Here is a 72089-nt window from a genome sequence, read left to right as displayed (position 1 = left end):
AAGTAGAAGCAAGCCAAGAGACATGTCAAAAGAGGAAGGGATGTCATGTAGAAACCAAGGAGAATCAGTAAGCATGGGTTGGCATAGTCAAGCAACAGTCAGAGTGAGAAGGCAAGCAGTTCATGGCATGTGCGGAGAGATATGCAAGATTCAGACAACATTTAGAGATGTTTCCAGCCACATTCTAACATATTGGAAACAAATCACATGTAATTGAAATTACAGAACTAGCAAAAGGACTGTCATGATTCAAGGATTCCAAACAGAGGCAGGAACACAGCTGAACTGGTGAACTAATGATCTCTTCTAGACCAATCATTCGACAAACTTTTCACACACAAATGTAATCAGCAGTTAAACTTGACAATTACTAACCCTTAATAAATAAAACAGACTGATATGAGGCCCTCAATAAGTTATGAATCAGACCATTTGAAAATTTCAACAGAGAACTAAATTTCTCATATGGGTATTTCAAACCTACATGACTCTCAAGACTTGTTATCCCTTTTTATTATTCAAAGCTTATTGTTAAAGAAGTTCTTATAGGGAAAATTGATTCTCTGACACTCATTTTTTTTAAAATGTTAAACTTGCCTCTATAATAAATTTCTAACTCAAAGAAAGAAATTATTACTTTTAAAGGCAGGAAATTTGGCTTGTTAAAAGGTATCTACACAAACATTCTTACAAGATATCTTCCAGGAAAGTAAAGATTCCAATTAAACACAATATGCCCTAAAATGAACTTAAAGAGTGGCCATCAAACCTTAAGCTTAACAGAACCAATATAGGAAAATTTCTGGCAAGAAAACCATTTGAGAGCACAACTCGAGTCAAGATTTGGCACATCCACATAAATAAAGACATAAAAGGCGGCTTCAGGGAGGAACCACACTCTAAGACCATTAAGTCAGGCCACATTTCATATTAGCATTTCATCTTACTTTAAACATGCTTAATCTAAGAGCACTCAACCACACAGAAACACATATTTGCTAAGATCATGGAAGTGATTCAAAAAGAAGCAAAGGAAAATGCTGAACATCAAGTTACCTAAGATATGCTTAAAAATATTTTAGAAACATAGAATGTACAAGAGTGAAGAGAAAAATGAATATCGACGACAAATTTGACTCTAAAATGTCAAATCGAACACACAAATCACTTCTCTACCTTGATATTCAGACTTCAGCGAAGAATAAAACACAACTTAAAGCGAATAAATATACTTGGAATAGACTTCAGCGGGTATGCGCTCAGTCAATACTTAGATTAATCTATAACACATATAATATGGCCTAAATACAACATACTCACAGAATAAAAGGGAAAAAGCGTGAGTGCAATAGTTACTTTAGTTTCCTAACATGCCAAAATTAAAAAGAGACTGAACATATCATCCACAAAATTCAATTTTAAGTCATATACAAGCAGGAACCAAACAGAACTGAAACGAAGAATGCGAGGTAAAAGGAGAATTACGGACCTTTTCCGGGTGCAGCGAAGTGGGTGCGAATCTTCGATCTACACTCGAACACTACCAAATCCGAGCTTGTGATGCTCAGATTCGCAACAACACCAAGGTAAACAAAACAAAATTGATGTAGTATGTTGAGTCGACAACAAACGAGATTATAACCGCTAATAGAAATCGTGTTTTAAGGAATTATAGGCGACTAAAAGAACTTATATCTTAGAGATTTTCAGGGTTTCAAAAATTTGTTTCAGAACCTTAATTTTTCAGGGGATTCTGTGATTCAAAAAAAAAGCTACAAAATAGGGGGGGTTTTTTTTGGGTTTAGGAACTGTGATCCTTCTCTACTATTTATGGGGATTTGGGGGGTTCTTTTGTGTTGAAGAAAAAACAGGGGGAGAGGAGCGGGGGAAAAAGGAAGAGGAGCGTGGTGGGGTAGCGGTGTGGGGGTCGTCGGCGAGGTGGGGACGAGGAGCGTGGGAGTGGGGTGTAGGCGGCGGTGGTGGGGAAAAGGGAAGAGGAGCGGCGGGCAAACGGCGGTGGTGGGGGTGATGAGATGATGAAGGCGAGAAGAGAAAGGAGAGAAAAAAAGGGGGGGGGGAGGCGGCGTAAGGAGTAAAAGAATAAAGGGAAACCCTAGGGGTTTCCCTTATGTTGGAGCTGATGCGGGTCGGACCCGGTATTTTTTGGACTGGGTCCATTTTTGGACTGAGTATTGAGAATGGGCTAAAATTAAAAACATAGACTGGGTTTAAAAATTGAGATAAAAGATATGGGCTAGTCCAAAAGATATTAGGAGTTAATCGGACTTTAATTTGGGATTCGGTAAGTCGAAATACGGACTGCGTGTAAGGAACAGTTTGTCTTCCAATATTTAAATAAGAGACTCATTTTGATTAACGATGTACTGAGAATGACATAATATCACATAATACCAAAATGTGTAATTATTAGAACTCGGGTAATAAAATTATATGATGTTATAATAGTCGTGCAATAATATTTTTTAAAAATTCACAGTAAAATAAAATACTATTATTTAATTATGCAAAGATAAATGCGATGCGTGTGCGTAAGCTGGTAAAATACTGAAATGATAAAAATTGTGAATAATAATAATAATAATAATAATAATAATATTAATAATAATAATAATAATAATAATAATAAGTAACTGAAATATAATAATGAAGCCCCGATTTTGATAAAAGGCTAATAATCATAGTAAATCCAATATATATATATTTTTTAATTTTCCACAAAATGTTAGGAGCATAAATAGGTATTTTGGAAGAGAGGCGGGACAAAATTGGGTGTCAACAGTGGCTGTAACCATTCATGTGTCATTACACATTGCAAGATCCCTTGGTGACGGTCAGAAATTAGTCCAATGCCTTTTCTATGACAAACAACATGTCTCCATAATAAACTGAGAAACCAAGTCCATGACTCATAGGTCTCACGTGCTACTATAGCATATGCAAGTGGAAAAATATTTCTGTTTGCATCAATGCCAACAGCAATCAACAATTTCATCTCATACTTACCATAGACATGGGTGCCATCTATTGAGATGACCGGCCTGCAACTTTTGAATCCATCGATACTTGGTTTAAAGGCCCAGAAAAGATACTTGAAGATGTGTTCGCCTTGCATTGTAGTTGACTCGTGTGTCCACTCAACAATAGTGCCCGGATTGAAATGTTCTAGGGCAGCCATGTATCGAGGCAATGCCCTAAAAGAACCTTCGGAATCACCATACACCATCTCAAAAGCTTTCTTACGCCCTTTTTGCGCTTTTCTATAACTAGAAGTATAGTGATGGATGCCTTTTATAGTTTCCTGAACAAACTTAATACTGATTTGTGCATTGATCATAACATATGGTATCAACGAAGTAGCAATCATGTTGCTATTCAAATTGAAATGATCGTCTGTATAATCATCCGTATCACAATTATGTGGCTCAATCATTTTTCCTGCTTTCCACATACCACTTCCGATCAACGAAAAACGGATCATCCAACTACAACCTTCCTCATGCCGCTTGCAAATAACCTTCCAAAATGTACCTTTGGCTTGATCTGTTTTATATTCTTTTTTGTGAGATATATTATAGAGCCTCACTGCACCTTTCATTTGCTTCTTGCTGTGAAATAACATACCTATTTACATGTCCAAGAAAAAATATCAACTCCTAATTACACCAATAAAAATCACAAAATTCAAAAATAATATATTATTACAAAAATTAGTCGCACGAAACTAACCTGATTTGATAACTTTAGGATTACTAGAATTCCAAAGTGCAGCCCGAACAGACCCGTTATCTCTCATGTATGCAAAATCTTCCGGTTCTACTTCTTCTGTATTATCCAAATATGGGATCACATTTGAATGATAATTATCACTAACATTACTAGGGGCCGCAACATCTTCATCAGAATTGTCACCGTCAGCAGACGATTGATCATCGTCCGTCCCGTCATGATCTAATGGACTATCGCTATCCAACTCATTTATTATATCATTAGCTAAATCGTTATTTCTCACAATTTGTGTGAGTTGAGTCAATGTGGGGTTATCTTCAAAATCGTTATGCCTATAAATAAGAAAAATTCATAGAATTTACGAGTCAAATACAATTATACAATCCATGAATAAAGTGAATAAAATAAGATTATATTTACCTATCACTGTCCAATTCACTTGGACCAGGATATGAAGGGTGGCGTACATTACAATTCAAATTATGCAACTGCATAGTAGCATTATTTGGTCCACCCGTCTCCCGATTCTGTCCACTCCAATCAAAGTTATGATCATGCGTTGAAGCCATACCATCATACTGTGTACCATAATTAGTTGTATCATTTGACTGACTACCAAATCCTACAATTGTTTGTTGTTGAACTACACCCCTTGAAAAACCAATATTCAAACTTGGGAGATAGGTAGTACCTCCAAAATCGAACTCATTGTCGGTCGGTACTTCAACCTGGGTAGAGCGTTGAACTGTAGCATACATGTCAAGCGCCGCTATGCATATGTGATTTTTAAAAATCTCAGGACAACGAAGAAATGACGATAAAGATTCATCGTCCGTAATTGGCATCTCACCATAAATTGGTGAACCATCGGCTGTAAATGAACTTGGACATCGTCCGGTTATAACCACCGATAGTTCAGGATCATTTACGAACATTTTACTCCTTAAGACGCGTTGTAGACGATCATATTTTAGGGAAATTGGAAACCTTTGCCCTATTTCAGGACCACGGTTGTATCTAACCGAACCAGCTTCATACACAACTTCACCACCCCAAAATAAATACACTTTAACATGAGTTTCCGTCATCTTTTATGAAATATATGAGAGAAAAAATAAAAGTTGAAGGATATGAAACAGATAAAAGAAAACAATAGATTAAAGATATGAGATGGATAAAAGAAAATTGAAAGACTAAGGATATACCATAAGTAAAGATAGGACAATATTTATAAATGAAGAAAAGTAAAAAATTTCGCAAATTAAGTCACGAAATGTAAAAGATATTATTTTGACAAGTATTCAAAGATATGTATTCCTATTTTAAAATTATTTTCCTATTTCATTTTTTAATACACGAAATGCAAAATATATATATATATATATATATATATATATAATTTCCTATTTCGCTTTTTTATTCACGAAATACAAAAAAAAAAAAAACCAATTTCTTTCATTAGATTACGAAATGCAAAAAAAAAAAAAAAATCAGTTTCCTTCATTAATACACGAAATACAAAAAAAAAATTAAAAAAATAAACCTATTTCGTTCATTAATACACGAAATGCAAAAAAAATATATATATATTTTCTAATTTCCTTTTTATATGAAAGAAATAAAAAAACATTATCCTATTTCGTTTTTTAATACACGAAATGCAAAAAAAAAATATAATTTTTTATTCAAGAAATACAAAAAAAAAAAAAAAAAAAAAAAAGCACCCATTTCGTTGACTATTTCACGAAATGCTAAAAAAAAAAAACAGGTAAGTTAATTAATATGCACTAAATTAAAAAAAATAAAAAAGGCTATTTCGTGATTAACCCCCCCCCCCCCCCCCCCCATTTCGTTGACTATGTCACGAAATGCTAAAAAAAAAAAGTTAATTAATATTCACGAAATTAAAAAAAAAAAATAAGGCTATTTCGTGAAATGTGGTACGAAATGCAAAACAAAATAAAAAGAAAAACAGTTTCTTTCTTTAATTTCAAGAATGGCAAAAAAAAAAAAATGTCTATTTCGTGAATCATCCAACGAAATGCCAAAAAAAAAAAAATGTTTCTTTCATTTATATTTCACGTATTTCAAAAAAAAAAAACTAAAAAAACCTATTTCGTGATTTGTGTCACGAAATGCAAAAAAAAAAAAAATACAAATTACTTTCTTATTTATTCAGGAGATAAAAAAATAAAATAAAAAAAGATGGCATTTCGTGAATTGTGGTGCGAAATGCAAAAAACAAAAAAAAAACAGTTTGTTTGAAAAAAAAAAAAAGGGCTATTTCGTGAATCATCCAACGAAATGCCAAAAAAAAAAATGTTTCTTTCATTTATATTTCACGTATTTCAAAAAAAAAAAATCTATTTCGTGATTTGTGTCACGAAATGCAAAAAAAAAAAAAAAAATTACAAATTACTTTCTTTTTTATTCAGGAGATAAAAAAAAAAAAAAAAAGATGGCATTTCGTGAATTGTGGTGCGAAATGCAAAAAAAAACAAAATAAAAAAAAAACAGTTTGTTTCTTTAATTTCAAGAATTGAAAAAAAAAAGGGCTATTTCGTGAATCATCCAACGAAATGCCAAAAAAAAAAAAAGTTTCTTTCATTTATTTCTCCACGAATTGCAAAAAAGTAAAAAAAAAAAAAAAAAAAATCACCTATTTCGTGGATTGAAGCACGAACTGCCCATTTTGGTATATAAAAAAAAAAGCATACCATTTTTGTCCAATGTATGCAAAAAATACCCATTTTGGCTCCGAGCTCTGTAATTTTGTGTTGACATATTTTCAACCAATATGCATAAGGAGGTAATTTAATCAATTCTTTTTATATGTCGTTTATGCTTCAGCACAATCATTAAAAAGGAATATTTAATAGCATTAATCATAAGATTGGTACAACTTTTTGTGAAGATTATTTATTGAAGCGAGGATAGATTTTCATTCATTATCAGTTAGAAAGTAGTTGGTTGATCAGTGAGGTCTTAAAAACGTCATAGAATTCACGATCGACCATTCTATATTTGCTTTCAGCAATCAGGCGACGCAAATCTATGCTTTCTATCTTTCAATCGAATACCAATTTCTTGGATGCGTTTGAAAGCCTCGAGATGGCTTGCAGAAAAAATGCTTTATAGGTGTGTCTTATGTCTCCGAAACAAACGGTCCATTTTTATTGATGGGCGAACGACAGGGATAAAACCACACGTGGTGGATTCACAATCCACTGCCTTAATCCACTTGGCTACATCTGCCCCTACCCCGCACAGGTTGAAATCCCTATCTACTATTAATAAATAACTAATGTACACTACAAAAAAATGAGTAATTTACGGAGGTTAAAAGTTGCAAGTCGCGGGGGTTTTAGCCTCCTCAAGCAATTAGAAGAGGCTAATACCCCCACAAATTGCAACTTTCAATCTCCGCAAATTATCTTTTTTTTTTGTAGTATGTATGAGACAATTATTTTGGATCAAATTCATTAATTTAAAATCAAAATAAAAAATGGACCGGAGGATAGGTATTAGTTGTTTACCCTAGTTAATAGATTGATTTTGTATTTTTTTATAAATTTTTTTTAATATTTTTTATAAGAATCTATATTATTACACTTACGCATAAGTGATCTAAAAATAACACAAAACATATCTATTTATAGTCAATTTCTTCTATTTAAATTGTAATGGATTTTTTACCCATTTCCTCTAATGAGATTTATCTGTAATTTTATGTTGACATTTTCTCAACCAATATATTCAAGGAGGTAATCTTTTCACTCTTACTTATATGTCGTTTATGATTTTGACACAATCATCAAGAAAGACATTTAATAGCATTAATCATAAAAGTACAACTCCTTTGTGAATATTATCTATAAAAACAATGATAATTTGTTAAAAAAATAACATGCATTCTTAATACAATAATTATTTTTGACCAAATTTGTTAGTTTAAAACAACAACAAAAAAGGAACATAAGAAATATTATTTTACCCAGTTCATGTTGTGTAGAGGTTGTAAATATTTTTGTGGATTGTAATACACGAGAGATTTTTGTGAGGTTATTTTCTTCAATTCTTATTGTAAAAGGATATGTTTACCCGTTTCATCTAATTTGAATCGCAATATTAGGCGATAGTTTCTCTAGTGGATCGATTGATTTGGTAGTTTTTCGCATATTCTTTTTCAGCTTTATGTTGTTTGCAATACATAAAGTTACACATAAGTGACACGAGAATAGCACACAAGATATTTGCAATGTAGTTTTCTTGTATTTATATTGTAAACGATTTTGTTTGCCCCTTACCTGGAACAAAGTTATGTGTAATTTTAAGTTGACAGTTTTTCAATCAATATGTTTAAGGAGATAATCTCATCGATTCTTTTTGCATATCGTTTATGTTTTGGGCACCGTCCACAAAAAAAATATTTAATGAAATTTATCATAAGATTGGTACGACTTTTCCGTGAAGATCATTTGTTGAAGTAGGGATAGATTTGTAATAAATAACTAAATGTATACGACAACTATTGTGGACCAATTCATTAGTTTAAAAAAAAAAGAATCAAATTTTACCCTTAATGCGACATAGATATTGTTAACATTTTCATTGATTGCAACAAAAATAATTACAATAGATGACTTCAAATTTATGAAGACTTTTCAGTGAAGATTATTTACTGAAGTAGGAGTAGCTTTGTAATAAATAACTAATGTATACGGCAACTATTTTTGATCAAATTCATTAAACTTGAAAAAAAAAATGAATTTTACCCTAGTTAATGTGACATAGATATCGAAAATATTGTCATGGATTCTCGAGCTAGTCTACACCAATTTACTGCCGCAAGACAAGATTGAAAATCTAAGCAATTGGAAAAGGGTTTTACCTGCAACAACAACAATAACATACCCAGTGAAATCCCACAATGTGGGGTCTGGGGAGGGTAAAATGTACGCAAACCTTACTCCTATCTCGGAAGATAGGGAGGCTGTTTCCGAAGGGATAAATCTGATTTATTTGAGAATCAACTGCTTGGATATGGATACATGGGGTCTGGTGAGAGCTTAGGGGTGCGAAATTTTGGTTCCATGCCGGAGGAATCAGTATCTTGACCCGGTGGTGAAGTTCTGACGAGCTCCTTAGTCTCTCCTTTCCTAATTTTGGGTTGCTTGTTGTGGTTTTGTCGGCTGCGTGTATGTTTGGTTTTGTTGCTTTGGTTTATTTCGTGGACTTTTGTACATATTGATTTTCTATTATTATCCATAAAATACCCCACTGAGTCTTACTTAGTGGTTTTTTTTTAAAAAAATATTATGAAATTGTTTAACCACTGTGGAAATAATCTTCTATGATCATTTAAAATTTAAATAAAAGAAAATAACTTTTTCAAGCCTCTTGATTTTGTGTTTGCTATGTTTTTATGGTCTCTAGATTCATTTTCGTTCAACTAAGTGTTTAGATAGTTTTGTAATGAAAACAATTTCGCGAACACAAAATCAACAGAGAAATTCCTAAAGGACTAAATGAGCTAAGCTATTTTCTATTAGTCAACATATAGAATTCACTTGAACCATCTTTTCTGATGGTGGAGATCCTGAATAAAGAATTAAAAAAGAACTTGGATAATCAAAGATTGCACCAATAAGATATGGGGGCAATATTTAAATTTTGCTCCAATCCTATTGGGAATTTTCAATGTTGTTATTAATTCATTATAATTTTGGTTCATCATACTTTTTCCACTGACAAATCGTCTTATATTAACTATTGGCATTGCTTTAGCTCCCCATAGTCAAACGGATAAGCTCCATGTCTCTAAATTTTTCGAGGAAAAAAATGTTTATATTTATCCCCAACTTTTGACAATGATTTAATAGAATAATATAAGATCAAACGTCTAATTAAGGACAAAATTCCTCGATTTTAAATAGTGCTCGGATAAATTTAATCAATGCCCCTACTACAAGGTCACAGACTCACAGTGGTATTGTCACATACATAATTATTTTGCTTAAATGTCACTGTCAACTGTTACATCAATATTTTCAACAAATGGTTTTGATAATGTCAAAATGTAATGTTGAGGATTTTGCTGGATTTAGCTTTATTAGTCAAATTTTCGTGCGTCATGTACATTATATTCTCTGTGTTTTTATTATTAATAATAACAAGAAAAGCCCTAATAGCCCTAGTGCCCTACGCTCCTACTAGTAAGTATGGGACCATTTCATATGCCTATGGCATTACTGCATTATAACCCCATCATTGTTATGTTTTCTCTTTAATTTTTGGTGAACACTTAACTTGACCTTGACCTTGACCTTGACCAAATAGATAGAATTTTGCTAGTACACTCACATAGCATACAATACATGTTCATGTGTATATATAATTGCGTGTGTATACGTACATGTATACATTACAAATATACATATGTTTTAAATTTCTATAAGATTTGGTATTGAATTATACAAAACCATAGAAAGAATCTTATATATATGCTTAATCTATTTTTGGCATTAAACACCCTTCACCCTTTATTGCCATTTTTGTTATTTCAAATGCCAGTCAAAGGGTTTTAGAATTATTCTAGAGTAGAATCACAAATTATATGTTAAGGCAGGAATTAGTCAATTTAATTAAGAAGACTCATGGTTGAGTACAAAGGGTTAAAAAGTGGAATGCAAAAAATATTCTCACCAGAAAAAATTACTTTTTAATTTCCTCTTACTGACTAAAAAAAATAAGATTAAAATATCATACCTCGTAAGATTTCTCAAATTTTCCTAACTTCTAAATTTCCACAAACTTACATCAGGAAAAGAAAAAAAAGTAATTGTAGATTGATTCTGATCATATTGTTGAAAAATATTTACATGAGAAATTAGTGTTAGTGACATACTGACATATTAGCATTAGACTAGTTAAGAGTCACCCGAAGTGGAAAGTGAGATATAATACCAGCAAGTAGGTTGCCTGCATTAGTCAAAAATATTAGTACTTATTAAATTTATACCAACCATACTAATTATGCATAGTTAAATTTTTGAGAAAAAAATATGATAAAATACATGCATATCTTATTTGGTGTAACTAACGAATCTGATAAATAAAATCCCGCACTTTCTTCATAGTTCACACTCTAACTCTTTTTTTCTTTTCTGAATTTAATGAATACTACAAGTAAATTTGCACTGTATTATTGGTCCAGTTAAACCCCCAAAAGACTCCATTTGGCATTGAATGAGTATTTGGTCAAAAAAAATTGAATAGATACCTTGACCATTGCACTGGTTGCTTGACAATAGGGGTAATGTTAAATGTTTAGCATTTTATTTCTGATTCCAATTTTTGTTAGGGTCCATGTCTAAAAGTTAAAGGTCATTCCAAGTACACTGCACTTTACTCAATTTACAAAAAGCCAAATACGAGTAACAACTTTATTTTATATGCTGTGTTTTACATGTGAGAATTGATCTCTTCATATAAAATGTGAATCCATAATAATGACGTTTTAGTAGGTTAGATGAAAACAAAATAAAGTGTTGTTTACATATGCCATAACATTTTTTTTTCGGAGACAATTTGTCAGACAATCCAAATATTAAATTGTTATTAAGGAAATGTAAAGCGGATAATTAGAGGAGAATACATCAATTTTTTTTTAAACAACGAGAGTATATTGACCGGCAAAGTCACCTTCCAAAATGGATTTAGAATTAAAAAAAAGCTAAAGCGGAAATTATGCTAATTATTGGAACACTATTATTAAATTGTAAAGACCATTTCTCTTAACATACACGATATTATTTTACTTCTGACGTCTCAAAATATTTTATATTGTTTTTTGTTATACAAATTATTATGTATCTGTGTGTGTATTTTACAAAATTTAAGCTATTTAGTTGTTTAAATTAGATTTCGATATGTAGTTTTATGGACTAATTTACAAACTTATTTTAATTTTAATCATAACACTTCCTTTATCTGACAAAAAGGACGACAAAGCTTTCATTAATACATTTGCATATAAAAAGTATGATTGTAGAGAATTAAACTGTTTAATTCAATATGAATTTCCCAAAATGTATTAAATTAAAATTAAATATTTGAAGGTAGGGTCCACATGGCCGACCAACAAAGAAGAAATGATGGTCCACAATACACTTTCTTTTTTTGTGATTGTTCTCCTAAAGAAAACATGACTGCCAGTCAAAGTTAACTTCCAAAAATACAAAAATAGGAAAGTTAAAAATTTGTGTACAATTTATTCAGTAAGAATAAATGAGAAAGAGGAAAAAATAAAAAAAAATGAAAAGAGAAAAGAGATAAATAAAGAGAGAATAGTTTGTTGCCAAGTGTCCATTTTAACTTTAAGGGGACCAATCCCTTTACTTTCCCCGGCTGTTTTTCCTTTTTCCCGTGTGCTTCAAAATCCATTCAATTTCGTTTGGTCCATTCTACATTATTTAAACAAGTAGAAATAAATTATATCGATAGACAAGATTTTAAATTTTTGGTCATTTGTTATATTATTGCGGTAATGGATTCATGCATTGTTTAAAAAAAAAAAAAAACTATGTATATAAGTGATCAAACGTAAAGCAACGTTCTCTTGATAGAGTTTTAAACGACAAGAGTTATATTAGTTGGATCTTTCTATGTATCGAATCGAAGTAAAAAAAAATAATGATTCAACATAGATTGCATCTCAAAATAAACGAATGTTAAAGGATGAAACGTGCCAAATAGATCGTGCATCTATCGTGTTACATGTTTGTCATAATAATGTCTTGCGTGAAGCTACCCATTTAAATAAAAATCCTCTTTTATATAGGTCAACGATTCTTCTCTTTATAAAGTATCGCCACTCTTTAATATTTCATTTTCTTTAAGAAATTGAAACAAATTTTAAATGTTTTGAGAATAGAAAATGCCCGCGATATAAATTTGTATTTAATTTTAGATATCTATATATGATGATCAATGAATGAATTTATCATATATTAAATTTTGCTTTGAAACTGATAGATTTGAAAAGAATGTGCATATTGGTCCGAGTGAGATGGAGTAGTAAAAACAATCAATTAAGTTTGACGTTCTGTAATCTAAAATTAAATTTTTAAATATCTATATGTTATGATAAATGAATTAATTTATCATATTAAATTTTGCTTTGAAACTTATAGATTTGAACTCGAAAGGCGAAGATGTGCATACTTGTCCCAGTGAGATGGAGTAGTGAAAACAATCAATTAAATCTGAAGTTCTGTGTTCAAAAATTAAATTTTCAGATATCTATATATTATGATCAATGAATGAAATTATCATATTAAATTTTATTTTGGAATTGATAGATTTGAACTTGAAAGGCGGAGAATGTACATATTTGTCCGAGTGAGATGGAGTAGTGAAAACAATCAATTAAGTCTGAAGTTTATGTTCTAAAATTAAATTTTCAGATACCTATATATTATGATCAATGAATGAATTTATCATATTAAATTTTGTTTTGAAACTAATAGATTTGAACTTACAAGACGAAGAATGTGCATATTTGTCAGAGTGTGATGGAGTTGTAAAAACAATCAATTTAAGTTTGAAGTTCTGTGTTATAAAATTAAATTTTCAGATATTTATATATATATATATATATATATATATATATATATATATATATATATATATATATATATATATATATATATATGATGAATGAATGAATTTTTCAAATTAAATTTTGCTGTGAAGCTGATAGATTTGATCTTGAAAGGCGAAGAATGTGCATATTGGTCCGAGTGAGATGGAGTAGTAAAAAAAATCAATTAAGTCTGAAGTTCTGTGTTATAAAATTAAATTTTCAGATCTCTCTCTCTCTCTCTCTCTCTCTCTATATATATATATATATATATATATATATATATATATATATGATGATGAATGAATGAGTTTATCATATTAAATTTTGCTTTAAAACTGATAGATTTGAACTTGAAAAGCGAAGAATGTGCATAATTGTCCGAGTGAGATGGAGTAGTAAAAACAATCAATTAAGTCTGACGTTCTATGTTCTAAAATTAAATTTTCAGATATCTATATATTATGATCAATGAAAGAATTTATCATATTAAATTTTGCTATGAAACTGATAGATTTGAACCTGCAAGGCGAAGAATGTGCATATTTTTCCGAGTGAGATGTAGTAGTAAAAACAATCAATTAAGACTGGAGTTCTGTGTTGTAAAATTAAATTTTCCGCTAATTATATATTATGAACAAGGAATGAATTTGTCAAATTAAATTTTATTGTGAAGCTTATAGATTTGAACTTGAAAGGCAAAGATATTGATCTGAGTGAGATGGAATAGTAAACAATCAATTAAGTTCGAAGTTCTGTGTTCTAAAATTAAATTTTCAGATATCTATATATTATGACCAATGAATGAGTTTATCATATTAAATTTTACTTTGAAACTGATATATTTGATCTTGAAAGGCGAAATGTGCATATTTGTCTACTAGATGGTGTATGCCTGTGCGCAATATTTTAGATTATAGTGTATTTATGTGTGTATTTGTTTTTTTGATATTTCTTGATTTTTTAATATGGGGTCTATTTTTTTTATTGCTTTTTTTTTTAATATGAGGTCCACTTTTTTTTATTATTATTTTTATTTTTTAACATGAGTTGGAGGTGAACGACGATACCACCTCCAATGCCTGCACGGGCCTAACAATTTGGATTATAGTGTATTTATGTGTATGTAGTTTTGTTTGGGTAGTGATAATATATATATATATTTTATATTGCTAATAAACACACACACACACACACACATATATATACTATGTTCAAAACACGATTAATATACATTGTAGTTTGTGCTCCGTTTCCAAAACTTTATTATATTAGTGTTTGCAACGAATACAAAGTTTGCAAAAATTTATTAATACTTTTTAAAAGAGAAGACTTGTTTAAAACGAAACTATTTTCCTCTCTTTCGGACAAAATAATAGTAATATTTAAGCATCAGTTGATACTTTAAATTTTAATTCGATTAATTTAAAGATGTAAAATATTCTATTGTTAACGTATGTAGATTGGACCTAAACAATACTTATTATTTTTTATCAAATTTTGATTTAGATAATTCTAATTCTAATTATTAAATTAATTTTACATGTTTAAAAAGAAACAAAGTAGAAGTTTGATTTTCTATTTAAACGAAGAACTACTATTTTTTAATTTTTGCTGAATATTCTTGGTTTAGCTCATTTTACTTGTCCTGTTGTATTTTACATTTCTTTTTGAGGAAAAGTCAATTAGAATTATAATTTGACTAATTTACCTTATTTATTATTTGATCTCCATTTAATATTATTTTTTCTTTTATGACATTAATCTCTTTTCACATTTATTAGAGTAAGAATAAAAATATAAATATAAATATTTTAAGTATATTTATTTTAGTAAACATAACAAATAAATGACATGGCGGAATAGCAAATACAACAGTTAAATATCTAGATTAGATCTTAGGCTAATATAAGAAAAGAAAGGAAATCATATGGTTTGACTACTTAATCTTTCGAAGAAAAACAATAATATGGGGTCCATATTTTTTGATGTACAATAATTTCATTTGCTCCCACTAATGGGTTGATATGCATATGACAATGAATCCATCATTATTGACTTAATGAGAATACCTTGGGAATTACATTAATATTGTTTGATTTTTTAATATGGGGTGCGCGTTTTTTTTTTAATATGGGGTCCATTTTTTTTTTTTTTGATATTGCTTAATTTTTTTTAATATGTGATCCACTTTTTTTTTTTTTTTTTTTTTTTTTTGAAATCAAGAGTTGGGGACGGACGACGATCCATCCCCCAACACATGCTTATATTTATGTACAATAATTTCATTTGCTCCCACTAATGGGTTGATATGCATGTGACAATGAATCCACTATTATTGACTTAATGGGAATACTTTGGGAATTACATGAATATTGTTTGATTTTTTAATATGGGGTGCACGTTTTTTTTTTTGTGATATTGCTTAATATTTTTAATATGAGATCCATTTTTTTTTTTTTACATGAGTTTGGAGGATTTTTTTTTTCTTTTTAAACATGAGTTGGGGACGGACGACGATCCATCCCCCAACCCATGCTTATATATAGTACTAGACGGCCTATGCCCGTGCTGCGCACGGGCCCAACACTTCGGATTATAGTGCATCTATATATATGTAGTTGTCTTTGAATAGTGATTATATATATATTATGTTCAAAACACGATTAATATAACATTGTAGTTTTGCTCCGTATTTAAAATTTTATTATATTAATGTTTGCTACGAATATAAAATCGGAAAATTTATTAATATTTTTTAAAAGAGAAGACTTGTTTAAAAGGAAACTATTTTCCTTTTTACCAAATTTTGATTTGGATAATTCTAATTCAAATTATTAAATTAATTTTACATGTTTAAAACGAAACAAAGTAGAAATTGATTTTCTATTTAAACGAAGAAATACTATTTTTTTTATATTGCTTGATTTTGTTAATATGGGGTCCACTTTTTTTTACAGTGAGTTTGGAGATGGTGGGTTCCAATTTTTGTTTTTATTATATTGCTTGATGTTGTTTAGTATATGGTCCACCCTTTATGGGGTGCACCCTTTTTTTTTTGTTGGATATTATTAGTTTGTACTATTTTTATGCATATAATATATATACATATATTATGTTCAAAATACGATTAATATAACATTGTAGTTTGCTCCGTATCTAAAACTTTATTATATTAGTGTTTGCTACGAATACAAAGCCAACACTTTTTTTTTTAACATTATATTTTTTTTAATATGGGGTTCACTTTTTTTTTTTTGGATATTGCTTGATTTTGATAATATAGGGTGCACTTTTTTTTTTCCCCATGAGTTCGGAGATGGTGAGTTTCACTTTTTTTTCTTCCTTTTTTTTTTATTGCTCGGTGTTATTTAGTATGGGGCCCACCCCTTTTTTTTAAGGGACAACAGAAGACGAAGCATGGGTCTAAACCCATGCTTTATATAGTTTTTTTTTTATATTGCTTGCTGTTGTTTAGTATGGGGTCCACCCTTTTGGACATTATTAGTTTGCACTATTTTTATGCATATAATATATATATATATATATATACTATGTTCAAAACACGATTGATATAACATTGTAATTTATGCTCCGCATCTAAAACTTTATTATATTAGTATTTGCTATGAATATAAAGTCTGCACTTTTTTTTTTTGACATTGTTTATTTTTTTAATATGGGATTCACGTAGCAAACGCACGTGGCAATAAATCCATCATTATTGACTTAATGAGATACTTTGAAAATTACATGAATATTGTTTAATTTTTCAATACGGGGTGCACTTTTTTTTGGACATTATTAATTTGCACTATTTTTATGCATATATATATATATATATATATGTTACTACTAATATAACATTGTAGTTTGTGCTCCGTATTTAAAACTTTATTATATTAGTGTTTGCTACGAATACGCACGTGGCAATGAATCCATCATTATTAACTTAATGAGATACTTTGAAAATTACATAAATATTGTTTGATTTTTTTAATATGGGGTGCACTTTTTTTTTTACATTATTAATTTGCACTATTTTTTTAATATTAGTTGTTGTTTAATATATATGGGACCCATAATTTTTTTTTACATTTATTGTTGTTTAATATATAAGGGGCCCATAATTTTTTTTTATGGGGCCCATCAACGGACGACAAAAGTGCCCCAAACTCGTGCTTCTAATAAGTAGTAATAAATAAAAGTGAAATGGAGTAGTAAAAACAATCAATTAAGTCTGAAGTTTTGTGTTCTAAAATTAAATTTTAACGTATGATTTATAAATATGCTTCTAAGAACAAGATCGAGTAAATCATACTAAACTTTTCACCTTTCACATTTATAAATCATTAATTAAGTTTCAACATTTATCATCATTATTAATTAAGTTTTATCATCACCGGGTTAAAGTTTCTCAAATATCGTAGCTATAATTTGCTTAAACTTGTACTACATAGAGTTGCATAACAATGAAATTTCATACTGTTTACCCTCAAATACTGGATAACAATTAAATTTGTAAGTGATGGAAAGGATATGTGGATAGATTTAATTATAATATAGGGTAGTAACAAATAAGTAATGATATGTATTAGCAAATAATAGCAATGGAAACTAGAGAAGAAGAGTTGACAAATGCTGCGAATTGGTCCGGTTTGGAAGAAGCTTCTTTTAACCGAGCCAAAATACTTGAGGAAATATTTATGCCACTTTGCTGATTACAATCTGTTGAATAGTAAAAAGTTAACCTAAAAAAGGAAGGGATAGCCCTCTATTTATAGCTAACAGCAAATGGGCCTAAAATTGATAAGGTGTCTGTACGGTGTAACACCCGTACTGTTGTCAACGCAAGTGACGGAACAGTTAGATGATGGGTGGCCTGCCCCATAACTGATTATCCGATCCTATGTTGAGTGTGCTCTTTAGGCTCGGGTTTTCCGTGCTTCAATAGAATACCCTCGGTGTCGAAGCAGAGTTGAATGTACTCACGACACTTCGGTTTTCGTCCCTGCCGGCGGTTACGACCTTACTCTCTTTCGATTCCGTTTTGGACGGCTTTATCCTTTATTCCGGTTCCAACCCCACACAAGTTGGTCCGGTTTTACCGTATACACATACATTCAGAATAAATTTTTTAAAAGGAAAATCTACAATATAAAAAAACGTAAACTAAGGAGATGTTTGATTTTAACTTGTAGATTCTTACTCAGCTTTGTTATTGTTAAACAATAAACAGACAAAGAGGAACCCAATATTTTCTGCCCGGACATGAACATAAAAAAGAATGAAAAACATATAGGAATTGAAATCTAAATGTTTTATATTCGTAATCCCCTTAAATTCAAACATTAAGCCGTAATAAACCTTGTAATCATATGGCCCTCCGGCCCTCCCCTATAGAAGTTCTTTTGATAATAGGTATTCTATTAATCTGATATCAGCCCCTAGTTTCATCTATGCATGAGTGTTTGCATTTAAGTTTTAGCAAATTGATTAATATTTTGGTGATGAAGAAAAAAAGAGGTTGAATAGTTATATGGCCCATGAGTGTTATTGGATGACGTTTGGGCCCAGCAATGTGTTGATGTACTCCAATTTCAGATAAGGCTATGGGGCCCATAATATTGGACCCTATGGTAAATATACTTTTTTTTTTTTTTTGGATATTGCTATTTATTCTATATTTATTTTTTAAAATTTCTTACACGTTTGCTCACTTTGAAACAACTTCAGACATGCGGCGTCAGAAATTACATGAGTATAAATGAAATTTAATCATTTTTACCTATTCAAGCAAAAATGATTAGTAAATAATTTACGTGGTACCTTATTTGGAGAGCTATTTATTCTATACTTATTTTCTAAAATTTCTTACAATCCCTTTACCTAAATAACAATTTCTATATTATTAATCATTGCATAACAATTTCTATAATGTTCGCACAATTGGCATGTAAATAATTAATTACATACTATATTAATTATTTAATTAGAATTCATTAACATTTATTTTTATTTTAATCTATAATTATTTAATTAATTTATATAACTTAAGCGAACACTAATGCGATAAATACTTTGATCTCCATAAAGTAAATGGTCAAAAAAAAAATTAAAAGAAAAAAGAGTAAATGAAAGAATTACTATTTTCTTGCACGCATGAGTGATTTGACAATAGTACTTTCATAAACCACTAAACGACAACGTTCAATTTTGTGCAAACAGAAGTTATTACGTGTGAATTGGGAATAGGAAAACTATCATTTCATACCTTAGTGTGGTCCCCACTGGGAAACCAATGACAAGGTCTTCACACACATGCACTAAACCACACGTGTAATATCTCATACTGTGTACGAGTAATACTTTAGAATTTATAAGGGTATCTAATTACATAGGGTGGTACTAATACTCCGTTTTAATTTATGTGAACGTATTTAATTGGGAGGAATAAATTTTTGGCCCTGTACAATTTTTTTTTTTGACCTTTATCATGGGCACAGACTTAAAAAAAAAAAGAGAAGACTTCTAAACTTGTGGTGCTAAATGAGTGACATATGTTTTGTGTGACTATAAATAATTACATAAATATAAATTGTTTTCAAATATAGAAAAATGTCATTCTTTTTGGCACGAGCTAATAAAAAAATAAGTTCACATAAGTAAAGACGGAGGGAGTATGCATTGACAGTGTAAATATATTAGCTCTATATGTCATTTATTATTGATATATTGTTATAGCAAATATAGATTAATAATCTCGGGCTAGTCCCCAAAAATGCATTGTGCTTTAGCGTTGGGGACAAGTAAGATTGTTATCTAGTTTATCGTTATTACAAATTGAATACTCTGTTAATATGCCACGGTGCCAAATAGCCTGTTTGGCCAAACTTATTTTTTCTCAAAAAGTACTTATTTTTTCAATAAGTGCTTATTTTAAAAAAAGTGAGGTGTTTGGCCAAGCTTTTGAGAGAAAATAAGTGCTTTTGGAGAGTAGCAGAAGCAGTTTTTCAGAAGCTAAAAAAAAATAGCTTTTGCCCAAAAATATTTTTTTGAAAAGTACTTTTGAAAAAAATACACATAGAAGCACTTTTTAAAAGCTTGGCCAAACACTAATTGCTGCTCAAAAGTACTTTTTAAATTAATTAGCTAAACACAAACTGCTTTTAGCCAAAAGTATTTTTTTAAAAAGTACTTTTGAAAAAAAAAAAATTAAAATAAGTTATTTTCAAAAGCTTGACAAACAAGCTAAAAGTCTACCTTTGCATTAGGAGTTTCCTCATTTCAAATTATGTAAAGTACCCAAGAGTGTAAGGTTTTCAGTTGGTTTAAGAGACGAGAAAGAAACTTCTGAGCTAAAAATAAAACGTAATGAACTTGGCGATGCAAGAGGTGTATTTTAGGAGTCATGACAAGGTGAGATACTAAATCGATTTAATTTTTATTAGAAGAAAATGATCATTATTTTATTCATAGTAAGATCAGAGGAAGAATGAATAAGAACAAGAGATTGTTGATGAAATTACAAAAATGGAAGAGCAAATAAACCCTGTTGGTTTCTTGTAAAACATCTTGAATATAAGCAGTGTGGACGCTTATTAGCTACGAACTTAATATTTTGACGCATAATATGATTATGCATGTTAAAACCTATTAATTTCTTCACAGATATTATTGAATTCGTAACTTTAAAAGTTCAATATATTTTATTTTAAAATTTTAAAATAACCAGAGACAGATTTAAATTCCAAATTCGTTATGGTCATATAAAAAGATGAAAGGCGTGTACAAGACTATTTCACAACTGCATTAATCATATCTAGAATTCGAAGACCTTGACTTAACTTAATAATTGTCAAAATGGAAGTCAATAATTTCGTTATACAAATTCAAATGTGAATCCTTAATTAACATTGGTTAACAAGGCCCGATATTAAACCAAGAAGTATAACATTCAAATATTCAATTCTCGCCAAATGCGAGTGTGTTCAATTTATAAGTCAATATTTTTTTTTTCGCTACTCCGAAATTGAGCAACTATTAGCATATCTAATACTTTGCTCTCGACTAATTTGAATTTGTACCAGACGAAAGCCCCATTTTAGGAATTCAACATTTTCTTTCAAAGATGATTAAATCCTTGATTAAGAATGAAAAAATACTTACCATATTATCACAATCTTGGATGGTGTTGTACTTGGACCATGAAGAATAGTTAGAATTACTATAGAATAGTTAGAATTACTATAACACTCTATCGCCATCAAAAGCCTAAACCTTGTAAAAGTAAACCACCCATTAAAACAAAATTAGACCCCAAAAGCAACAAATAGTTAATGATTAACTCTCACTTAATAAAGCAAAACTATTTCAACAAAGGCAAAAAGAAAATGTAACTAGTCGTTATTGGTAGGAATAAAAATGAAAATGTTGGTTTCTCTTTCTGTGTAGGAACTTTAGAGAGACAATAGTATTGATAACACAATATCTTTTATGATTGTTTCTTGAAATAATAGAACCTCTTTCTTTATCACTACTCATCATTTCATCTTTTTTTCTTTATAGACTTTTAAGAACACGGGATCGTAGTTAAGTATAGTACTACTAGCTTTAATAACTCTATGAGCTTTTCTTGTTCACCTTGTTTTACCTTTTGTACTAAGGTAAAGTTGCACACTTTATATATGGGGGAAAAGAATAATAATGAAATTATTGGGACCCAAATTTCATAATTAGATCTGAGGAAATCAATCTCCTCGAAATCCTAATCTCATAAGTATGCATTTAAATATTGATATATGTTACTGTCTTCTTTCTCCAAGCATAAATTAATCTTGAATATTTGTTCCATTACTTTGTTCATGATTGAAATCTTATTATATAATATTACCGCACTATAACTTGTCTAAAGCGGTCAAATTGTTAGAAGTGGGAATTCGCTTATGATAACGTTATTACTTGAGAAAAAAAAATATATAAAGGATTAATGTTCCAAAGTGAAACCGAAAAATAATTAAATTGGAAAGAATATATATACTAACAACTTGTTTGGATGGATGTTACCCATTGTATCCTATTGTTACTTCAAATATTATATTTTTTTTTATTTATTACTTAAATTTTATTGTATCATATTATTAAATTTATTGTTATATAACGATGAAAAATATGATTTTATGAAACAACCGATTTGGTGCGGTCGCGTTGCTATCAGTTCTTTATTTATTTTGTCCTTACTTATTATTTGATAATTCATTTTTACCATTACCCTCTAATACTTTTTTTTTGTAATATTATATGTTTATTCTTTAGATTAATTACTGGTGCATGACATTGTGGAATAACAAAAACGTACAATCTATTCAACTATTGTATTTATTAAAATGATACAATATAGTATGATATATTATGAACTATACATACAACCATCCAAATAAGTTGTTATTGGCTAATTGTCATTTTCCACTTAGGAATATGGCCAGATCTAGTCTAATTAGTGGTTGATATTTGTGAGAAAAGTAGCTAGACAATTCATGGAGACATGTTGAAGTTGAAGTATCATATTATTTTGGTACATTTGAACTATCACAGACGTAGGAAAAAACTAAAATGTGGAAAATCGTACATTTTAGGATAATAGAAAAAAATATAGGACCTAAACTCTAGCTCCTTGAACTTGGAGGATGTGTTTCACCTGAAATGATTTGAGCTATGAAAGTTTTGTGAAGGGCTCCAATCAGTACTCTATTTGTTTCACTTTATATGGTGACCACAACGATTATGCTTTTAAAATATTTTAATTATAAAATATTACAATTTATAATGTCTTATTGTGGGTGACTTAACTATGTGAATTTTATTTTAAGAAGATTATTCGGTTGGACATTGTTTTGAACTCAAAGTTTAAAATGAGTATTTGAAAAATGAAATTTTATCTAAATATGAATTTCACTTCAAAAAACAAAAAATGTGCTTGGAAAATATTATTTCACTTGAAATACTCCTTAAACTCGCAGTATTTTCTATTTTAAGTTCTCTACTTCAAATTGAAGTTGAACAAATTTTATAAAACAAATACTGATAAATATGAGGTATGTGCAAATGCCTATTAAATCAATGTCGAATTGAGGCTGAAAATTAGAAAATTTTACCCTCATGCTACAAACTTATTCCTTTTTTTTATCACAATTACGATAAATACTTATTTACATCGGAGTTAAATGAGTTAAGGAGGTAAAAACGCATATTAATTAATCATGATTAAGTGCTAAAATTTATGTACAAACACATTTTATGCCTCCATTATCTTGATATAAACATTGGTGCAGATAAATTTTTAATCAAAACTATTGCAATTGATAAAGGGTTTTGTAAATGAAATTTTGCGTGTGGGTCCTCTTGATATCCTTTATTTGCTTTTTCATACCCCTCAATTCCAACAAGGTATATGAGGCATCAGAATCAGAGTGTTGAATTTTGATGGTACTTTGTACAATATTACACGTCCCATCATAATTATAGAGGGGTCCCCATGTTTGTTTTATCATTCATCAGTCACAATTATTTGATCCTACGCATTTGAGGCGAATCCGCGATTTAAATAGGATAAAAAAAAAAAAATTGAACCAAATTAGTATAAAAAAAATAAAAATACATTAATAGGTTTTACGCACGAAATTCATGCGTGAAAGGACCAAACTGCAAAAATGCACTTTGAGCCTTCACGCACGAAATTCGTGCGTGAATGTATAATACACTTCTTTTTTTTTTTCTTCGGTGTAATACACTTCTACATTTAATAATAAGTGATCCATAGGTTATGCATACATCCATTCTTCTTCATTATGCCATTTTTATTACACCTTTTTTATTTAGACACTTAAGTTTTAATTTAACAAGTATCATTTTATTTTTTGGGGATTGAATAAGCATCTTAACTATAGTTAAAAGGCTAAATTATTAAGAAGTACTTTTAACTTTTGTTATTAAAAAACGAAAAAGCTATCTCTCCACAATGTTTGGTATTATATCATTAATTACATAACAAAACACATATATACAAGGTTGCCACATATCCAACTTATAAGCAACTTATAAGCCAATCCAAACGGGCTCTAACTCATTTAATACGTAATTTATGATTTTTAAAGGATTTTGAAAAAAACATGACATAAAATATGGTTACTCTAAAATATTTATTGCTATTTAAAATTCCAATCATATAAATCATATATTTTGGGTGGGTGAAAGTAGATTCGAATTTAGAATGTTGAGACTCGTACCACAATCATATACAGAATTAAATACAAAAAAAATTAATTTCTTTCAACCCATCCTAACCCCCGCTCGAGTTTTTTTTTTTTTTTTTTAATAATAAAAGTTAAAAGTACTTCTCAATAATCTAGCCAATTAGAAAATGTAATTAATGATATAATACCAAACATTGTGGAGAGATAGCTTCTTCTTTTTTTAATAACAAAAGTTAAAAGTACTTCTCAATAATTTAGCCTTTTAACTATAGTTAAGATGCTTATTCAATCCCAAAAAATAAAAAGATACTTGTTAAATTAAAACTTAAGTGTCTAAATAAAAAAGGTGTAATAAAAATGGCATAATGAAGAAAAATGGATGTATCCATAACCTATGGATCACTTATTATTAAATGTAGAAGTGTATTACACAGAAGAAAAAGAAAAGAATAATGACATCATTACATTCACGCACGAATTTCGTGTGTGAAACCTATTAATGTGTTTTTTTTTTTTTTTTGTCCTACTTAAGTGGCGGATTCCATTTGAGGCCTACAATAGAAGTTGGTTTCTCCTTTGTAAAATAGGAAAATTTACCAATTGGACTATCAAATATTCATAAAAGTCAATTATCCATCAAATTATGCAGGGGTGCGTTATTAACCCTTAAAATTTCTCAATTATCAAAAATATTTGATAGAAGACGGATCACTTATGTGTCAAAACATAGCGGTGATTTTTTCTTCTTGCTTACCAAACCAGCCAATCGAGAACATCTGACTTTAGAATGTGGACTTATGCTTATCGTGTTATTATACGTTTTTTTGGTAATTTTTCTCTCTCGAATGTTAGAAGTGTCATTTGTATGAGGATCTCTTCCAAGACCAAAACTCTCAAATAAAGAAGTTGCTCCAATTGTTCTTTATAAAAGTTTTTCTTTTTTCTTTTTCAATTTAGCTTAAGATAATTCTTTTAGCAAGGAAATAGTTGCATAATGTGTGATTCACACTGTATCTTGCTGATAATTGTATTTTCTTAATTAACAAAATATAAAGAGAAGCTGAGACCAACTTCTTTTGGGACTAAAATGGAGTAAATAGTCTGCACTATGCAAAAACAAAAAAACGAATTTATTTCATTGTCTTAATGATTAGTAACCAATTTCTTTTTAGATAGTTTTTTCATTTCTTCCAACCTTTTTGCCAAATAGAAAATAAATTTGGGACCATTTCTGCAAGCATATCACTTTGTCCTATTATGAAACATCAATAGATAATAATTATAGGTTTGAATTCTTCAAAATGTCGAAATCAAAATTTATTATTTTCTAGCTATGCTGCTAAAACTGTTATATCTTATATCCTACTGATGTAGGATTCAATTCTCACAAGTTCTTTCATGTCCTTTTCCTCTTATATTGAACTTTTCTCCTATCTAAAAGAAATTTTAAACAATATCTCTTTTTTAAATAAATCTTACTCACAATATCTTAGTAGCTTGACTTGCAGGCTAGCTTTAGTTTTCTCCTGGAAAAATGCCAAAGTTTCGTGACAACCTTTGAGAAGCTACATTTTTAAACTTCCACACTAATCTCGTCCTATTTATTTATGTTTAAGAAATTATTTCAACATCTTATGCAAAATAAACTATAGGTTACGTCAGTCAAATAATAAAAATACGCTAGGGAGACCCCACTTCCGCATTATTTCGTTGGCCAACCAATCCCTATATGTTACACATAGTCAAAACCTATCTCCCACACCCCACACCCCACACACTATGTTTTATAGTAAAAAAATTTTCTACAAAATTCCCTTAAACATAGGGACAAGACAACTAGGGGTAAATGCATCATTTAAGTTTTTGGTGCAGAGTACTATTGCAACAATTTGTGCAATGTTCATTAGTCTAACTTTGTTCAACTAGTAGTTTTATAATTTGAACCAAATGTAATGGTTACGTGTATGGGTGTCAAATAGCTGGGTTGAACTAAATTTAGACGAGTCAAAAGAAGCTGAGCTAATAAATAGTGGGATTAATGTTAGTTGGATTGAAATAGATTGTCAAAATGGGCTAAATAATGGATCAACATGAACGAGTCAACTTTTATCAAGTTCTGATTCATTCAATTGTTTTCTTGCAATCTAATTACCTAATAAAACGTTTTTGTTTGTTAATTGCTATGACTATATATAACATATCAAACTAAAAAAATCTATTTTAAAATATTTTGATAAGGTTTTTCATGGATCAATTTGGTTTACAATTCAATACAACTTCTAAATGAGTTAAATTGGGGGAGTTAAAATGGAATGAATTAATAAATGAACGGATAAATAGCCCGCCAAACTTAGATGAATTGGCCGGATCACGTTTTCATGAGCCAATTTTCGACCCTTAATTACGCCTATACTAAGGGACCGGTTGTTTGCAAATGTAACATATGATTATAGCATAACACCCAGCATTAGCATTTTGATACTAGCATAAAATTCAGGATTAACAATGCAGTGTTTGATTGTTATTTTGTTGCCCGCATAAATAACACACGCATAAGTTATGTAGGACTTTGTGCATTATTTTATGTGAGATAGAAGGCGAAATAAGAATTCTAGATTAGTAATACATGAATTAAATAACTCTCATGTATTAAATGTTTTTCTTAACAAAAATAAATAGAACACATATTTTAGTCCTGACATTACAATTCATTAATCCTTACATTATCAATTTCTACAATGACCCCCTGATTGTTCATATTCTCCATCTGCATAAGTATAACATAATAGATTTAATTATAGACATGCAAGATTATCCAGATATGCGTAGGTGCACATAATATAGTATTATATTTAGCTTATAACTTATGTTGTTTAGAGGGTACGGTGTGATCCGAAAAAGGTCTTGTCAATGGCGTGTGGGGAACACTTATATGTCCAAATTAAAATACTTATTAAATCTTTGATTAATTGCAGATGAAGGATGTCCCACATGAAATTAAGAGGTTTTGCTTTGTCTGATACCTTTTTTTTTTGGTTACTTTGCCGTGTAATTTTCAATGTTCATACTCTGAAAAATAATCTTTCAAATCGTCTTTTTGCTGTCATCATATATTTTTTTTATAAATAAAATACAATTTTCTAATATGATGAGTAGAGTTTTCTTTTTGATACCCTAGTTAAAAAGGATTATATACTAGAATTAGAGAAGTGGCTTTTCATATTCATTAGCGTGCCATTACGTACATTTAGGAGCAGAGTTAAATTTTTGTTTTGATACCCCAGTTGAAAAGGATCATATATTAGAATTAGAGAAGTGACTTATCATATTCATTAGCGTGTCATTACGTACATGTAGGGGTAGAGTTAAAGGGCTGAAAAGAAATTCAACCGAATCTTATTCGCTGAAATATTTTATTTCAGAAATAGGGTGAAAATGAAAATTTTAATTATATATAAACTGTTGAAACATCTTGACATAAATAAAGATTTTGATATAGCGGCATAGAGGATTCAGAAAATTATTTTAGGTCACGTGGTCAGATCTTTAAGTGTGAATCTTTAACTTTTTAAAATCCCCGTTATGTAATGAGCCGTGGGTATATCTGTATCCATTGCTTTCGGTCTCTCTTTCTCTCTCTGTATATATGTTAAAAATGATTTTAAAGAATTAATTTCTTTTAGTAAGTTTGCACACAATGTATATATTGTGAAGCTACATTATTCACAATGTTCTCATTGTGGAGAAATTTTTTACATTTAAGATAGTGGCCATGTTTTTATGTTGTTGGAAAAAAAAAATAGGGTATCAAAATTTCACAAGAGAAATAATGATTTGTTTAAAGCCAGAAAGTGATTGATGAAGACATGAAGGTTTTTCTCATAAGGAAAAACTATGTAAGATGCAAGGCTTTGTTTTTGTTCATTTATGTTTATCAATACTATACTTCTCATCAGATTCATCATAGTTGCTTGGATTCTTGCTTTTGGCTTATTTTCTCTTCTTTGGTAAAGATCCTAAACATACTAATATCCTTTAAAAAGATATTTCATCTCAAAATAAGTTACAAAGTTCAAAATATGTTGATCAAATTATTTAATTTTTTTTATAACAGTGGTGTTTCGAGTAACTCTTCATCTCAAGATGAGTTGCAAAGTTCAAAATATGTTGATCAAACCTTTTTAACGGTGGTGTCTATGTTGGGTTTTATTGATAGGTTGAATGAGAAATGGAGGGAAAAGCAGTGGAGGGAAAATGAGTTGTTCCCTCTTGCTTTATACAATAAGCATTTGTCCCTTATAGGTGGAGGAAAGAAAAGTTCTCCTACTTAAAAGTAGAATCACTCATTCTTGTTGCTAAAGGGTTAAGAAGAGGGTCTCCCCTCGCTTGGTCATCATCGCTCGACTTCGGATTTGGATTTGGATTTGGATTTGATTGATTGATAATCTTTTTGGACCAAATTTTCTTTAATTTTAATTACTTAATTAATTATTATGACCCGTGACCCAAATCCGCATGTCTGACCCGCGACCTTTGTAACAGATTTTGTGAAAGGTTGAAGGAGGTAATCATACTCTTTCCTGTTGTTTATTCGTGTTAGAAAGATCAGTAACTTAACTTCAATTGACATTATGAGATTAAAGTTTTTAGTAATCTAAGGTTTGTTGTTCCTTGGGGGTGGATTTATTGTATTACTATGATAGTTTAGTTGGACTCAGATTATTACTTATGAATTTTCTGATATTCTCTATTCTTCTACTCTCTTAAAAGTTTTTTTCTGTGTGTTATACTGCCGTTGAGTGGTTCGCCTGACATCGGAGTTTTTGGTACCAATACACCGGTGAGTGAAATCTTTCTATCCTGGGAGGACATATTCCACATACAACCTCGGGTACTTGAGGGAAATAATTTCCTTAAGAACACACTGTGCATTCAGTGGGCTAGATTTCTGTTCCTTAAAATATTTTCATATACTCTTCTGATTATTTTTTCAGATTCTGTTTTACATTGGTTTATACTTTCTGATTTTGTAAAGTTACTGGTTTCTGGAAATTTTGCTAAGTTACTGTTTAGTAATACAGATTGATAACAGTCTAGAGTAATTGTACTAAGTAACTCTATCTGCCAATGCTTAGGCTGATGAAGAAATTATTTTGTGTTTTTATCTTTGAGATTTTAACCTTGGTATCCAAATTTTAGTTCACTTCATTAAACATTAGGCAAGTGCTTACTGATCAAATCAATTACTAATTATTAGTCTGAAATCAAACATTGATTCTTTAGTCTCTTTGAAATAGGACTTAAACATCCACAAATCACTTCAAAATATGATAACAAATCACATTTTTGTATACCTAAAGATATCTAATAAAAAAATGTTCAAAAGTCATAACTAAAGATATTAATTTGACTTATGTGAAATTTAATATCGTCATACAAGAAAAGATAGTAATATTTCTCAATTCACTTTATCTTTTGTTCAAGTTTGGGTCACTCTTTTAAAAATAGCATAGAAATGTAATTAGATTTCAGGTAATATTCCTTTTCTTATAGTCTATAGGCATGATTTAGTCCATGATCACTAAAAAGGGATCTTTATGAATTACTTGAGAAAAAGAGAGTCCGGAACCAAAATGCCCAAAAAAAAAAACATTTTGAACCAAAATATCCCAACAAAAAAAAAAAGTTACCAAAGTACCCATAGCGCAGTATTTTACTGCGCTATAGCACTAACGGAGACGGAGCCGTTAAGTGGTATAGCGCAGTATTTTACTGCGTTATAGAAAAAAATTAAATTTTTTTGGTACTTCTATAACGCAGTAAAATACTGCGTTATATAAACAGTACAAAAAAACAAAAATGACCAACTTTATTTTTTGCAACACTTAGTGTTATTTTCCATACTTTGACCAATAATTAGTCGTGTGTCAAGATTCCGAAACGTCAATATTTTATATAGAACCTGATATTTTTTTCTGCGTACAATAATGTAGGCCCAATACATCAAGGATACGTAGACGTTCGGATCGTCATTTTAGGGGTTGAAAAGGTGCCCAAAATAAGTTTTGTTTGATAAAACTTAGTGTTTGACTGTAAGATTATTTTAGTCAACTTTATATGTCGAGAAAATTAGTCAGCTTTATTTTCAAAAATTGAAACCGTAGAAGTGAAATTGACATTCACAGCTACATTACCCCGGGATTTTTACGTTGAAATTTATTGCGTATCATCATCTTATAAGTAAATAAAATTGAAAATTTCACGCCAATTTGGGGGAAAATCGAAATTGAATGGGATAAAAGGCATTTTTTTAAAAATCGGCTCGGCCAAAGGCAGTTTGTCCGCATAGATCTCGAAAAAATACGCAAGTTAAAAAAAAAAAACGCGTAAAACGGACGTCCGAGCGCAAAGTTATGACCATCTAAAGTTTGACGACTTTACAACTAGTTTTTGTCCCTGTATTTTTTAGAATTATATTTATATTCAAAATAAAGTTATGTCTTGATTAAAAAATAACACGCTTAAATCAAAATCTTAAAAAATAAAACACCCTAAAGTTTCCAAACAAAACTTACTTCGGGTACCTTTTCAACCCCTAAAATGACTATCCGAACGTCTACGTATCCTTGATGTATTGAGCCTACATTATTGTACGCAGAAAAAAATATCAGGTTCTATATAAAATATTGACGTTTCGGAGTCTTGACACACGACTAATCATTGGTCAAAGTATGGAAAAAACACTAAGTGTTTTCAAACAAAACTTACTTCGGGCACCTTTTTAACCCCTAAAATGACGATCCGAACGTCTACATATCCTTGATGTATTGAGCCTACATTATTGTACGCAGAAAAAAATATCAGGTTCTATATAAAATATTGACGTTTCGGAGTCTTGACACACGATTAATCATTAGTCAAAGTATGAAAAAAACACTAAGTTTTTTCAAACAAAACTTACTTCGGGCACCTTTTCAACCCCTAAATGATGATCCGAACGTCTACGTATCCTTGATGTATTGGGCCTACATTATTGTACGCAGAAAAAAATATCAGGTTCTATATAAAATATTGACGTTTCGGAGTCTTGACACACTACTAATCATTGGTCAAAGTATGGAAAAAACACTAAGTTTTTTCAAACAAAACTTACTTCGGGCACCTTTTCAACCCCTAAAATGACGATTCGAACGTCTACGTATCCTTGATGTATTGGGCCTACATTATTGTACGCAGAAAAAAATATCAGGTTCTATATAAAATATTGACGTTTCGGAGTCTTGACACACGTCTAATCATTGGTCAAAGTATGAAAAAAATACTAAATTTTTTCAAACAAAACTTACTTCGGGCACCTTTTCGACCCCTAAAATGACGATCCGAACGTCTACGTATCCTTGATGTATTGGGCCTACATTATTGTACGCAGAAAAAAATATCAGGTTCTATATAAAATGACGTTTCGGAGTCTTGACACACGACTAATCATTGGTCAAAGTATGGAAAAAACACTAAGTTTTTCAAACAAAACTTACTTCGGGCACCTTTTCAACCCCTAAAATGATGATCCGAACGTCTACGTATCCTTGATGTATTGGGCCTACATTATTGTACGCAGAAAAAAATATCAGGTTCTATATAAAATATTGACGTTTCGGAGTCTTGACACATGCCTAATCATTGGTCAAAGTATGGAAAAAACACTAAGTTTTTTCAAACAAAACTTACTTCGGGCACCTTTTCAATCCCTAAAATGACGATCCGAACGTCTACGTATCCTTGATGTATTAGGCCTACATTATTGTACGCAGAAAAAAATATCAGGTTCTATATAAAATATTGACGTTTCGGAATCTTGACACACGACTAATTATTGGTCAAAGTATGGAAAATAACACTCAGTGTTGCAAAAAATAAAGTTGGCCAATTTTATTGTTTTTGTACTGTTTATATAACGCAGTATTTTACTGCGTTATAGAAAAAAAAATTGGTACTTCTATAACGCAGTAAAATACTGCGTTATAGAAGTACCAATTTTTGTTTTTTATTTGTATAACGCAGTAAAATACTGAAAATATAGCACTTAATGGCTCCGTCTCCGTTAGTGCTTTAGCGCAATAAAATATTGCGCTGTGAGTACTTTGGTAACTTTTTTTTTTATTGGGTATTTTGGTTCAAAATATTTTTTTTGGGGCATTTTGGTTTCGGACTCCGAAAAAGAAACCCCAACATGCAAAATTAAATGTTATGTCAATGGGATTGTCATCAAAATTGATGGTACTACTCTAGTGTAGCAGGTGATGATAGTCTTTCAAGTCACATCCAAAAACCTTATCTTTTTTATTTTATTTTTCTTTCATAAAAATAAGATTTTAGAAAAAAAAAAAAGCAGATGATAGGTCCCACTTTGAAATTATAGAATTTGATGGTTTTGAGGCCATGGTTGTGACTTGTCCAAAATAAAAGGCTTGGTGGTTGGTTATGAATCATTTGCCCATTCAACCTAATACAATTATTATTTCAGTAAAAAAAAAAAAACAAAGAAAAAGAAATAATTATATTCAGCATATCATTCAGGAATATACTTCCAAGTGGCTAACTTCCTAAACGCACTCATGTTTCCTTGTCTTGTACAAACCATGTACATTCTACCACTACACTCTATATATGAAAAAGATCAAGAAAGTAGTCCATGCTCCATTGACAAAATATCTTGACCTATTGGACGGTAAAATTTAGTTGAAGTTTTCCTATTAAATTAAATGTGTTACTAATTTTATATGAAAAACAATTATTTTCTACCATCAACTAATTGCCTCTTAGGTTTTGGTTTAGCCCGTGTCTCATATTTGCTTTGGGTCCGATTAATCCAAATTTGTGTTGCGTAAGACTCATTTCTTATCTTGATTTTTTTTTAATTTCATGCGCTTGAATTCAATTCATCCCACCACAAGTCTTGGTGGTAAAATTTTCGCTACTAACCTCATATTTGCATACATAACTGAAACTGTAGTGGAGTGGTAAGTACTCTTTCATCATTAATTAGATGTTTTAGGTTTGAATCCTGTGTTTCGAGTCGCCTTTGTTAGGAGCACTTTACCCCTCAATATGATCGTGATGTGAACCTGTATTTAAACAGACCCCCATGTGAATGTCGGACACCTGAAAAAAAAAACTAGAAAATAGAATAAATAAGATTCCTTCTTGCTGTTAGTATTATGTACTCGATAAAAAATTATGCAAAAACAATTTCAACTTTCAAGAGTTTATATTCTTATAAAAACAATACTAGCTTGAATTTTATGAGTGTGAGTTTGAAATTCTACCCTAGACTATTTGATTTACTGGATTTAAAATCTATTATTCATGCAGATATCTTAACACATATACGTGGTTTATCGTTAACGGGCAGATGAATCAATAACTTGTACACTAGTAACGTACTTGCATCTAAACCTAAATATTGGCAAAATTGACTCTTCAAACTAGAATTATATCACATAATTTGGAACATAAAAATTTGATCCCTCCTGTTGGTATCAGTTTTATTAATGCTTTGTAGTATTAAATGAGATTAGGCATCAATATAATACGTAACATTTTCTTCTGAAAATGAGGACTTTCAACACAACAATAAAAAATACTCAACAGACACTAATAATTAGGATGATGACAACTCATTTAAAATTAAATGCCGTCAATTTTTAGTACCTTTCAAACAGTTCAAATTTGGGACAAAATTATATTTTAAAGGACAAATCTGAACCTAGTATCTCAGATCTCTTATTCCTTTGGTCCATTATTTATCTCATCATTTTTGTTTTACATTATCCCCTAATTTTAAAATTACCAAAAACCACCTATACGGTTCAATATATAGTGACAGAAGAAATGAAGTGAAATAAATTTAAAAAGGAAATTCCTACAAATGATGTTGTTTTTTCTTGTATCTACATCTTGCCAGCTAATTTTTTAAATTTTATATTGTCTTCTTTATTGTTTAAAATGTAATTTCCTTGTCAACAAAGGGTCCTTGTATTTTGGAGTCTATTCGACTTGCATCAATCATATTCTATCTTTGTTTTCAATTATGCTTAATTATCGTAGTAGCGCTGGAATCATTAATGTCAAATAAAATACCCAAAAACTAATAAAGAACCTTCAATTATTAGATACCTCATACTTGCCCCACATAGAGAAACACACTTTTTATTCTAACTCAATATCAATGAGCAATCAGATGATAAACTACACCTTATGATAATTCGAATAATAATTCATAAGAAGTACAAAAATATTTTTCATTATGATTATCAAAATAAATATATCTGTCTAAATAACACTGAAATTAAAATCAAAATATATGAAGCAATGAGTTTAGACGAGAATCGAGATAGTTTGTCGTTTCTATTTTTAAGAATAGAAGTGTTTGAACTAATTTGCGCGTATCTTAACTATTCTCTCTTCACCGGACAAATTGGCAATCCAATAGATAGATATTCCCTTGCATGATTGCTATTGAGATCCGATATCAGAGAGGGGGCTCTGAGCGAACTGTTTAGGGACCAATACCTGCTACCCCCAATCCCTACTAGTACAAATATCAAATAACTCTACCTACAAAAGCTTAAAACATACAGATAATAATTCTGATTTTCAGCATTAGAACAGCACTTTGAAACGATACAATGGGATTTCACCCCTGATCCTTACAAATACGATCATGTCTTGTTTGCCTAAGTCACTTCGTTTTTTTTAAGATTCAAACAGTCATGCGCAAAAATGAAGGGTAACGCTGCGTGCAATAGACTCCTATAGTTCGACCCTTTTTTGGACCCGCGCATAGCGAAGGTTAGTGCACCGGGCTATCGTTTTATGCACGTCTAGTTGATTCTTATGAAGTGTATTGAATGTTTTAAATCCATTATTTTCCTGTTTGAGCTCGGGTCAATAGTAGCCGTGATAGTAACACCCCGAAGCCCAGCTACCGACACGAGGGAATCACTTAGCATTTCTTGTTTGTGCTAGGACTCTAGATAGTTGGTTTGAGCAATAGTGGTATTTTTCTTTGGTTCAAAGACCTAAACTAATTTAATTTTCCTTATTTTAATTGGAGTCTTTAGCAGTTCAGTTCCAAGATCAAAATCGCTCTTTCACCCTTTTTCAAAAGTTTGTCTGACAAAGACTGTAGTACAACTAGCATATGTCATCCTACAAGAAACAAAAGGCTCGTTGTTGGACCTGTCTATTTCAATGCACCTTCTTCACGAGAGGATCAATAGTATACATAAGAGACATTTAACCAGACTATGAGGCTGATAATTTCCCAATTGTACTGCTCTTCCTTTTCACAAAATAACGACACGTAAATATCCTTTCAACCAGCCAATCAGATAAACAATTCTATTTAGGCCAAATGTAATTAAATCCAAAACAATACATCATTGAAAACACACCAATAACAACACCCTCATAATAATTTTAAGAACAGAATGCATAATTATCACAATTATTCGAAGGGGCACCGACACATCCAAATCAATAACTCAAGCAGAAGCTACATCTTCTGAATCCTAGGAAAACAGGGAGTACATAATCTACCTTGGTACATGTTGCAACATGTCTATGTTGACTACAAGCGCATGACAATTCAGTAACACCAAATGTCATCGAGATCCATCCACCTGAAACGGGGACACAATCGAAAAAGGATGTAGCTCATAGTTGTATTACTCCCTAGCAGAACCAAATTGTTGAATTTTCTAGTAGCTTAATTGGCATATAATTGAGGTTGCCAAGCTCAAAACTCAAATACAGAACTTTTGACTTATGGGACATTCATAACTTGGATAGACTGCAGCATGTCGGAAACAGCAATGATGAGGTCACCTGACTTGATCATGCCCCGAGCTTTTAGCAGGGAGAAAGTTTTGTTGAGGTTGCTTTCCATATCATCAGAGTAATTCAAGCGAAAAGGCATTAGACCCCATTGCAGGTTCAGACGTCTACGTACAGATGTTGCCGTTGTAAATGCAAATATTGGGCAATCAGGACGGCAGCGTGACAAGAGAGATGCCATGTGCCCATTCTTGGTGTAAACAAAAAGAGCATCAACTTCCAAATTGTTAGCTGCAGATCACAAAGGATTAGAAAACAAAACACCATGATTCAAAAATAGGATGTGTTTCAACAAATTCCCGTTTTTCCGAGTTTAAACTTCATTGATTAGCTCAGCACAAAGCAACCGAAATGTAATACTTCAAGAAGAAATTAGTCTTAGCTCCCACCCACACACAAAAAGAATCAATTTGAGAAGCATTTTCATTTTCAAAAGACCTCCTCTTCCTTGTTCTACTCTCTAAAATGTTCTTTCATGAAGATGAACATTAAAAAGCTAATCCCATTCAGTAACCAGATAGTACAAGGAGGAAAAAAGATAACACTACTAGCCGAACTTGGTCTGCTTATAATGTACTCCATTTACAATACTCGTACAAGGGCAAATTTGGGTATCAGCATTAGTTTGGGAAGAAAAGGTATCTGCACCAGCTGAATTAAAGTATATCTATACTGTGCTTCATTCACTTTACTTGGTATCAGGACAAAGTTCCGCAAACAGTAATCGAGATAAGAAAAGGTAGAATGACCAAAATTGTACCTGAGTGATCAGTCCAACTACTATTTTCTCAACAATGGTTAAAAAAAAACAGCAGGGGACAATTACATGGAAGTGGAGAAGACTAAGGTCATCTATGCAATTATATTTAGAACTCCCCATTTAGTCTTTGATGAATGTGTAATATTCAGGTCGAAATGTGCTTTTGGTTTGATTCCCAAACCCATTTCATTAGTATTTGGATAAGGTAGTGACATTTCCAATTGCTTGAATCAAAGATTTGAACTGGGAGATGACATGTTCAAATGATGAAGGCATAAAGAGAAACAGGCATTTACGGTTAGTTTTTGTGAGCTGACTACAACTGCCACATAGAGTCAACCATATTCTTATACAATAAATTGCATAAAAATTAAGTATACTACTCCCTCCGGATAAAAAAAAAAGTGTCACTTAGCCTTTTTTTTTTCTCGGATCAAAAAGAGTATCCACTTATCAAATCAAGAAAGAATTAAGTGCTATGTGATCAAATCCCAATACCTATTTAATTAGGGGCAGTTTAGTCAAATTATTATTTTTAAGAGTTAGTATTTTCTAAAGGGGTGTGCAAATGGCTAAGTGGACACTCTTTTTGATCGGGAGGGAGTATAATATAACATTTGTAAGAAATAAAAAATAAAGAAAGGTACATCATATCTACTTTATCATGTTTGCAGCATGACATGAAGGACTGAAGTGTAAAGGATTTTAAAATATCAGGAAATTAATAGTTTTGTGATCAAATAACATTCTGACAGATGATGAACAAACAAGTTATCTAGCCTTCTGTCTTGGTATTGACATACCAATGTTAGACAGCTCTAAGGATGACATGCACTTTTGGTACATGCCCCCCAAAAGCAGATTGCAGAACATACTGAAACTGTAAGAGAGCTCCCTAGTATACTGTATAAACATAAGAAGCTATATCCCTTTTGGAAACTATATAAAGGGCAAAACAAATCTTTACATAGACATCCTTTTGGAAAAATTTATTTCCTTGCTATACTTTACATTTTAACATAGATCAAAAGGCACACACAGCATGTATGTGATAGCAAAGAAGCAAATAGATAACTTCACATAAACAAAGATGGATAGCATGTATGTGGTAGCTAATAGAGCTACTCTCTTTCTGTCTCTGAGAACAGTAGAAATAATACGTGACAATCTTTTTCCTTTTGAACATTTTGAAGGCATCTAGATCTGAACCATTCCTAGAACTGGAGTGTTTACATGAATAAACTGACTAGTAATGATCTCCCAAAAATTAGCAGTCTAGTGGTTAGTTGAATAACTTAAGAAACTATTCTTGTTATGGTGGATAACAAAAGCCCTCTTACTGTCACCTAAAGAGCAACTAGAAGTTGACACAAGAACACAACAAGGACAGAAGTGTATGACATAAAAAGTGATTATTGCAGAATATGACAGACAATTTGCAAAGCTTTAAAAGGGGCAAAAGCCATCAAAAAGGGAATGGGATCTCCAGCTTGCACTTCAGGTCATTTTGAAAGTGAATGGGATCTCCAGCTTGCACTTCAGGTCATTTTGAAAGTGTATATATGTGCATGTCTTAGTAAAGCAAACATAAAAAGGTTTATTCACTGTTGTTTATTCAAATAGCTATTCAACTATAATACATTATCGATATTGCATGAACATCTTGTTCATGAGAAAACCAGCAGTATAATTCAACGGGCCACATAAGATGAGATTTGAACTAGCCATCTTAGTCTCACCCTCGCAAAGCAATTCGTAGTTGATGCAAGAACTTAAGACACACGCATATAAATACACTAAGATAGCAAGTGCAAGACATTAAAGTGATTAGCAGCAATGACGAATTCAAGAAGCCTAGTTAGAATTCTCAAGAAAACGGGAATGGGTTTTCCAGTTTTCATTTAAATGCATTTATACGTATCCTTCTAATTTTTATTAAAAAAAAAAAAAAAATGTATCCTTCTGCATAAACATTTACATGCCAGAAAAAGAAGTGGTATATTAATTCTTAAAAATGTATCCAAATGTTTCATTTCTCAGACAAAAGTTTAACATGCTGCAAGGATGAGTATCATATTTTGTACACTTTTCAGCGCTCCCTACATAGAACCATAAATAGAATTTTGTTGTGTTTTTTATCTGGATTTTAGCCATAATGCAAATAATTGGGCATATCCTGCCGCAGTAAATGCATGATGTAATAGCTGCGCATCAGAACCAGTATTCTTAGATTTATGATAACTAGTTGCTTTGACATGATAATTCTCCTATTTTTTCAGGTTTATATCTGCTTGTTTACATTTTGTAAACATGCCCAGTTTCCTGTTGTTATTTACTGACTTTAGTATCTGTTGGGCAAATACTAAAGGAGTTTTATATGCAGTATGTCAACGTTCACAATTTTGCTATTTCACCATTTAATTAGTCTAGTCCACACAACAACAATAAAAACAAAGTAGTTTTACACCTGCAGGCTATAAAACAAATAAAAAGCAATAGCCCCTCCATTCCATAATAAGTGATTTTTTAGGCTTATGCACACCCCTTAAGAAAGTGCTCACTCCTAGAAAATTAGGAGTGTTTTTACTAACTTACCCCTAATTGAATGCCTAGAAAAGAAAAGCTTAATGATTCTTGATTATATAAATAAGGGTCATTTTGGAAGAAGAAGATCAATTTCTTCTTGAAATCCTAAAGCACAGCTTATTTTGAAACAAAACGAAAGCCTAAAAAGTCACTTATTATGTAATGGAGGGAGTAAAAATCAAATCAATCAGTGTTCAAAAAGATAGAATCTTACCCATCTTGGCGGCAGAGTTGCAAATCTCTTCTGAAATACTATCGGAAAATGAAGATGCTATGGATGGCAATTCAATAACTTCATGGCGTTTCTGTTCTCTCCACCTTCTTTCAATTCTCAAACTAACATTTCTCAGGACAGTCAGGGCCTTCTCAGGAAACTGTCCCATGGCCGATTCACCAGAAAGCATCAAAGCATCCCCTCGTTGCCTAACTGCTTCAGAAACATCAGCAACTTCAGCTCTAGTTGGAATTGGGTATTCAATCATAGATTCCAGCAACTGGGAAGCCACTATAACAGGCCTATTCAGCTGCCTGCATAGTTGAACAATCCTTTGTTGCTCTGATGGAACCTGTTCTAATGGAATTTGAGCACCAAGGTCTCCTCTCGCCACCATAGCACCATCTGATGCCTGAATTATTTCTTCTAGGTTCCTCAATGAGTCAATGCTCTCTATCTTTGCAATTACAGCAATATCACTGCGCAGCACATCAAAGCGGATATATGAATAATTTGACTATTGAAAATCTAATTTCTTAATGATATTCGGAAGTAAAGGTATGATTCTCTACAGATTTCCATGCTAAGACTACATTCTTACCCATCCCGAGCTCGGGCTTTAATGTAGCTCTTAAGATGCTTAATGACTTCAGCAGACTTGACAAATGATACAGCAATAAAATCAACACCCTCGGCAATCCCAAAGTCAATGTCTAGCCAATCCTGCAGCAATGAAATACTTGAGATAGAGACCATCTACAACAAACAACAACAACAACAACAACATACCCAGTATATTCCCACAAGGTGAGGTCTGGGGAGGGTAGAGTGTACGCAGACCTTACCCCTACCTTGGGAGGTAGGAAGGCTGTTTCCGATAGGCCCTCGGCTCAAGATAAGGCGCCAAGACAACAATAATAATAGAGACCTTCTATATAAACTAAATTTCAGCAGTTAAGAAAAATTAAAGGTGTGACAACAACTGTCTACCTGGATCCTGCATAAATTTAGTGGAAGTAGAATGCTAACTATATCCTTATAGGCGGTTGTACCATGCTAGAAGTCACTATTACATACTCTGTGTGACACATAAATGTTGCAGTATCAACAGTAAAGTCCTTAGATCCAGGGCATCAAGAATTCCTAGTTCCTTTTAAAGTGAGAATATCTGGAAATTTTGGCTGATATAAAATACTGTTTGATAATAGTAGTGCCTGGGCCAACTTCCACGTCCCTCACTATTTCACTGGGTACCTGCTAAATCCCACCAATACAGGTACCGGGTAACTCTACCCACCAAAACCTAGGCAAATGGGAAATCAACTAGCGTTTTGTGTCTCCAAGGTTTGCACCCACTTCATTGACCATTGGTCACACCCTTGACTTAGCTGATACAAAATACTCTTTTTCCCCATCTTTGTTGTGTTTATTTGATTGGGAAATTTTCTTTAAATTTAAAATTAAAATCATGATACAACCGTATAAGAGGAATGAGTCAAATGGTAGAGAAATAGATCTTTTTTCATTAGTTAATGGGAGATTTGAAAAATAAGTGGATCCCAACTCCCGGGTTACTTTTGAAGTACAATGCCTACTCAAAATGTAAGCAAATTTTTATGGGAAAAAAGTAAAACAATTATCTGGAAGAGATATCTTGGTGCTAGGTATATGAACAATGCATTTGGCAATCGGAAGAAGTTGATTCCCTACAATATAATCCTCTCTCCATCTCATTTTATGTGATATCAAATGATTAGGCACAGCATTTAAGAAGTTAAATTTGACTGTATTGCACTTTTAGTAGTAGTGGAAGAAAATATTAAAGTAGTAGTTTAAATGTCAGTTTGATAGGAAAGCAGACAGACCAGAAGTTTTAATTAAAAATTTGTTAAATAAATTTGAATGCTTGAAACTTGTGAAAGGTGTGTAGTCAGGTCCAAGGATTGGGATGTCCCAAAAGAGAAAAAAGGGTCACATGAATTGGAATGGTGAGACTATAGTGAGAATATAGTTGGTCAGAACTATTGACTGTATTAATTTTGAGAAGATAAAAGGTGCAACAATAAGGAAATAGGTTCATGCCAAAAACAGTTCAACCAAAATATAAATCTCAATTTTGACTATGTAAACCAAGCTCATATATTATTTTCAAAGGATCTAGAAAGGAATATAGGTGCAAACCTTTGAGGAAATTGTTGGAAGCATAGCATTGCGTTCCCTCACTAATTTACCATCCCGCCAAAATGTCAGATTAGCCCGAGGTAAAAGAAGTCCAGGATCCGTACAAAGACACTTAACATCTGGGCCAATTTTCTCAATCACTTCAAATCTCACCATTCCACCATCTACTAGTAGATCATCACCCACTCTCACATCTGTAGTGAAACAGTTAAGACGATAAATTAAATCAACATTAAACATATTTATCTAAGCGTAAGGAATGACACTGAAAGCATATTTTTTTGAAAAAATTATTGTTTTATTTCATCTGGCAGTCTATAGGGCGAACCTTCAGCAAAACCATCATAGTTAACAGTGATGGTGCGTTCTGGAAGTGGTGGGTCAAATGCACGAACAGTGAAATTCCAAATTTCACCATCCTGTATAAAGAGAATAGTTAAACGTTACACCTTTATCCAGCATAATAGATAATGATAAATATCCAGTGTTCTCCATAGCCTCCGAACAGAAATTAACAGATTATACTTGGTGTTCCATATTCTTTCTCATTCTACTATGCAGATAATTTCAAGCAGATATAAATGCCGAGACCAGTAAAGCAGTAAAACAGAAAGTTATGTAACAATCTCTAAGATTATTCCATCCAAGTTCAAATCTGTAGCAAGATCCAACATGTTTTGTGCTCAGCCTAATTCTAGCTTAACCACCACCCCACCCCACCCCCCCACTCCAACCAAAAAAAAAAAAAAGAATAGGTATCCTGATCCTAGCCTTATCCACCTCAGAGCTTTGTCCCTGAGTCCATACTTAAAAGAATTCCAAGTCTCAACTCATGTTTGCTGACACCGCAGAGAGAATAACAGGTTATCTGTATCTATCAGGACACATCAACATCCCATCAAGTATTTGGAAAATTACTTTTAATTTGCTGATATAAGCAAAAAACTCTTATAGCTACAACTGTTTTCCAGTTTCAAATGTAGGCACCATTTTAGATGGAAGTCCTCCCACTTTCAAATTAAAGCACAAACCTTCGCTGATGAAGTTAATTTTATCAAAAGATAATATACTTGCTTTCTAAATTCCTGTACCAAACACTTAAGCTTGAAAAGTATTTCTTGTAAAGAAGGACAAGAACAGTAAAGGTACTTCTTCAAAGCTACTGGAATAGTAATTCTTTTAAATTATTAGTACTAGATAACTTCTAAAAAGCTGCCAAACACCCAATAGGGACCTTAGTTAATTACAGCGCAATACACACAAGTGCATAGGTTGCACCTTCCAAAAGCATCCCAATTCTACTATTACCGGAGCATAAACAACAATAAATTTCGTAAATTCCCACAAACAACTACTTTGGTAAAATCAAATCTCTTATGAATATACTTATATACCACAAGAAGTTAACTTGTCCATAAATCAGAATATGGTACCAAATTCATGCTCACAATGTCTTAAAACAAGTAGTTGTGCCACATTCAAGCTGAATATATACCTCAGCTTTGGTGGATGAAGCGCAGCAAATCCCGATTAATTCGGGATTTGATATATTCAAATGACAGTTTCCCATTGTCAATGTAAATAAGTTGCTGAAAGTAATATTGTCAATTGGACAATAGGTGTTTTCTAAGATTCATGTACCAAACACTTAACAATGTACCAAAAAGTACTTCTGTAAAGAAGCAATAGAAGGTGCTTCACCAAAGCTACTAGAGAAGTACTTATTTCAAAATAGGACTGCAAAAATTACTTCAGGCTACTGCACACTCCCAAATGGAACCTCAGTTTATTATAGCAAAATGCACAGATTTGAAAAGGTTGCAACTTCCCTAAGAATCCAGCTTTATCCCTCACTGACAAATCTATTGTTTCCAACTACCAAACTCGATGAATATGGATAGCCCGTCTACCCTTCTCCACTCCACTTAAATACTAGACTTGGATAACCAACATGAGTCAAACTAAGCAAAGCATCCCAATTCTTGTCATACAACAACAAAAGGAAAGTATTAAGAAAAGTATTTTGCTAATTCCGACTACCAGCTACTTCTGTTAAATGAGAACATCTTGTGATTATGGGTGTGTTCGGTATGGAGGAAAACATGTTTTCAATTTTCCCATGTTCGGTTGGTCAAAATTTTTGGAAAACATTTTCTCTAGGAAACAAGTTCCTTAAAAATGAGAAAAATGACTTCACTAGTGCAAGTAGGAAAAACAAGTTTCACAAGTGGCATTCCAATTGATTGTGTCCTCCCCATGCCCTCCAAGGCTCCAACACACCTCATCTTCACCCCCACCCCTGTAACCCCCATTCTCCACCCCCACACCCACCCCTGTAGCTCCATTCCCCCCACCACCCCATACCCACACCCCCTGTAGCTCCCATTCCCCACCACCCTACACCCCCAGACCCATAGTATTAGTCCAGATTATATACAAAATGCTTTTAGGATAATATTTTTTGCTTACGCACCGAACACAAGAAAATAAGTAAGAAACCGACACATTTTCCCAGAAAACATTTTCCTTCGTACTGAACACACCCTATCCCTCAAGACTTAAACTCATCATAAATCACACTATGGTATAAAAGATACTCCCTCCGTCCCAATTTAAGTGTCTTAATTTCCTTTTTGGTCTATCCGCAAAAGAGTGCCTCTTTCCATATTAGTAAGTTTTCCAATTCCAACATTCTTTTTTTTTCTACATGGCAAATTTAAGACCATAAGATTTAAAGGACTACACACATCTTTTTTTTTTTTTTTTTGAAACTGGTAACTAGGACTACACACATCTTTAAGACCACAAGATTCAAACGTCTCCCTTCATTTCTTAAACTTCATATTTAGTCAAACTAAGACACTTAAATTGGAACGGAGTGAGTACTTTCTATCAAATTTCACATTTTTAATGTCCAAACACCCACTTAACTTACTATAAACCAGACTACTATATAAAAGATATAAACTTTTAATTTCAAGCAATTTCATGAAACGGATTGTTACACCAAAATCCAAAGTCTTCCTTCATTTCTTAAACTACGTACCTAGACAAACTAAGACAGTTAAATTGGAACGGCACGGCAGGAGTACCTTTTTTCAAATTTCACATTTTTAATGTCCAAACGTCCACGTAACTTATCATAAACCAGACTACCATGTAAAAGATATAAACTTTCAATTCCACACAATTTCATGAAACGAAATGTTATACTCATGCCGTCCCAATTTAAGTGTCTTACTTTCTTTTATGATTTGTCCCAAAAAGGGTGCCTCTTTCTATATTTAGTAGTAGGTTGACAATTCAAACATCCTACATGGCAAGTTTAACACCACAAGATTAAAGGACATTTTAGTACATTATACACATCTTTGATATATGACCACAAGATTCAAAAGTCTCCTTTTATTCCTTAAACTTTGTGTCCAGTCAAATTAAGACACTCAAAAATGGGCTGAGGGAGTACCAAATTCAAACTAAATATATACCTCGGCTTTAGTCAAACTAAGACACTTAAATCGGGACCTTTTTGTCAAATTTCACATTTTTAATGTCCAAACGCCGACGTAACTCATTATAAAAGATATAAACTTTTAACTTCACACAATTATTACACGAAATTATCAAAGTAAAATATGTATATATACCTCAGCTTTAGCAGAAGAAGAACCACCAAGATCACCCATATGAATCTCACTACCTTCAGTATCCATCATAATAGCTACAGCAAATCCTTTCTCTTCATTTAATCTCCTAACTCTCTCGATTACCAATCGATGCCATTCACGTGTACCATGACACATATTAATCCTAGCTACATTCATTCCTTCAACAGCTAATGCCTCTAATTGTTCAAACCCACAACTTGCAGGACCAATTGTGCAAATTAATTTCGTCCTACGTGTACTCCTAAATCCGTTCTCCTTTAACTCTGCTTCTGTTACTGTATCCACTTCAATTGAAGCTGGACCATTGTTACTACTATACTCCTGCGATAATACCCCACCTGAACCGTTATCCGTTACTAACACCGGATCTGACGTGGACGCCTTCACAACTAACGTACGTAACGGCTTTTTCAAGGGTAACGGTAAATTACTACCGGTTGATAGGAATACTGATGGTCTTGAGATTGTGAAAGTTGACGGTGAGTGTGAGGACAAGTTGAGAGCGTGCGACATCGTTTTTTGAGGTGATCGGGTTTATGAGAGTGTCTGAGAGAGAGAGAGAGGAGTTTAGTGAGTGTATATATAGGGGATAAAGGAAGGCGGAGATAGCGAGGTAGGGGAACTTTGTTAATGTCGCTCAACAAACGTAGGACAAAAACAATGATGTTGGAAGGGGATTTAGGAAAGATCTGTTAACAAAGCTAGTCCCCCAGGCTTCGTCTATGTGTAACTAGCAATACATGTCCGCCCATGATGTCTATTCATTTTAATTAGGCAGTCTTTAAAATTTATATTTTAAAAATAACTTTTAATTAATATTGTAATTGTTATTATAGATAACAATATATACAAAATATATTTTATGTATCATAATTTTAGTTATAATTAAAAAATTGAGTTGATGGAATTAAGTCTTTGAGATGAAAAGAGTCTGAACTTTTTTCTCATTATCATGACAATGAAAGTTGTTCATCGCTATAAAAGAAAATTAGTAAGAACCATTGTTGTATACCGACAGGTTGATAACCATTTTAATTAAGTAACTGTTCAAATCCAAATATAAGAACCATTGTTGTATATATTGAATTTTTTAAAAGCAAAAACTAATAAAATATTTTTAGTAAATTAGTTAAAAAATATATTATAATTTTTTATGTTAACAATTATAGATAAAACAAATTGTTACAAAGAAATCAAAATTAGAAAGATATATGTTATATCATTAATCACCAAATTTTAATTCTGAAATGAAAATATAAAGAAAACAATAACCAGAGACTGCAAAGGAGAGTAAATAAGTAAAGTATTGACAATAAAGGGAAATGGAGATAAAAGTCACTCCTTCTCTTCACTTTTACTTGTCGACATTAACATATTGAGAAAAAAAATTCTTGTTTTTATTTTACCCTTTACATTAATTATTCATTTTCAAATCATTTTCTGAGGCTATTGAGACTATACACCAATAAATATGGATTATGATAAAATATAGCATACTTTATTTATTAATTCTCAAAGAACGTAAAAAGTCAAAAGTGAACAAGTTATGTGTAGGAGAATTAAAATAAATTTTGGTACAAATTTGCATTGCTATTGTTCGTCATCTCTTCACGTTTAAAGTATTGAAAAAGAAGAAAAACGGAGATAAAAGTCACTCCCGCTGTTTATTTTTACTTGTCCACGTTAACATATCAAGAGAAAGAAACTAATATGGTAATTATTAATTAGTATGAAACTTCAATTATGTTGATTGTGTATAAAGATAACAACTATGCATATATTATAGGCATATACATTTGTATACATGTCATCCTTTTTCTTGTATTCCTTTATTTATCATGGCGACTATCAAGCTAGGCGACGCAAGAAGAGTGAAGAGAATCATGCAGAAGGGGCTGACCATTAATTTCCATAGAATTAATGAGTGAATATTTGTGTGTTCTTATTATTAATTTTACCCTTTAATTACTCATTTTCAAATTATTTTCGAAGGCTATTGAGACTTACACCAATAAATATGAATATTATGGTAAAATATATACTTTCTCTGTCCCGTATTACTTGTCACTTTCCTTTTTTCACGCCCATTAAGAAATCAGAAGTAAAAGATATATTTTACTATCTTACCCCTATCTCTCTCCAATAAATACATTCTAATCAAAATTGACTATTTTCAAGAACATTTATTACTAAGGGTAAGATAGGAAAGATTTAAAAATTTATCTTATAATTTTATCTTGGTTTTGTAAATGAACAAGTAATTTGGACATATATTTTTAGTAATGTGGTCAAGTAATATGGGACGGAGAAGATAAGATGTAAAACATTTAATTAATTTTATTTTGGTTCTGTAAATGAATAAGTAATTTGGACATATATTTTTAGTAATATTGAGTACGTCATTTATGAACAAGTAAAAGTGCACGGACGAAATAAATATATGTCGGACAATTAAAATTGAAATGCATACTCGTATACATGAGCAGAGAATAAATATTCAGTAAAAAAAAATAGTTTAGTAATGTGGCCAAGTAATATGGAATGGAAGGAGTACTTCATTTATTAATTCTTTAGAACTTGAAAAGTCAAAAGTCAAAAGTCAACAAGTATAAGTGCACGGAGGAAATAAATGTGTCGGAGAATTGAATTTGAAGTGCATATGTGTATACATGAGAAGAGATAAATATTCAGTACTATGACATATGACCACGTGGAATAAAAAAGTAATTGGTTAAAATGTACAATTTATATAGCTTGTGGTACAAATTTCTATTGCTGTGTTAGTCCTCTCTTCACACTTAGATATATTAGAAATAAAAAAGAAGAAAAATATATAATAGAAAACTAGACATATATTTTTAGTAATGTAGTCAAGTAATATGGACGAAGGGAGTACTTCATTTTTATTAATTCTTAAAGAACGTGAAAAGTCAAGTATAGTAATGTGACCAAGTAATATGAAGAGAATACTTCATTTATTAATTCTTAAAGAACGTGAAAAGTCAAGTAGTGTGGCCAAGAAATATGGGACGGAAGGAGTACTTCATTTATTAATTCTTAAATAATGTGAAAAGTCAAAAGTGAACAAGTAAAAGTGCACGGAGAAAATAAATATGTGTCGGATAATTAAAATTGAAGTGCATATATGTATACATGGGAAGAAAATAAATATTCAGCAAAAATGTGAAAAGTCAAAAGCGAACAAGTAAAAGTGCACAGAGGAAATAAATGTATCGGAGAATTAAATTTGAAGTGCACACATGTATACATGAGAAGAGAATAAATATTCAGTACTATGACATATATCCACGTGAGATTTATTATTCTTAAAAAATGTGAAAAGTCAAAAGTGAACAAATTAAAGTGCACGGAGGAAATAAATTTGTGTAGGAAAATTAAAATTAAATTGCATACATACATGAGAAGAGAATAAATATTCAGCTAGAACACGAAAAATCAAAAGTGAACAAGTAAAAGTGTACAGAGAAAATAAATGTGTCCGAGAATTAAATTTGAAGTATATACGTCTATACATGAGAAGGAAATAAATATTAAGTACTATGACATATGTCTATGTGGGATATAAAAATAGTTAGTTAAACTGTACAATTTATATAACTTATGGTACAAGCATTCATTGTGTATATAATTTTTAAAGCCCATGGTACAACCATGGGAAGCTGTGTTCGTCCCTTTACCACATTTATATATAATAGAAATATAGGCACTTATATATATTCTAAAATAATTTTAGTTCTTTAAATTTGTCCAAAATAAGTAGGCGTTTTGGCTATAGAAATCAAAAACTTTTTCACTATTTTTGAAATTTTGGAATTGGAGTTGAAGTTGTGTTTGGCCAAAAATTTTAAAATTGTATTTTTTTGTTGAAATGTACTTATTTTGGTTATGGAAAAAGTGAAAAACTTGAAAAATAAGTTTTATTTGGAATTTTCATGGCCAAACACTAATTTTTGAAAAAAGTGAAAAAAAATTCAGAAAAAAGTGAATAATTCTTGTGGCCAAACGGGTCCGAAGTATTTTGAACAACTACCGTAAAATTGATTGCCTTTTTACATCTTGTAAAGAGTTATGACACATTATTTTATCAATTTGACTCATCGTAGCCCATCCAAATTTAATTTAACTTAAGACCTATTTATTTTTATTAAAATTAAAATGTTTAGATCTATATATGGCCGAAACCTTTCTTTAGATGATTCGGATTTCCCTTCATAACCCTTCCTCGGTTTCTGGAAGCTTCCATTCACTTTTAACTTTACCGGAGAGAATTCGAGTTGATCGTCTTCCACCCGAATCTTTGACTCGTACCGATTGTGGACGTCGGCCCATGTGACGGCCTCATATTCCAACAAATTTTCCTTCAATTTGGCCGAAGCAGCTGAACTTAGCATATTGAGCCCCTTTGTGAAAGCTTGCGCGGCCCATTCTTCAGGTACCGGGGGGAGTTCCATTCGTTCCCTCTGAAACCGGTTAACGAACTCCCTCAGCAGCTCGTCGTCCCTTTGGGTTATTCGGAAGATATCGGCCTTATGGGCCTGCACCTTTATGGCACCGGCATGTGCCTTTACGAAGGCATCGGCGAGCATTTCAAAGGAAGTGATCGAATGCTCGGGTAGGTGGTCATACCACGTCAGCGCCCCCTTCGACAGGGTTTCGCCAAATTTTTTCAGCAACACCGACTCGATCTCATCTTCCTCCATGTCATTGCCCTTTATGGCACAGGTATATGAGGTCACATGCTCATGCGGGTCCGTTGTGCCGTCATACTTCTGTACATCGGGCATTTTGAATCTCTTCGGGATCAGTTTTGGGGCCGCACTTGGCGGAAAAGGTCTCTGAATGTACCTTTTCGAATTCGGCCCCTTCAACAGAGGTGGGGCCCCCGGTATTTGGTCTACCCGAGAATTGTATGTCTCGACCCTCTTTTCGGTCGAATCTACCCGTTTTGCCAAAGTTTCGATCATCTTTAGAACCTCGGTAGAGGAGCCGGCTACGGAACCGTCGCTCTCAACCATTCGTGTCTCATTTCTTCCGATCTCAGCAGTATCCTTTGCCTTTTCCGGCCCCGGTTCACCTTTCCCGCGCTGTAACCGGGCAATCGCTATCGCTTGCTCGCCAATCGCCGCTCTTTGTTCCTGCAACATTTCAAAAATTAAACGTAAGCTCACACCGTCATTCGGCGCATCCGGGTTTCCTCGGCCCTGGGTCCGAGACAATGTAGCGGAATTGTGAGTATTTAGAGGATCGGTGGCCGGAAGGGCGGCATTCTCCTGATCCACGGTGTTTTGCCAGTCGAGTCCCTCCCTTGAATCGATGGGGTTCGGGTCAGCGGGGTTTAGCAATCTCCGTAATCCGCTGCCTGCGTTTTCCGCCACAATTTCGGTATTGTTGACATGACCGGATTGCTCAGCGTCGGCCATTTAGTCCGTTTTCGTAGATACGGGCAGGGGCGTTTTCGGTTTTGATGAATGTGATATAAGTCAAGATCGAAAGCCACTATTATCCTAGCCCCACGGTGGGCGCCAAACTGTTTACCCCGAAATCGGATAATCAATTGAATTTGTAAGCGGGTATAGGATATGTGCTTGGGTCTTAATATATATATATGAGATAGAGAAAATGTATATGTAAGAGTTCTTTAATGAAATGGCTAATGATGGCGGTTTGTTTATGAACACAAATACTTATGAATAGCGTAGTAGGCTTGATGGATTAACTATGCTAAAAACATGAACAAAACGGTCGTGGCCGGATCAAGAATTGAAGGAAAGATCGTATATATGAGCTACTCTATTACAAGTGTTCTTGGAGAAATGTGGGAACCAACCTCTCTAAGGAAGGGGGACATGCCCTATTTATAGTGCCACCTTCTGGATCTCATACAAATGGAGATTAATAAAATAATCATGACAATGACAGCCCTGCACGGATTTGGTGGGATTAGACTGACGGCGCCGCCTGACACACGCATGGTAGGTAGTTGACTATGACAGCACGCCACTGGTGCGGGGCCCGCGGGCGACGGTTACGCGGACCAACAGCCACCCGGTCCAACGGCCACCCGGTCCAACGGCCATTCGGTCAAACGGATATTCGGTCAAACGGCCATTCGGGGCAACGGATATTCGGTCAAACGGCCATTCGGGGCAACGGCCACAGACGCTCGGATCAGCAGACTTGGCCGTTTCGATGACGGAGAAGACAGACTCGTTTAGCCCCGGTACAGATGCCTTCTCCGGGTAGGACTGAACAGATCCGGTATGTTCTCGCTCCTTTTCCATCACCAATTTACCTTATCACCGTTCTGGCTCATATCCGGTTTTCACCATATACAACCATTGGTAGCAATGTTGAGGATTGTCTATAAGAACATATGATTCGAGGTGCAAACACTGATACCTTGTGTTTTTTCTACCGTATCTTGAGTTATTATTGTCACATTTAGACCTTTAATTCTTGTTAATATGCATCAAATTATATTAAGTCAGGTGTTTGCCAAGAGCGCCTTTAGTCTGTACACATACTTGTATGTCTAATTTGCCTCAAAAGATAAATTATATGGCATTTCGAAATTTTCTATAAAAGTTTTTCAATATGTGTTTAATTAAGTTCTTATTTCGAGAAATTTTTGCCATGTTTATTGAAACGGAGGGAGTATTTTTTTATTTTTTATTATTAAGTGCTTTTCAAAGGAACCACCTTCGATTTATGAAACACTCACAAATCTTTAAAATTAAGTATTCAAGTAGTAGTATTTGTTTTTCAAAAGCAATTCCTAAAAGTTGTCCATACAGTAGTAATTGGATTGACATAGGTATGGACCGGAGAGGTACGATTACAAAGAATTCATATAGGTGACGTTAACTAGCTTGGGATTGAGATATAGCTGAGTGATCTTATATGCATCAACTTGTCGAATGTACTTATTCTATTCCACAGAATTAGTAAGAATGTGGTACTCAACGAGGACGGCTCAGGGAATGAAATAGGTTCATGTATTGCAATTGTTGGAGATATGTTTGTCTCACGATCTCGGTTGTGGAGAATAACTGGAAAAAGTATATGACAATACAACCAAGACGATATTCGACAATGGAAAAGCATATAAATAACAGAAAAGAAACATAGATAGAATGGATGGTCTAGAAAGAAAGGATCTAAGACCCAATCTGAATTACTATGACAACAATTAGTATATGAACAATCACCTCCTATAGAATATAAAAAAGAACCAGATATACAAGTTTGAAGAAGATGAATTACCGCAAGTTCATAAGCTTGATGGCTCAGGTTTCTCAACCTCACAAGCATCTAAAACACTGCCACAATAATAAAAAATTAACTGCTTTCTAATAAAATAAACTTTGATTATTTATAAGGGCCAATGGACAAAATAGGAAAAGTCTTAAAACTTATTTCCAAAGAAAAAACTCAGAATTAAACATCTTTTGGGAACACAGGCATGTGACAGCATTAAACGTGGTCAGATTGCGCAACATGTTGGAGCTCCTAGCTACCTGGTCAAGCTGGCTGAGCTCAGATAGCGGCATAGCACAATATGCTGGATCTCCAACGTGGTTAAGCTGGCGAGGGTCAGATGGCGCCACTTCTTCTCTTGATCTTTTCTCATCCTTTTTGTCCTAAAACTCGTCTTAGACGTTCCTTTGGTTTTTGAATGAGTAAAATGACCACTTGACTTGTTGAGATCTTCCAAAACATGCTACCCGAAATCATGCCAGTTTGCTATTTTCATTAGAATTTGTCTTTCTTTGAATTGTTATGCATCATTGAAGTAAATGGATAACGTTCTTGAATACAAGTTGCATATTGCTTTACTCAGTTTGTGATAGGAATACATATGGGGCCTTTTATGTCTCTATGCAGTAATCGTTGCTGTTTAACTTTCTAATATATTGACTGATGTTCCAAATATGGTAGTTATACAGATGAAAACTTGTACAAATAAGTTTGATCCTGAGACCTACATGGCTCTGGAAATTCATATAATTTGCCTATCCACCCCCTCCCACACACACACAAAAAGGAAAAAGGAAAAATCTTCATGTCTTCCTGACTTCTTTTTCCTAAGTTAATTGATGTTTAAAATATGTGTAGTTTTACAGATTAAAAAGCTGTAATGAATTTGGACTGGAGACCTGGAAGATATGTGGGATCTGCCCAAGGACTAAGAGCTTTCGGTCATTGGAGAAGAATTATGATAGCCTTAACAAAAGGTGTAGAAAATTAGATGGACATTTGTTGCAGTTACCTTTCATTAAAAAATGACAATAAAGCAACATACGTCTGTCTGTTTTGATATATTAGAGAAGCGGTTTAACCAGTGCTTTACAAGGTTTCAATCATCTCTGTCACTTTCTTCTGGTGTTTTCTCAATTTACCAAGTTGAGAGCAGTGTATACACCTGCAAAATGTCAGATATATTTCCCTTTGTGTTTGCTCTATGTTATATCTTTAGAACTAGATGAGAACATGTCACAGTATTATGGCATACATTTCATCTTACTCCTTTCTTCCTACTTACTTTACCAGGCCTGGGATCTCTCCGTGGACAAGAAAGGCTCAGGACATCATGGGCAACTTACTATCGTGGAACTCATGCCGTCATAGCAGTCATTGACAGCAGTCGCAGAACTAGGATTTCCATTATGAAAGATGCGCTCTTCAGGTTACTCCCTCATGAAGATCTGCAGAATGCCATTATACTAGTATTTGCAAACAAACAAGACCTTCAAGATGCCATAACCCCTGCAGAGATAACTGTTGCATTTTCACTTCATAGAATCAAGAACCATGATTGGCATATTCAGCCTGTTGAGCTCTCACTGTCGACAGTTTATATGATGGTTTAGGGTGGATTGCACAGCGAGTTACTGGAAAAGCACCAAGCTAGAACTTGTTGGGTAGATATTTATGAAAACACTGTTTTCTGTATTAGTAAATGCCCTACAATGGAGTGCATTTGATAGTACGATCATCTTGTATTTCCTTGTACACGAGTGAATTCCATACAATTAGAAATTATCAGAACAAAACTGATTTCTGTTTCTTCTGCACAAACTTGATCCTTGTAATACCTGTAACAATACTGCTAGAAGTGAACTGCAGATTTTCGTGTTGATCCAATAGCAACTGGATGCTGTCATGAAGACTGTTTCCTGAGACTCGCATACATTTGGATAACAGCTTTCTACTATTCTTACAGAGGGCTCTAGGAGTTTTTCGGATTTTTTTTCCCTTCTTAAAAAAATTAGCGTTTGGCCATGAAAACTCCAAATACAACTTCAAGTTGTATTTGGAATTTGAAAAACAAGATAAGTTTTTCACAACCAAAACAAGCTTGTTTTTCAAGTTTCACTTTTTTCACAGCCAAAACAAGTACATTTCAACAAAAACTACTATTTGCAACAACTATGGCCAAACACAACTCAAACTCCAACTCCAACTCCAAAATTCCAAAAAAAGTGAAAAAGTTTTTGGGTTCTATGGCCAAACGCCTACTTAGTTTCTTCATTTCAAGTGTATTTGGAATTTGAAAAACAAGATCAAGTTTTTCACAACCAAAACAAGCTTGTTTTTCAAGTTTCACTTTTTTCACAGCCAAAACAAGTACATTTCAACAAAAACTACTATTTGCAACAACTATGGCCAAACACAACTCAAACTCCAACTCCAACTCCAAAATTCCAAAAAAAGTGAAAAAGTTTTTGGGTTCTATGGCCAAACGCCTACTTAGTTTCTTCATTTCAAGTGGCCTTTCTTAAGCCATTAAGTAATAAAACCATGTCAATAGCAAGTGGAGAAAACACTATTTCATCAATTTTAAAGACAGCAAAGAAAGTTTTTCATTATTAGCTTAGTCCTACCTGATGTCTGATATACACACACATTGTAAAGAAAGGTTATTGAGATAAAACATCGAATCGCTTCTAAGCTCCAAAACAAACAAACTATGCCTCGGTCCCAAACAAGTTAAGATCTATATGAATCCTCACTATTACATTTAAGCTCAACTCATTTCAAGCTCCAAAATAAATGTTAAAACAAATAACAGGTGTTCCTGAATGAAGAATTAGCAACTCAGACAGGTAATATAAATCATTTCTAACCACAAGCAAATACTTGTCATTATGATGTTATAATAGAAGAAAATTGTCATCTGCACAATGCTAGGTGACCTAGCAATAAAGATTAGAATCTTGAATATCAACTCATAAGGGATACAAAAAAATGTCATTTTTCTGCACATTCGAACACTTCATTTCACATTTGAAAAGACTTCTCTATATTAGCCAACACCTGTGTGTACCAACTTCAACTTCCTCACCAATCAGTGAAACTTCCAAAATCAGCCAACAGTTATCACAAATTCACAATATCCAGCATCTACAACCTGATGCATCTTGTGGTCCTTCAAACCATCGATCCCAGTAAGGATTCGTTGGACCATGTGTTCTGATGGAGAAAATATCATACAATTAGCAAAATACAACACTCATGAAATGCTGCGATAAAGCAAAGTAATATCTTACACTGGTAGTAATGGATCTGGCCGTGTTTCCACATTACTTAGCATCCTAAGCCCATGTAAGAGAAGCAAGTTAGATAACCATAACATACACTGAACAGAATGCAAATCATTTAATGCTCTTTTTTTTTTTTTTTTTTTTTGATTAAGTAAAAGTAAATCATGTAATGCTTTTGTGCAGGTCACACAACAAAAAGGGATCTTGGGGTCCACACGATCAGCTCTGCCGCCCAAGAAGGGGGTGGGGGTGATGATCTATGGTCTCAAGGCTTTACAGGTACCAATTAAATATATTATCTTTGTACTTACTCCTTGCAAGCAGCTGATGCCTTTTCCATTTTGTCCAGCAATTCAAGTTCTTCCTGCACATGTTATATCATCAGCAAATTCGTAGATATGTATTGTCAGTAAACTACAGAAGAAGGCTTAATTTTAATAAACAAGAAACAATTAGCCCAAAGGCTTAGGTCTAACGGCAAGAGCGCAACAACTTGTGGGTTAGACACACATCATGGGTTAGAACCTACCACAAACAGATGTCTGGTACTTAAGTGAAGAAGTCTAGAGGGGCGGACCTATTATCCACCGAGGATTTGCTGGCTATTAAAAAGAAAACAAGTAACAATCAATAAGAAATAGATACAGCATCATTTCTGATGTTGGCACATGAAAAACAATTGTGATCAGCCACGCCTAGTCGTAAGCCCTTGCAACGAAGATAGGGACAATGCCACCATAAATCGCACGAAATGCAGAAGATAACGTTGCAAATAACAAAAACCACGGCAGCTGTCAAACTAAGGACTAACTGTGCATTACACTGAACAGACGAACAATTACAGTTTCCATGCCATGCAATTACATTTGAAAACTAACTCAAAGAAGGATATCAGGCAGGCCCTGTGAAAGAAACACATTCCATTACTATATAGGTCCATATTCACAGTACTCTGTTGGACTTTGTGCAACTAAATTTCTGCAAGGTACCTGTAAAGTGTAAAGTATGTTCCAGCCTCCAGGATTTAGACCATAACAACGTTGCTATAATATAGCAGGAACAATAAAGCTGTAATGACTACAGTCCAAAACATAACCTCTGATAGCATCTGTCGCACATCTTTTTCCTTTTTAATAAATCAAGAGTATTTAATGTTACACTGTGTTGGTCTCAAATGTACAAATATACTATAAACCACATTAACCCTACCAAAAATTCTTAGTCTGTAATCTATACAGACTGGACACGTTATCACCAAGTATCAGCTCAATTAAGTCTGTCAATACTGGAGAGTGAACAGTTAAAAGTATTCGCTATTATTTATCAACCACATTCAAGATGCTCAAGCACAGCCTAGTGGTTGCAAAAATCTCATTCGGATTGGTGCACAAGCATTCATCAAAACAACAGAGTAGTAGAGGGAGTAAAAATCAGGAAGTGTATCGAGTTCCAGAGAGTACATATTTAAGGGCAGTCCGGTGCACTACACTCCAGCTATGTGCAGGGTAGGGGTGTTCATGGTTCGGTTTGGGTCGGTTATTGATTAAAACCATAACCAAACCAATTTAGTCGATTTTTAAATGTCTAAAACCATAACCAAACCAAATAAAATAATAACCATCGGTTTGGTTATTGCCGGTTTGGTTGGATTTTTTGATTTATGACTAGCAATCATGAGACTTATCAGTAAAACATTAAAAAGTTGAAAAAGACATGTCTTTTTTTTGGTTCAAACGATAACTTTTATTTATCGTTTAAGATGGAACATACATCATAGAAATATTTTCACTATTAGTGATAGTGTCATACTCAAGTTACCCAAAATTGCTAAACTATTACATATAGAGCTAAAAACTAACTAAGTAGTGGCTGCACCATTTTTGTCATCTTAATACACATACCTGGAAATAAAGTAGAGCATAGGAGCTTTTAGTTGTTGTTACAAACATACATATTAATTAAACATAAAGACTACCTAAAATTAAAATGAAAATATATGAAATAAAAAAACTTTGTGTAATGATCCCAAACTTTGGGGCAATACTTGCATTTTGTCCTCAATTCTCCCATTTTATTAAAAACACTTTGTGTAATGATCCCAAACTTGAAATTTTTTCTATCATTATCCCCAGGGCTAGGGTCTTGACTACAAAGAGTTGTTCTTTTCTGCCTTTTAGGAGGATTACCCACGGAAGAAGTATTAGGGCATTACCATGTGCTTGAGTTGCAGCAAATGCCGATGTTACTGAAGTATTTTCTATAGGAACCTCCAAATCTACAACCTCTGTCCTTTTCATATGAAAAATATTAGAAGTTTAGGACCCATTCAGACAAAAAAAAAAAAGGTATAAATTCGGGAAAAAAAGAAGAAACAACCTAAAATCAAATGGCTGACAAAGAAAGGCTAAAAATTTAAGTTAAAGACATTAGACTCTAGCGTGAGCTTCTGTTAGTAGGTTTACACTTAATACTTAAAAAGTTAAAAGACTTAAAGACATGGGCTTGGACATATTCTTAAAAACATGGGTCTTAAACAATCATGTGAAATAAGTAAACCAAAAATCAAATTAATGATTAAAAGGTATAAAATATTTATAATTATTTATGAAAAACTAATATTATACATATAAATAATTATAAAATTTATGTATATAATTTATCGGTTTGGTTCGGTTATTTATTCGGTTATTTTTTAATATAACCATAACCAAACCAAATATTATCGGTTTTTAAAATTTATAACCAAATCAAACCAAACCAAACCAAATGTCGGTTTTTTTATTCGGTTTGGTTAAATTTTCGGTTTGGTTTTGGTTTTAACCAAAACCGTGAACAGCCCTACTGCAGGGTCCGGGGAAGGGCTGGACCACAAGGGTCTATTGAATGCAGCCTAACCCTGCTTTTCTGCAAGAGGCTGTTTCCACATAGAAAAATACTTCATTTTCAAAAAAAAGAAATTATGAGCCTGTCTGGATTGCCTTATTTTAGGTGCTTTTAAGCCAAGATAGCTTTTAAGCACTTTTGTAGTGTTTGGGTAAAGTACGTTTAAGCACTTGTTTTTAAGCCAAAACAACAACAATAAGCCAAAAGCCAAAAGTTAGAATTCCTAACTTATGACTTTTGGCTTATAAGTCAAAAGCCATAAGCCATGAGTTTTTCTTGCTCAAGGGATAAAACATTTTAAAAACAAAAAACAAACAGACAAGATCTGCTGTGTTTCTCTCGACATGTTCTATTAACCAAGTTTGACGTGTAAGATCACAGGGACGTATGCACCAGGACTAGGTCAACATATATCCATAGAGGGAACACCTTTTAGCTCACAACCATGAAAATTTGTCTGCTTCAGAAATCCTCAGCCAGAAACCCCCAACCAATATAAACTAGTCATTTTTGCATTTACAATCTCCGAATCTCCTCCCCATCACTGGCGGAGCCACATGTATTCAGAGAGTGTCAATCGACGCCCCTTTGTCAGAAAATTACGCTGTGTAGCAAGGTAAAAGAATAGTATATATACTATATATTGACTTCTCTTTGCTTCTTCGCGGGTTTACTCCTTTATATTTTGACACCTCCGCCACTGCTCCCCATAATTAACAACAAAATTCACAATCAGGAAAGCAAAATAACAGAACAGCTAATTTTATTTGCTGGCAGTGAAGCCACTCCAGTGATACTTTTCCTACTCCACACCTTTGATTTCCCCCTTTCTACCACCTCTTTCTTCCTCCCACTCCAACATCAAATAAGTATGGACTTCCTATGTTCAATATATCAGCTCCTTAATAGTGAGAAACAATGTTCGCTATTTTAACTTTCTGATTTCGATGATTGGATAAAGGGGACATCTGTTAATGCCTAATCAGATATTATACCAACAGTCATTTTATATATATAGTTGCAAATCAACCTTCAAAATCCTCTAGGCAACAAAGACAGAAAAGCATCCTCAAACAATAACACATTCCGTGCGGCAGTTTTTATATGAAGGTATATATATATAATAAGCAAACTCTGAACCAGCTTTCAAAAACTAAAACACCTGGCTTGTGGATTCAAGCATCTAACTATGAATGAAGAAGAACTAAAACTTAAAGACTGTCAGAATTCATTATTGAAATTCAATAAAGGGCTCCAATATGTCCCATTTTCATCAATATTCAAAAGCTCTGGGAAGAACTCCATGCCAAGTCCATAACATACTCAAATAATTATTATTCAACTCTAAACACATTAAGATTTCACTTCAAAACTCAAAGATTCTCCCCTCACTACATGGAATTCAATGGAAGGGTGCATACACCATCAGGCTTCCACAAATCAAGAACTTTAAACTGATATGAAAACGAAATAGCTCATTAGCATATCAAATAAACAAAAATGTGGAAAAGCCCCTCTTTTCAGAATTAAAGTTTGAAAAAAAAAAAAAAAAAAACTCTCTTTTTTTAAGTTAATGGTCTACCCATTTTACAAATTACCAGGCATAGAAAAAATTGATCCCTTGTAACTCATTTCATTACTTCCGCCAGCATAATACATCAATACAATACACTGAAGAAAAATTCAAGCTTTTCCTCATAGATAGCAAATTAACAACAACCTCAGCAGCTCAGCTAAACCAGAAATAACAGTCAAAAAGACAAAAGAGACATCAGAAAAACCTCTAAAAATTCAATCTTTAATTCATAGATAGCAATTAACAAAACAACCATATTCAACTAACCAAAAAGAACAGTCAAAAAGTCAAAAAGAGACATCAGAAAAAACTCTAAAGATTCAATCTTTACTTCATAAATAGCAATTAACAAACAACCTTATTCAGCTAAACCAAAAAGAACAGTCAAAAAGTCAAAAGAGACATCAGAAAAACCTCTAAAAAATTCAATCTTTACTTCATAGATAGCAAATTAACAACAACCAAATTCACCTAACCAAAATAAACAGTCAAAATATCAAAAGAGACATTAGAAACCCCTCTAAAAGTTCAATCTTTTCTACATATATAGCAAATTAACAAACAACCTTATTAAACTAACCAAACACAAGAGTCAAAAAGTCAAAAGAGACATCAGAAAAAACTCTAAAAGTTCAATCTTTTCTTCATAGATAGCAATTAAACGAACAATCATATTCAACTACCAAAAACAACAGTCAAAAAGTCAAAAGAGCCATCAGAAAAACCTCTAAAAGTTCAATCTTTACTTCATAGATAGCAATTAACAAACAACGATATTCAGCTAAACCAGAAACAACAGTCAAAAAGTCAAAAGAGACACCAAAAAAACCTCTAAAAATTCAATCTTTTCTTCATATATAGCAAATAAACAACAACCATATTCAGCTAACCAAAAATAACAGTCAAGATTTCTAAAAAAAGTCAAAAGAGACATCAAACAAACCTCTAAAAAACGAGTTTCTTGTTCAAGTCTCTTCAATTCAGCAGATATTCTATGTTTCCCTCTAGTATCAGTTGCTGCAACAACTGATCTCACTTGTTCTGAGCTCCCTGATTGCATCTCTCACAATTCTCAAAACCCAAAAGTAACCTAACAAAACAATTCAAGAACTAAACCAAAACAACCCCATTTATAGAGACCAAATCCTTAAAGAATCAAAATCAAAAACTTGTAAGTGAATTTAAAGATCCTTGGGCTGTTCAAAGACTAAAGAAAGAAACAGAACCCCATTTGGAAAAAGAATCAAGAAAGTAACTCAATTTACATTAAAAAACAGAATAGAGTTGAGATTTTATCACTGTTTAAGAAACAAGAAAAAGTTGTGGACAATTGAAGAGACAATGCAGAAGGTAAGAAGGGGGGGGGGTAGTAGAGTGGGGTGGGGTGGTTTACTTTTGTTTTTTTGTTCTGCAAAAGTGAATTGAAATGTTCCAACAGATAGGCAAAGAAGAAAGAAGACACCAAAAAGAAAAAAAGGAAAGAAGAAAGAAAGTTGGCTTTTTTTGTTTTTTAAATTGGTTTGTTTGTTGTGAATAATGAAAAAGTTGGTAATCTTTTTTTCACTTATTTACTTTTTTTCCTTTTTCTCTCCCACTTTATACAAATATTCTTCTTCTTTTTGTCTCTGTTTTCTTCTTGCTTGGTTAGGTGGTGGAACACTGATGTGTCACCTTCAACAGTAAGTTTCAATATCTCAATATCAGTAACACAGTATATTACTGCATCTTTTTTATCTTTTTGTGGTAACATATATTGAAGGGAGAATTTATAATTTTTAAATATTAATTTGTCGGTTATAATTTATGTGGTATTGTTCGATTAACCACAAAGTATGAAAGAAATTATTTATTAGATCATTCGTCTGACCGAGTGAAGAACCTCTTTCTACGCTATGTCCAAATAAAAAGTCGTCATACTTTTGTCAGCGGTTAGCTACACTCGACAAAGAAAAGGCAAGTTAGAAAAGAAAGTTTTTGAAATTTGTAATCTAATTTTTTTTTATATATTTATATGATCAAAAATTATTTTTTTCACTGCAGAAGAACTTCTTTCTACGCCGCTATCCAAATAAAAAGTCGTCATCTTACTGTTGCTTGTTACCACACCAGACAATGAAAGAGCAAATTAGATAAGGAAATTTGGGAAATTTATAATCTACGATAAATTTTATATTTATATGACTAAAAAATCATATCAATTAAAAATAAAATAAGAATTGTAAATCTAAGTTATTTTTAGATACAAAACAGTAACATTTTTTTTTTAGGACAAACAAACAAAGGAACCATGAAACATAAGTTGGGACCGAGAAAGTAGAACTTTAAATAGTTTCCAATTTTGATATACCAATCGTATTTTCATGTGCTCTTCTTTGCATCTTTTTCTTCTTTTCTAGTCTTTTTTACTTTACAGTTAAATCTATTTTTTTTCCATTTTCTCATTTGATGTCTAAAATGAATTGAGGTAGGGAATCAACAATATGTTTTCTATAATGTTAAAGTAAAAACGATCAATTTGCAATAATAATAATAATAATAAAATTACTAATATTTGAAATCACGACAAGTATACTTTTAATCGTAATTCTTGAGAGTTCGACTATTTACTTTGGATTCATTGGATTGAAATTATAATACGTTGAAGAAATAGTGAGATTGTTTTTTTTTTTAACAAGAACTATAAAAAGATAAATACAATCCGCGCAAATTTTTACAAAATCTAACAAGTTTTTAGTTTTAAACTCGAGCAATTCTCTTCTAAACGTATAATTAGATCCTTTTTTTTTTTTTTTTTTTGCCTAAGCTCTCTTTTACTTCTTTTTTTTTTTTTTTTGGGTTGAATTTAATTATCTTGAATGAAGGTAAAAGAAGCTTCGTTTGCTGGAACAGAGGAGCACATGGCATTTATTTTCAGTAGTGGAAATTGACTCCTTTTTTTTCCATTTTTAGTGATGACAATGTTGTATCTGTGCCTTTTTTCTCTGATAACATTCTTTTTCTGTATGAACTTTGAATCGCACTTGAAAATACTTTCCTGCCCAAATTTGCTATTTATCACGTGCACGTTTACATTCAATAATTCTTTCGTTAAGCCAAAGTGGAGAAGAACAAAAAGGAAAAAAGAAAATAAAGAATGAGTTAAAATAACTATAAAATCACCTAGGGGTATAGAGATGGTTAAAATCTTTTCATCTTAAACATAAATCATGGATTCGAACCTTTGAAATAAATAATCTTTAACAAGAAAGTGTGTTCTTCCCTCTAGTAGATTTATCGAGCACCAACGCAAATTAATTGACCATAAAAGGAGAATAAAAAGTTGATGAATGCTTCATGGTCGGACAATAAGAAATTTAATCATTGAAATCAATAAAACGGTTGTGCAGCCACTAAGCTTGCGTTTTCCAACATAATAATTAATGACAAGGGTAAAATAGGTATGAAATGCTAAATTGTTATTTGATTTTTCAATCTGGATAACTAAATATGGACAACTATTTTTAGTATACAAATACAAGGAAATGGGGATGTTGACGATGATGTCACGCATCATATTGGTGCAGGGTGGATGAAATGGAGGCTCGCTTCAGCAGTGTTTTGTGATAAGAAAGTGCCACCAAAGCTTAAAGACAAGTTCTACAAAGTGATAGTGAGACCAGCTTTGTTGTACAAGTGGAGTGTTAGGCAGTCAAAAACTCGAACGTCCAAAAGATGAAAGTTACGGAAATGAGAATGCTGCGATGGATGTGTGGGCACACCAGGAAAGATAGGATTAGGAATGAAGATATCCGGGATAAGGTTGGAGAGGCATCGGTAGAGGACAAGATGTGAGAAGCGTGGCTGAGATGTTTTGGGCATGTAAAGAAGAGAGACACAGATGCCCCAATGCGGAGGTGTAAGAGATTGGCTATGGACGGTTTCAGAAGAGCTAGAGGTAGGCCGAAGAAGTATTGGGGAGAGGTGTTTAGATAGGACATGACGCATTTCCAGCTTACCGAGAATATGACCTTAGATAGGAGGCTATGGAGGACTCAGATTAGGGTAGAAGGCTAGTAGGTTGTCCCGCGTATCCCTTCGTACTAGTAGTCATAGTTTTGATCTACAGTTTATTGTCCTTTGATTCTTGCTCCTACATGTTGTTTCTTGTACCTTCATTATCTTATTTATTTGTGATAGTCACTGCCTCTTTTTTCTCAGAATGCTTTATCAGGGTTTTTTTTTTCGCTTTCGTTAGTTGCATTTTCATATTGCTTTGAGCTATTTGTGTCTATCTAACCTTTTCTTATCGTGTTTTTTCTTGAGTCGAGGGTCTTTCGAAAACAGCCTTTGTATCTTTTGAGATAGGGGTAAGGTCTGCGTGCACTTTACCCTCTCCATACCCCACATTGTGAGATTTCACTGTGTATGTTGTTGTTGTTAATTTTAGTATGCAGGACAAGTAAAAATGGACGGAGAAAATATTGTGAAAAATTTAGCCCCCGAATATGAAGAGGAAAATGTGTTCTTAGAAAATAACTGAATTTCTTATTTATTCTCTCATGTTCGGTTGGTTAGTGAAAAATAAATTAATTTCTTACTTATTTTTTTATATTCGGTTGATTAGTAAAAAAAATTTAATTTTTTTGATCAAATGAACATGAAAAAATAAAAAAATATTTTTCGAAAAATGATTTCCTCCCTACTGGACACACCCTAAGTTTTATTGGTCTCCAGTTGTCAAGAACACTGCCTGAAATCCGAATGTCATCTTCCTTATTATGCGTATTCTTTGGTTTTTCTCAAAATTGAAAATTTCAGTAGAAACTCAGTTAGAAAAGAGTTAAAATAAAATGAATCCAAGACTTTCATATTTTAATGTACACGTGGCAAGTATCTACTGTGGTATTGAACATAAGATGGCATTTTTTAAATGATAAATTTCACTCTCAAATGAGATTATGTATGCGAATGGCAATTTGAGTAAATAAGTGATGTAGTAAGGACAATGTATTGTGGGCCCAGAGGGCCCGTTTGGCCATGAGTATTACTCACTTTTTTTTATAATTTGAAAAACAATCAAAACTTATTTTTCACTTTTTTCATTTTCTTTTTTGGATCTTTACTTTTATTTTTTTGTTTTCAATTTTTACACCAAAAACTTTTTTATTGCTCAATTTTTACCCTAAAAGTTCATACAATTTTTTTCACTGGTCAGAAGCAACTTATATTGCTCAGTTGCTCTCCACTCCAACAACATTGAACATCACCAAAAAATCCTCTAAAAGAAAAGAAGCAAGTAAGAATTTTGCAACAAAATCATATTTAGAGATGCTATATTTATTGTGTACACCAGTAAGACTCCAGTTACAGCCTTTTGATTGAATGAAACCATCAGTTTTGAGCACCTCATAAATTGATCTCAAGTATAATTGCTATATTTCTCGCAATGATTATGTTTATTAATTGCTTTGGGTGGTTTTGTTAGTTAAAGGAGTATAAATCATATTTCATGTTTTTTTAGGAAAAGTACATTTCAACAACCAAATATTATTTGTAAAAACTATGACCAAACACAACTCCAACTTCAAAAAATTCCAAAAAAAATGATTTTTTTTTTGGTTTCTATGGCCAAACACCTACTTAGAAATCAAAGTTTGCCAATGAAAATTTCAAATACAACTTGTATTTGGAATTTAAAAAAAAATCTAAAATCTTATTTTCACTGTTTTCAACAAATATCATTTCGCAAAGACTATAACTATAACCAAACATAACTTTATCTTCAATTCCAACTTCAAAAATTACAAATAAAGTAAAATATATTTAATTTTTAAGAACAAACGCCTACTTTAATTCTTTCAAGATATGAATGATTAAATACTATGAAAGGGGAAGAAAAAAGATATGATAATAATATTAGTTGTCTTGCTCCCAATTTTTAATTATTTCTACACAGAATGTCAACAACCTTGAAATTAACAGTAGAATTTAGGAAGTTGTGATCCATCACAATACTACATAACTTAACTGATTATATATAGTAGAATAATGATAGACAGGTCAATTTGAGTTGGTGTTGAGCTCAGTTTTGGGACATGTAATTAGATAACTTAGATTATAAGCTAACGGATTTCTTGTTAACGAGAATTGTTACTGCGATATCACGCTAAACAGACCACATTAAATTATTAATGAATCTCTATGTTAGCTGTTTTGCACTGAACTCCATAAATTTCACAACTTCAAGGTTTAATTAGGTGAGTAGTAAGTCGTTTCTTGCACTTCATTTCCTGCTATATTAAATTTTGTTCTTTTAAAGTAAGTCTCTAAAAGATACATTTCATCTTGATAACCTACTTTCCGCATATTGATAATTTTAATTTTGGTAGGGAGCGCAGTACCTAAAGTAAAATTTTCATCGTAAATTTGAATTAACCGGGTGTGACCCAAGCGCATAGCACATATTGCCCTCTTTGAATGAAAAGATGACTCACGAATTTGTTTCTTGAATTATACTATCATCGAGCCTAAAAGCGTGCGACGTATCACTTGTGTAATGCCTTATGAAACTCTTTACTCTTCTTTCATTCCAATACCAAATTCGCTTAAAAAGTCATGTGCACGCCTTTTTCAGAAGTTTGCCAGCTTAGAAGCTTGACAATCATTCTCTTTGACCTGCCCTTTGTCATGAACATCACACTAGGTTCAAAAGCGAATAATGGGCCGAATGAAAAAAATCAAAAAATAAAACTATAACTCTTCAAATATTAGGGCCAGTTAGTGAGCAAGAGCTCATTATTGGAATCAAATCAAAATACCAGTTAGACAATGCCATATTATTAGAAAAGAAGAAGGGCATAATGGCATGGCAGATAAATGTAATTACACAACACACTTCTTTTGTTGGTGTCAAAGTTTAAAGGATAGGCATGTCTATCCTTCGTATAGGATCCAGGGAGGTAGTGTTTTTTGTACAACTCCCTCATACATGTAACTGTTTTGGTGATATATGAAATTGACACTACTGTAAAATTAAATAAAGATCGAAATATCACGCTTCAATTCTTGCGACCTTGATTCTTTTCTCCTCTCAACAATGTCTTCTTGGTGTGGTAGATTAGTTTTTTTATCTCCGTTTTCTTAATCTTCAGCTGACTTACAAAGTTAAAAAAAACTGAATCATGTTATTCAACTCATTTTGACCAATCAAATACTGATCGAGTAAATTTTGGATGGATTATATTATGACTTGTTTATTGACTTGACCATTTTGACAGGTTCAAAGTTAACCTAACTTGCCTATGTGACTGACCATTTTGACCAGTCCATAGTTAACAAAACCTACCCAACATCGAAACCAGGCCCGGACTTCCCTGGCTCCAAATATGTGGACAAGTGCACAAATAAGAAAAAATCGTTTTTGCACATTCATATTTAGAGTGTGTTCAAAATTTATAAAATTTTAAATGTTTAACCGTATCAGAATCAACTCTGGACAATCGGACATATCGATCTGAAAATTGAAATCATGGGTCTAAAACTTTTAATCTCAAACTGTTGTTAAAGCCTTAAATCAACTTTTCATTACGAATAGTTTTGGGCCTGTTTTGTGAAAGTTTAGCATATGAGGGAGGCCCATTTTTTTTCTTTTTGTGTGACTAATTGTTCAATAGACGTCATTGAAAATTCAGTTGATTTAGAAAAAAGAATTATTTCTTCGTGAAAAGGAAAGAAAGGGAGGAGAAATGGGTAGTTGAGCAACAACTATTTGATTAAAAAAAGGTGGAAACTAAAAAGTCATATTTGCATGGCATCCATGTGTCCTGTAAAATAACACTATATTTACAAGTGTCTCTTACTCAGCTTTTACCTCTATTATTTATTTTGTTCACAACTTAAAGTCTCTCACCTTCCTATATTTACATTACAAACATTTACAAATTCAACTTCTTCACTCTTACCTTTAGTGAAAAAAATTCCAACCAAAATATAGAAAGATGTTGAGAGTTTCAGCAATGTGCAATAACTATATGATGAAAAGAATAATCCCTACAACCAATTATGTGTCAACTAGGAAAAGAAAAATGAGTGGTCAGCTTGAAGCTGAGACTCATGTAATCCCTGGCCACCAGGATTCATCGGAAAACCCTGCGACAATAAAAACGCCACCGCCAATCACCGTACCGACTGATGCAACAGCGGTTCCGGAGTCACCATTTGTGCCTGATTTTGATGCTGATCCACCTATAAGGCCTGGTGATAATGATGAGAGTCTAGAAGTTTCTACCCCACTATCGGCAGGGCAGCCGGATGCATCGGACGCTAAACCTCCGCCATTCTAATATTTTACTTCATTCGTCCCAATTTAAGTGTTTTAGTATTGACTGAGCATGGAGTGAAATAAAGGGAGATTTTTAAGTCTTATAAAGACGTGTGTATTTCTTCCTTTAAATTTTGTGATTTTAAACTTATCATCTAGAAGATTAAAATTAGAAAATTTACTAAATATATATAAAGGGTAAACTACACATATATACATGGTAAGGAGAAATATTTACGAAACGTAACGATAGTTTTCCTTATTTACAAAATATAACGATATATTACGAAACATGACGGATTTTCATATATTTTTCGTTTTTTTATTTTTTTTCCAGAAAATATATAAATTTTTTATAAAAAAAATATATATTTTTTTAAAATATTTTTATTTTTTAAAAAATAATTTATATATATATTTTTTAAAATTTTTTTTTTTCTCAAAGGCTTAAAAAATTACCTCAAATTTTTGTGTATGAAAGTTATATGAAAAATGTATGAAATGTGTATGTGTGAGCGAAATTTTTAATATAATTTTCATATACAAAATTTTGAGCGAAAACTTTAAGTCTTGAATATTGTATGAAAATTGTTACAATGTTGTTGTAGTTGTATTAATTTTTCAGAAACCTAATATGAACTTTATATATAAAAAATGTGAATGAAATTTTAAGTCTTGAGGGAGATATACAAATTTCATACCATTCTCATGCATAAAATTTTAAGCGTAATGGTTAAGCCTTGATCAAGATATACACATTTCATACGTTCTTCATACACAAAGTTTGAGCGAACTTTTTAAGCCTTGAGCAAGATATATACATTTCATACACAAAAATTTGAGCGATTATTTTAAGTCTTGAATGTTGTATCAAAGTTTTATATAATGTTGTTGTAGTTGTATTAATTTTACAGAAATCTAACATGAACTTTATACACGAAAATGTGATCGAAATTTTAAGACATGAGCAAGATATAAATTTCGTATTGTTTTCATACACACAATTTTGAGCGGATTTTTTAAGCCTTGAACGAGATATACACATTTCATACATTTTTCATACTGTTTTCATACACTAAATTTTGAGCAAACTTTTTAAGTTTTGAGCGAGATATACACATTTCATACAACTTTCATACATAAGTTTTTGAGCGAAAAAAAATATTAATTTTTTTAATTTTTTTTTAAATAAAAAAATATTAATTTTTAAAAAAAATTAAAATAAAAAAATATTTTTTTAAAAAATGATTTTTTAAAAAAATAAAAAATTAATTTTTAAAAAATTAAAAAAAATTAAAAAAAAATATAAAGCATGTTTTGTATAGGATTTGTAATGTTATGTTTTGTAAGTATAAAACTATCGTCACGTTCCGTAAATTTTTCTCCTTAAGATGTATATATACGTAGTTGACCCAATATATAAAGATATACCTTTTTCTAGGCTACGGGAATTAGGGGAAAGGAAGGGAAATGGGGAAAATTTGCAATTTGGTTACTCATTTCATTTGTCAAATTTCAAATTATGTGCAAGTTGATATTGAGTTGAGCTCATTTAATAATTGATGGGGTTGTGGAATTAGCCTCTAATTATCAAATTTAACATGTGAAATGAATAATGCATCCCGTGGCGGATGTAACTTAATTATACCTGGATCTCATTAAAACCTTAATATTAGGTGTTCGTAACCTTGTAAATGTTACTGTAGTGATAAATATAAGATTGTAAGTTTAGAAGCTTAATATAAGGCCTTGGGAGGAGAAATGGGAAAAATTGCTATTTGGCTCCTACTCTACTTATTTGTCAAATTTTGTGCAAGTTGAGTTCAGCCCATTTAATAATGGAAAAAGGACACTGTGTGTCCAATGAGCCAAAGTAATGCCACATTTGATCAATATTTGGCCTAATATCTCAGGAGTCCGTTTGGCCCAAAATAATGCCAAAAAATGGCCGGTCAGCCCAAAATAATACCAAGGCTGGCCGGCCCAACAGCTCAGGCTGCTACAGTATATATACATATGTTGGAATTATATATACACTTTATATACAAGAATGATACAATTTATATACATATGTTGGAATTAATCATACATTTATTATACATAAATTATACGCTAATTATATATTTATTATACACATATTATGCAATAATGAAAAGATTTTTTTTTTTACATATACAATAGTATTACATATTATATACTACAATGATACGGTTTCTATAATACATTTTTTATACGTATGGTACACTTTCTATACAAGACTGATACAGTTTATATACACATGTTGAAATTATATATACACTTTCTATACAAAAATGATACATATTATATACAAAATTATACAATTTTCTATTCTATACAGGCCAGTTGCACTGTGCTGATACACATTATATACATAAATGATACATATTATATACAAAAATGATACATACCTTAGTGATTCATAATTTATACGGTTTCTATACATTACAGATAGATAGTGATACATATTTTATACACAAATAATACATATTATATATAAAAATCACCTCAAACATTTTTGTGTTTGGATTTTTATTTGAAAATTGTCTTGTTTAAATTTTGGCTAATGAATGAGATTTGTTTAATTGCTACATTTTAAATTTGGAAAAAATTAGACTAGAGGGTGGGATTATTTATGACCGACCAGCCATAGATGTCCTTTCTCCTTTAATAATTGATAGAGTTGTGGAATTAGTCTAAAATATGCTGTTTTTGCAAAAATATTATAAATGTGAAATATTGATGCAATTTAAGGTTAACGCTCATTTACCAAATGATAAATCGTACCCGCGATCTATT

General features: G+C 32.3%; 2 protein-coding genes across 2 annotated transcripts; both read right to left on the bottom strand.

The window, feature by feature from the left end:
- Window positions 1-36086: 36086 nt before the first annotated feature.
- LOC132610726 (pyruvate kinase isozyme A, chloroplastic) lies at window positions 36087-46652 on the bottom strand. Its single transcript, XM_060325084.1, has 6 exons — window positions 45929-46652; window positions 42610-42700; window positions 42282-42475; window positions 40702-40823; window positions 40101-40579; window positions 36087-36771 (listed from the first exon to the last, which is right to left on the bottom strand). The coding sequence occupies exons 1-6, from the start codon at window positions 46460-46462 to the stop codon at window positions 36470-36472; spliced, it is 1722 nt and encodes a 573-aa protein (XP_060181067.1). The 5' UTR covers window positions 46463-46652; the 3' UTR covers window positions 36087-36469.
- A 9403-nt stretch (window positions 46653-56055) lies between these two features.
- On the bottom strand, window positions 56056-62520 carry LOC132610416 (guanine nucleotide-binding protein subunit gamma 2-like). The gene is made up of 4 exons (XM_060324710.1): window positions 61917-62520; window positions 56826-56878; window positions 56521-56565; window positions 56056-56443 (listed from the first exon to the last, which is right to left on the bottom strand). Exons 1-4 carry the CDS (start codon window positions 62031-62033, stop codon window positions 56359-56361), a joined length of 300 nt encoding a protein of 99 aa, XP_060180693.1. The 5' UTR covers window positions 62034-62520; the 3' UTR covers window positions 56056-56358.
- Window positions 62521-72089: the final 9569 nt, after the last annotated feature.

This window comes from Lycium barbarum, chromosome 9 (assembly GCF_019175385.1).
Source record: "Lycium barbarum isolate Lr01 chromosome 9, ASM1917538v2, whole genome shotgun sequence".
Lineage (NCBI taxonomy): Eukaryota > Viridiplantae > Streptophyta > Magnoliopsida > Solanales > Solanaceae > Lycium > Lycium barbarum.
The sequence above is the reverse complement of the archived record's forward strand: the minus strand, read 5'-3'. Positions and strand labels throughout refer to the sequence as shown.

Coding starts and splice junctions, on each gene's coding strand:
- LOC132610416 (XM_060324710.1), bottom strand. CDS start 62,033: ATGCAATCAGGGAGCTCAGAACAAGTGAGATCAGTTGTTGCAGCAACT. Junction 56,879..61,916: donor AAGAAACTCGTTTTTTAGAG/GTTTGTTTGATG, acceptor TAACATGTGCAG/GAAGAACTTGAATTGCTGGA. Junction 56,566..56,825: donor GCATCAGCTGCTTGCAAGGA/GTAAGTACAAAG, acceptor ACATGGGCTTAG/GATGCTAAGTAATGTGGAAA.
- LOC132610726 (XM_060325084.1), bottom strand. CDS start 46,462: ATGTCGCACGCTCTCAACTTGTCCTCACACTCACCGTCAACTTTCACA. Junction 42,701..45,928: donor CTTCTTCTGCTAAAGCTGAG/GTATATATACAT, acceptor CTCTTTATACAG/GATGGTGAAATTTGGAATTT. Junction 42,476..42,609: donor CTATGATGGTTTTGCTGAAG/GTTCGCCCTATA, acceptor GTTTCACTACAG/ATGTGAGAGTGGGTGATGAT.